Source organism: Ahaetulla prasina, chromosome 6 (assembly GCF_028640845.1).
Source record: "Ahaetulla prasina isolate Xishuangbanna chromosome 6, ASM2864084v1, whole genome shotgun sequence".
In the NCBI taxonomy this organism is placed as follows: domain Eukaryota; kingdom Metazoa; phylum Chordata; class Lepidosauria; order Squamata; family Colubridae; genus Ahaetulla; species Ahaetulla prasina.
The window spans coordinates 48,065,954-48,135,855 of NC_080544.1; the positions used below are offsets into that span (position 1 = coordinate 48,065,954).

Sequence of the window (69,902 nt, forward strand, 5' to 3'; positions counted from 1 at the left end):
TTGATGATACATATGCCAGGTTTAGTGATAAGCAATTGGCTGATAGCCTTTTAACTGTACTATATCTTCTGAAAAAGTAAATTTTGATAAATGAACTATTCTTGTTAAACCAAGATTAGAGCAGGATAATACAGTAACATTTTATTTCATACCATATTTTGGCCTCAGGTTTTCAACTCATGAAAGTGCAGCACATGCTATTGTTTCAGTCAATGGAACTACAATTGAAGGCCATGTTGTTAAATGCTACTGGGGCAAAGAAACACCGGATACAACAAAAGAGTTCCAGCAGGTAATTGGTAAACTAGCATTAACGTGTTGTATTTTCTACATCTTCTGTTGTGTGCATTTGTCCAAATCAGTGCATGGAATCTTATCCATTAAAATCCCACATGGAATTTACCTTTAGACATAGAACTTATACTACTTTTGATTTTTTCTCATAAGCACATATTAATTAATATTCTACTTTTTTGTTTATATAACACAAATTGTTTAAATCCATAGGTGGAGTACAGTCAATGGGGGCAATGGAGTCAAGTTTATGGGAATCCACAGCAATATGGGCAGTATATGACAAATGGTTGGCAAGTGCCATCTTACGGAATGTATGGTCAAGCATGGAATCAACAAGGATTTGGTGTTGAGTAAGTACTTCTGCTTAGAAATTGATGGCTTGCATATATAATTTTCCTGGGATAGGAACTCTTGATATTTGCTTGTGCAAAGAAAATTGTTTTTGTTTCTAAAGTAATAGTTTGTTATTTTTTATTATTTTTAAAATAATAGAAAAAAGCAAAAGGAAGAAAACACAAAAATAATATACATTATAAAAAGTTCGTAATAAATGCTTAAAAATAAGTAAAAAATAAAACAAATAAATAGAGTATAATATGTTGTTAGAACAATAGTTACAATTCTGTATAATTATCTTAATAAATTCATACACAGAGAAAGAGAGAGACTTTTATGAATCTCATGCTTTTTTAATGTAGTGTAATTTATATAAATCAGTTTCCTTATATATGTGTATATATTCATGCTGTCTACAGCTATAGGCAGTCCACTCACAAGTAGCAAGTGTAATCGGATCTTCAATCTACTGAGTATGTGGATTTATTTTTCCAAGATGTAATATCAGTCTTTTAACTATAAGGACACACAGAGTCCATTTATGTTATCCAGTTGTCAAATTTCATGTACTAAATATGTAAGTCAAGGGAATATCCCCTGAAAGTTTTAGCTTTTGTTACAGTCACGTTTATTCAGTCTACTACTTTCTCCCAAACTTTAATAATTAAAAACCAGTAAAAAATGTTTAAATTTTACATTATATAAACATGTAAAACATTTAAAGAAGCATTGCTCTTATTGCATCTCCAACAAAATGCAGTCCTAACAATCCTTTTTTATACAAGTGCAATAGATAAATTTGAAATATTACTTTTTGTTGTATAAATTGTAGGTTAAGATCCACTGCCACTCTAGATAAAGAAGTTAAGATGATATTTGTCTAGGCAATATAGGAACCTCTAATTCTTTATTCTACTCATCTCTTACTATTTTCACGTCAAATTGATTTATTGATAGCAAATATTGGTATAAACTAATAATAGATTTTTTTTAGTTTTAAAAGATTTAACCAGTTGTAGTACTTTGTGTGTCTAAGAGGTTAAAAATGCTGCTGGTCCAAACAATGCTGTTAACAGCTGTAGCTATAATATTGTCACTGAGTTACATTTGATAGATATTTGTCTCTTAGCACAGTGTATATTAAAATTCACCTATATCATGTTTCTAAAGTAAAGTGTTAATTTTCATTTTCTGGAGGGAGATTGATTAATTATAATGCTATGTGAGTGAGCAGTAGTGAACCATAGATTTGCACAAGCAAAAGCATTATGCAAAATCATTATGCAACTATAACCTAAACAAAATGAGTTGCACTAGCTTAATACACAACAACATCTTTTTGAATAACTTCAATGAGTTCTGTTCTATTCAGTTGAATCAAAGATGTAAACGCAAATCAGGACTGCTGAGCATATCTGATTGCCAAAGCTTAATATGGCTATTAATAATTTGAATTTTCATAACTAAATTTGTAATAATGAAGTAAACACTTTTGAGTTGCAATTTATCCCACTCTACCTTGAATTGAATGCAAATCTATACGTTATCCAGTACACCAGTCTACCTTTCATAAATTGTTTATCAAAGACAATAGAAAAATTTCTGCTAATTAGTTTGTTTTGCAAGGTAGTTCTTGGGAATGTTGTATATATTCATTAATGCAAGTAATATGTCTGTCATGATTAAAGGATTACAGGGGTTAATTTTCATCATCTAGCAATGGGTATTATTGTGGTTAAAATTGAAACAGATGAGAATAATTACAATTTTCTTTTCCTCTTAAACTAGTCAAACACCACCTGCAACCTGGATGAGTGGATTTGCTGCTCAGCCTGCCCAGGGACAAGCTGCTCCGGTAATACCTAATCAGGCTGGCTATGGTATGGCAAGTTACCAAACACAGTGAGCTTAGAACTCTTAGAAGTGTGATTTCAAGACAGGTTTCATTTTCCAGTGATTTTTCTGAAGCCTGAAATACAGACACTGGGGAGAAGAGGGAAAGGAGGCAAAACGGGAAAGAAACAGAGAAAGAAACAAAGAATATTTATTTTGAAAAATGAAAATGTTTGGACCTTTAACAAAGCATTTGCTTTGATGAAGGACACAAATATCTTCAATTTATGCCTTTTTAAGTTTTGTTCATGATGGATATGAACAGGTTTTCTTTATGTACAAAATTTAAAATAAAGTCATTAAAAACAATTCTGACTGCACAATTTGGTATATTGGAAAGAAATGCTTAACATTGTGGTTCTTAGATCCATTCCATTTTCTTTTGTCTTCAGCATTTTATATCAGGTTTTGAGAAAAAAATACATTAATGATGCTTTTAATTGAACATTAAATCCTGATGTTTTTCTGTGGACCAAAGATTGCATCAAAGGCAACAGTATATTCTTCGTTAATTTCAGAGCCATCATTCAGAAAAAATATTCATGGAAATATTTTTTAAATTAATTTTGAAATATTTGAAGAAACTTAAATCTGGTGGTTTGGTCTGATCAACATTGTTATCTGTAGTACTATCAGATATTTCTGTTCACATTCAGAAGCAAACTATAGCTTTTCAAATTTAATTTACTTGAAGCACAGATTTGCTTTTACTTTAGAGGTGCCTTTTTGATTTTGCTTTTTTAAGCATCATATATGCCCATTTATATTACAACCTGCAGTGCTTAGTATGCTCTGAAATAGAAGGAGCAATTTTATACAGAAAGTTACTTTATTCTGCTGCTTTTTTGTGTTGGAGTAAAATAAATGAACCATACACTTTCAAAACTAGCTATTACATAGAGTGAAAAAAAATATTCAGAAGCCTTATTTTTAACTTGATAAATAACTCATTTTGTCACCAGAAAACAGATTATTTTACTTTATGCTACTTACTATGTAAATAATGAGGCTACTATAAGTACCTGAATGTTTTAAAAATGACAAGTTTTTTTTTAAAATGTAGGAATATTTAACCAAAATATTTTTAATTAGATTGAGGAATTTTTAAAGGAAGGCATTTTAATAATGTCATATATGTTTAACAGAACTGCATTTGGAATAATGAACAATTTGAAGTATGAATTAAGTGTATTTGTTTTTTAATTATTTTGGCTTGCATTTCACAAATTTGTATTGAAGCTAGGTTATTTGTGGATTAAATATTATTGAGATAAATAATGAAGTTGGTAAAATGTTACATAAGGTTACTTTTTGCTTTGTAGATACACTGATATATTTTAAGTTGAAAGTGAATGCAAGATAGGTTACACAATAATCTGTGACAGCTAGGTGGTGCAAATGACTCATCTTTGAATTTGAACACTTGAGATGAACAATATGTGCCATTAATAGAAAGAGACTTGCATCTTGGTGGACTCTAGGCCAAAATATTTACGAGTATATAAGTTTGGTTGGTTTCTGAATAGAAAAGTGTTGTTTAATAGATCATTATTAAATATATACTACATTATCTAGCAAATATTGAAAAAAATGTTTATTCCAAGTGGGAGAAAGGTTGGTTAAACTAATCTCTCTTTCTTCTTGAATAACTGATCATAGAGTTATTACCATGGATGTTTTTGCTACATGAAATTTATTGATCTATACTTTGGTTAAAATATTTTTTAGGAATTTTGAATTTCTATATTTATTTTGAGGCTAGGAAGATTAAAATAGTATTCATGGACATCCTACTAAATCTGTATTATGATCTTTGGCAATTTTAACCAAACAATTTTTGTTGAAATATATAAAGTGTCAACGATGTTTTGTTTCAGACTGGACAAACCAATCTTTTTCAGGTTGATTAGTTTCCCAGTGGAACAAAATTGAATATAGCTGGAGTATTCTGCATAAAACGTAACTCTTTAAAGATTTTATATCTATATCATATGGAAACAGTGGAAGCCTGGAACAAGATGAGCCTCATTTTTCAGTTGAGGACCCCCATCCTGACTAATTTCTGTTCCGCAACATATAGCAAAGTTGGTCAAAGAGTATTTTTTAAAGAAGGGTTTAAATAAATCAACAATTTAGGATATGTTTCTCCCCCCCCCCCCCCCATTCTGTCAAGCTTAGCAAGAGGTAAAGTCCAGAGCACAATCGGACAAGGCTCTAGACAAAGCATCAGCAGTTATTTTTGGAAAGCAGAGTTTAGAGTAAATTGTGCACAACAAACTTCATGGCTGTATCACCATCAGAACTCACTTGTGCATTTAATTATTGCAACTAAATGGTATGTTTAATTTCAGTTGAATTTAATTTTACTCATGGAGGAATCATAATTCATTTATTTTTACTGAGGTCATTGCATCGCAGATTTTGAAAATGTTTGCCCTAAATATTAAAAAGTAAAGTTTCTTTCTAATTTACTTTGACTCCTATTAGAGTCATGAGAACAGCCATGTAGTTTTCTTGGCAACATTATAAAGTGATTTGCCAGTTCTTTTTTCCAGGATTTTTAAAATACTTCTTTACTAGCCTACAGTTCACAGTTGTCCTGATAGATTCCCATCTAAGTACCAACAAGGTCCATCTTTTCAAGATCAACCAAGTTCAGCTTTATTCTGTCAAAACAACAAACAAAAAAACAGCACAAGACATACAAACATTCATTTTATTTTTTCATAGCAGTTTTTTTAAAAGGTGTAAATGTACCTATCAGGCAAGAGACTAGCCAAACTTACATGGACAGTAAGTGGGCTATCTTTTTAGGTATCTCGTCATTTGTCATTCCAAATGCCAAAGCAAAAGTGGCTCAGCTGTTGCCTGGATCTTTGCCTATTAGAATTTTTGAACCCCAAAAGTGAATTGATCTAAACTTTTTCTGGTCCTCACTGTATATGAAAGGCATCATTCGATTTGGAATCTGGTTTAGACACAATTAAGTTTCTAGCTAGGATATATTAATTGCCAAGACAATATTGATTTTTCCACTCCCTCTGATGGATGGGTACCAGCAGATAATTTTTACATTGATATGGTTTGATTTTTTTTTTCATTTTGTTTCAGAAAAAACACCATAATTCTCTGTTTCTTAAGCACATGTGTCAAAGAAGAATGGGTATGGGTAATGATGAAATGATACAATGTGTTTTCCTTCAATCTTACTGTAGAGGTCTTTGATTCACTTTTATCTCTTCTTTGTTCGTAAAAATACATTTGGCAAATTGTATGTGTATATTATCTGATCAAAATTCACTAATCTCTGATAGAGTGGCATAATAAACTAAACTTGCCTTCAGTTATTGAAATTCACTGAGTGACTTTGGCCAGTCTTTCTCAACCCAACCGACCTTACAGGATTATTGTTGGGAGAATTGGGAGAGGAAATACTAAGCACACTTAAAATCCTGATGACTGATGGAATATGAATCAAATAAATCAATAAATATATGTTACAGTGTATACATACAAGCTTCTACCGCTACTTACTAAGCTATTAGGAAAAGTTTTTGCAGGAATTATGTTTCAAATCAGCCATCCAGAATTGTTTCTATATGTTTCCTATTTAAATGAAACATTTGTGTCAGGTTCAGCAACAACACCTTCTATTTTTTGTTTCTACTGTTTTTTCCTGTCCCTCTTGTCTCCTCACACCTCAGCCAATGGCAAGAGGAAGAGAACTGGTCCTTGAAACTTCATGGCTCTTCTAGATAAAAAAAGCCAGTCATAGGATTCAAGCCTTATTGAACTTTTATTTGTTTGTTTATTTATTAAATTTATTTGCTCCCTATCTCACCATAAGGCTAAGCAACAGAAATGGCACTATTTTGTGTTTGAATGTGGAATAAAACCAGTATGCTTTGTTCAGCAGTCAAGACAAAATTTTAAACAAGGGAATGTTGTCAACTTGAAAAACAGTTTGTGTTTGAAGCTTAACATGGTTTACATATCCCTAGCAGTTGCTTTGAAAAACTTGAAAATATTTGGCTTTTATTTTTCAAATTGAATATAGCAATAAACCAAAAATATTTATTTTATTAGACATATGGTTCCATCCTGACTCTGAGAGGCATATAATATCAGAAGTGTTCCATTAAATATTTTTTTCCGACTCTTTTAGCATGACACTATTTTATGCTTTCAGCAAAGACCCTGTTAGCTATTTTTTTAGAAATCTCTTCAAATACAGAATAATTTCTTCAAGTTTTCTTAATTTACAGTTTACTTGATATTTGTAGGATGCACTGTGGTGCAGGACACTGAGAAAAAGGGGAAGCTTACTGAAAATCAGATCATGTCATTGGTGAGCAGAGCAAAAAAAAAATACATTTTTCTCTCTTTCTTCCCATGTGCAATCAATTTACCTTAACTCTGCAAGGCTTAGTTTCAGGGCTAGAGACTGAAAGGAAGCAAAAAAAAAAGGAGTGAGGTCATCTATTGCCATCTTCTTCCATAACTAGGTTCTTTAAACCATGTAAAAAATTTAAATGTTCTTGGATTTTAATTTAGCCACATTTCTATACATAGCATACAAAAGTATTTAAGCACTTCTGACAGTTTTATACTTAAAGAATTAAAAAAAGCAGTACTGTACTTACAAAGTTATGGGATTTTAAATAAAATTCTATCCATAATGTGTAAAATCAAGTTTAATATTTAAAAATGGAACATGTCTATAGCGAACCTCTTTTGAAGGCTTATGTTATACCATGAGAGTATAGTAGTATGGTGATGAAAACATGTTCATAGGGTTCATGAATCAACCGGAGCTAAAATTGCAATCAACATCCATAGAAAATGTCTTAATCTAGCAAGTATAATTTCATCAGTTTTCTGCATTCCATATAATTTACAGATTACTTTTCAGCAATCTTAAACATTTACGTTCCATATTTATGTCATTATTCGCCTGAAATATATTAACCAAGACAGAAGTATTTTGTTTTTTATCCAGATAGATACACATTTTTAAATCCAAATTTTTTGCTAAATTCTCCATTTTTGCTCAAAGAAAAAGGTATCTAATTACATGGTAAGTACCATAGAATGCATATAAAGAAGTAATGTTTTGCAAGTGTTCATACAAAGATATGTTTCAAATAAAGAACATAGATCTACAAGCAGATGGTTTCACATTAAGCAAGAATGCTATAACAATTCATATTTAGGTACAATTTATGGACAGCTATCTACAATGGTATGTTTTAATAAGTTTGGAACGCCATCATACCATATGAATTATATATATGTATTTTAAACAAAAATTTCAAATATGTGCTACTTTTTGGATGCTATAACAGAATTCTGCCATGGAAATATGAATTGTAAAGACATAATTAAAATACATAAAATAATAGCTAATATATTACCCATCTGTTATTTATTTAAAAAATGCCCTTGTTGCCCTAAATATATCAAAATTTTCATATGAAGACTTTGTAATCTTTTTTGTGTATGTTATAGTAAAATATAAAAATGAAATTTTGATAATTTTACATCTGCATATGTTTTATTTAGTGTTATTGAAACGTATCCTGCATTCAGGTGATTTACAGTTTATCCGTCACAATTCAACTTAGTTCTTAAATTGTGGAACAAGCTAAAAAGAAAATCCATGCAAACTGCCTGGTGCAAAGTGAATATAGAAACTTCCTCACAAGAAATGTTCAATGATATTTAATTATAAAGCCCAGGAAAAATGAAGCATTGATATGCTGCTGTTTCATCTCATGTGGGAAATACAGTGCTGATCTCTGGAGAGACTGTGAATATCTTATTTCCCTTCTAATGTAATTATTGAGTTAGGGTAGCAACTTACATACTTACAAACTACATGTATGTATAGAGCTGCATGGAAAGCCTTCATGTGTTTCACCCCAGAGCAAGTCTTGGGCTGACAATGGCAAAAAAACACTTCAATTAGAAAAGGTCCTTAATTCATGTAGTTTAAATAATACTAAGGTGGCAGCATTTCAGATTGAGGTCTAATTTCTAGCACTCTGTGTTCAGAATTAGATGCTTCTGAACATTTGACTTTCATATCCCCAGAACACGTTGGGATCTAAAGAATTCCTAAAAAGTGCATCAGAACTAATCTGACAATTTTGTGTCAGGATATAATATCATAGCCATAATATGAAAAGCTATGAAATGTGTTGCATCCAAGATTTTTTTCTTGAATATCTCTTCTGTTCCTGAGTTGTGTGGCTAATTCATTTGAAGTTGGAACTGTTTTCAAAAGCCATTGATGAGAAAGCATTGGAGTAAACAATTCAAAAGAAAATAGACTGTCAACTTAGCTCCTGCTTGTATGAACTAAGCTGGTTCCAGGAAGAAGGAAGTATCAGGGCAGGAGAGGCCATTTTAGAAACTAAGTTTTATTTAGCAATAGCATTTAGTCTTACATGCTGCCCTGCAGCACTCTGAGCAGTTATAATGTCAGCCTATTGCCTCCAACAATCTGGGTCCTCATTTTACTGACCTCGGAAGAATGAAGGCTGAAATCAATCTTGAGCACCATCAGGATTGGACTCCAGGCTATGGGCAGAGTTTGCCTGCAACACTGCATTTAACCACTAAAGTGCCACCAAGGCTCTTTAACCTACCAAGTTATGAATACTTATCTAATAAAACTCTGTTGTAGTGAATCACAGCAAAATATCATCTTCAGCACCTTAGGCCCACACTAGCTCACTAGATACAATGGGGAGCCAACTTGGATAAAATAGCAGAATTATAATTAAGTGCTCTAGGTTCTAATCTTAAGATATTCCTACGAACTCATATTACATCTTAAACAGGAGATAGCTGAAGTAAAATATGTTAATAAAATAATGATTAAATTGTCAAGATGGCTTCATTTTAAATCTTCCAAAAGGAAAACAGATCCCTTACTTTTAGCCTGCTCTGACTATGCCCACCTTGCTGCATATTGGCAAAGATTGTTAATTGCAGAAATAGTTACAAATACTTTGTAGCTGAATCGTCTCAGAAAAATACAGTTAATATTCTATAAAATAATCCAAATAGTGACTAGAATTTGGATTAGATTTTTCCATATTATATTTCATTGTCAGGTATTTTAAATAGTAAGGGTGCTTATTGAAAATTATTATAGAACTCCAGTTATTTGCAGCTAATAAATTCAGTTAATCCCTGGTTTCTGCAAAAAACGTTTATGGCATGCTTTTTATACACCTTCAGAGTTTGAACAGTTCACTAGCTGACTAGCTTTTTATAATAACAAATGCTTAAAAGAGTTTCTTAAATGGTCATATTTGGAGTTTCATTGTCATGCTAAAGAGAAACCCAAATTTTATATATTTCTAGTTTTCAAACTGTAAGGAATCTTCAGTATCTGGAGCACTACAATTTTAATTTTGCTTTAAGAGCCAGATACAAATCCTGGTTGGCAATGAAGCTCAGTCAGTCTTAGTAATTATTTATTACATGCTTGTTAAGATAAAACTTGAGAAAAACAACCATATACAGTAGTGGTCAAAATTGTAGAAACCTTTTGGGAAAAGTGTATTTTTGAGGTTTGATGGCTAATAACACCACTTCTTTTTTGAGCTTTAAAATAATCCTATTCCACTGCTGGAATGGCCTGGGAATAGCCCAGACCTTAACCCAATTGAAAATCTATGGAGCTGAATAAAAAAACTTGTTAGTCAGAAGCGACCCAACAATGAAACCCAGTTAACAGAAGTAATCAATATTGGTTTCACATAACAGCTGTAGAACTAAAAGACTTGGTTCACTCCATGGGAAGTCGTAAGGCCGTAATTCATGCTAAAGGTTACCCAACTATTAACTGACGTGATAATTTTTGGATAATTTTTCTAAGTGTTTCACTTTTCTTCTTTATAACTGTAACTGCTATTCTAATAGCAAATCCTTCATAAAAGTTATTGCATTATATTCTTGATTAAATTAGCTTTCCATTGATACATAATTTTATGGTACTACTCCCAAAAAAGTGGCGTTATTAGCTAGTTTTAGAAAATACACTTTTCCAAAAGGTTTCCACAATTTTGGCCACTACTGCAGGTATCTTTGGTATGGATAGAATAATGGAGTTGGAGGGGACCTCAGATGTCTTCTAGTCCAACCCCCTGCTTGAGCAGGAGACCCATATTTCAGACAAATAGTTATCCAGTCTCTTTGAAATCTTCCAGTGAAAGAGCACCCACAACTTATGAAGGCAAGCTATTCCATTGGTTGATTGCTCTCACCACTAGGAAAGTTCTCCTTAGTGTATTTTTCAAAGAGCATAGAATCTTTACGACTGTTCCATGAATGCTCAGTATTAAGATGATTATTGCAAACATTGTCATCAGTGCTCTTTCTGTTGCAGCGTGGAATAAAGATTTGGTTACTATATACTTTGTATATGAAACTGCAGAAAAATCCAAATCCACGAGATTTAGTGGTGGATAAAACATTTCAAAATTAAAATATCTATGGCTTAAAACACTTCGTTCCGAGTTCAGGACAGTTCTGATCATCCTGGAAGTGTTCCGAGCTTTAAACAGGTTTGTTTTGAGGTTCAAACGCTAGTTGCAAGTTCAAAATGAGACTGCTTTGAACTGGAAAGAGATTTGGAAGATATGAATTTTCTCTCACGAATGAAGGCGAATATATGTCTCCCAGGATAAAGTTGCAGGATCCAATCTGGAACCACAGGTTTTGTCTTCTGAGCTTTTGGATTCGTGCTGGAGCCCATCTTCAGGAAACTTCTCTCTAGTTCCAGCACAAGTCCAAAAGTTTGGAAGACAAAACCTCTGATCTGGGTGTCTGATCCAGATTGGATCCTGCATTTTCTCTTCCTTTGTATGCCCAAACTAAGGTATGGTTGAAATTGGCATTTTGGAGCTGGAATTGCAGAAGCTGGTGTGTATGAGTTGAAAACTACAGTTCCGTTAGCAAGCAAGCATGAATCTTGAAAGGAGATGACATGGAATGGAATGGTGAAAAGCAAGACCTGAGATATTGAGGGCTTAAGAAGGCAGCTGACAGTATCCTGAAGAAAAGTTAAAGGAAGCAACAGATACTGAAATGGGAACAGGATGGTGAAGCGATCTAATAATTTACCAGTTTGAAATATATATTTTAGAAAAGTGGAGTATAGGTCAAGAGCTGGTAAGCTAAAAGATTGTATAAATTGACAAAAGTGAAGCAATTTAGAACAACTAAAGTCATTTCATCAGCACCAGAAGACATACCAAGAATATTAGAAGATTGCATAATAGTTTGATTCAGTACACAAAGCTACAAAAATCTTAACTGAGGCATGTAAATAAGTAATTGGAAAGACCTGGGGAGCAAATACCAGAATAAATTAAACATAAAAATATAACATTATAACATAAAAACATGATTAGGTTTAAGTGAAACTATACTTACGGGACCGCCTGCTGCTACCGGTGGCCTCCCATCGACCAGTGCGCTCTCACAGAGAGGGTCTCCTCAGGGTGCCGTCGACCAGACAATGTCGGCTGGTGAGCCCCTAGGGGAAGGGCCTTCTCTGTGGGGGCTCCAGCCCTCTGGAACGACCTACCTCCAGGGATGCGCCAGCTTCCTGACCTCCGGACCTTCCGACATGAGCTGAAGACACTCTTATTTCATCGCGCAGGACTGGCCTAATTTTTAATAGTTTTTAAAGGGGTTTTTGGATTTTTAGAATTATCGGCCAATTTAAATTAGTCTTTTATAGCTGGTTTTAATGTTTGTATCATTGTTTTATTTGGCTGTAAGCTGCTCTGAGTCCTTCGGGAGAAGGGCGGTATAAAAATCAAATAAATAAATAAAATAAATAAACAAACAAACAAACAAACTAAAAGTCTGCTTGTGTTTCTAAGCTATATATAAGCCCACCAGAGATGAAAGTTTATTCCCACTCATTGTCCTGCTTCCCACCTGAAACTGACAATGCCCACAATGTCTGAAAGAAAGTTAAACCACTTCTAATAAGTTCAGAATAAGCCATTTCAGCTCAGACAGGTTCAGATTTGAAAATATTGAATGTTATTAAATTGTTTCTATCATAATATGAGAAAGTGGATTACCAATAAACTGGGTTAGCTAATTAGTATTTAACCACTAGTAGTCATTTGCCTTATAGATGTTTTGAAGGGAAAAATATTAACATTTTTAAATAGTGTATTTGTTAATAATTGCATTATAAAAATCAGTTATTCAAACCAAATAACTTGTACATTTAATCATAAAATTGAAGGATGTTTTAATGAAATCATAAAGATTTTAGATACATTAATTCCTTCTAAAGCTCACCAAAATGTTAATTATGCTCAGAGTGGATTTATTAAATTTAGTGAGTCAAAATCAACAAAATCACTACACTCTGTTGATTTCAGTGAAATAAATTGAAATAAGACAATGAATTTACTAGTCATCACCTTTGCTGAACAATTGGGAGTATGCATAATTCTTGCCTTTTCTAATGTAATGTTAATACTTCTGTAATCAATTTAACACTTCCTGTCTTAAATGTAATTTTGAAAAAGTTAATGTAGTCCATACAATGAAGTTTGAAGGGGAAAAAAGATATGCAGCTATATAAATCAGAGAAAGTTTTTCCTATGTATCCAAAGAAAATCCTACACATCTGCCTGAGTCTGAGGGAAGATGGAAAGAGAGAAGTAGGTCAGCATTGTTAGAAAGGAATTAAATTTCATCATCTCTGGGAAGCTCAAAATAAGCAAAACAAGACAAACTCCAATTCTTGTTCTTAATCATTTAGACATAACTGACATATATAATACATCATGTATGTTTTTAGTATACAAAATGCAGAAATTATACTGCAGTGAATTCTAAGTCATTGCCACTGGAAAAATAATAATGATGGGTTCACTTACTTTACTGGTGAACTTGCCAGATTTTATCCCACAAGCTGATTTAACAATTCTTAGAACCACATGTGGTAACACAATCTTATTTCAAGTAAAATATTTATTCTGCTAACTTAACAATCCCATTTACAATTTGGTCTTTGTTTTCCTCTACAATACAGGACTCAAGGACCCAACATTCAACAAGCTGAGTTGCATATGATGTGGCCTTTCTATTTTAATATTTCTCACTTGCAGTTTCCTATACAAGAAACACAAAAGTGGCTTTAAAAAACAGACACAATCAATTACACTAGAAATTATTCCTAATCAATAAAAACAAATTTTAATCAGTTAAAACAAATTCTAATCAATTATATTAAAAACAATGGATTTAGACTTCGGATTTAGCCAACTTCATTCTGAACTTACTTAAATGTAGCAACTTCCCATGGAGAAAGATTTCCTTTTAAGGTTACATTTATGAGATAATAGAAAACATTAAAAATGCATGAATGTAAAAATAACTTAAAATTTCCCTTTTTTAAAATATAAATTTTTACTTAAATGTTGGTAATGGGTTTATAGGATTTTACCTTGTTAGATGTAAACCTTTGACCAAAAAAAGGCTTTGGGTATGAATTGTTACTGTGTTTTGCTACAGGGCACCAAGTTTTGACACATTCTTTTTTCTGAGGTTTTCCAGGAAGATTCATGTGATACTATATAAAAAATCCATTTTAAAGTCCAAAGCTTTACAAAATATTTAGAAGAAGAAGTTACTCTCAGTTTACAGATATAAAACACTGATGGATCTTCACTGGCCAAGGGCCATTATGCATGAGTTCATAGTGTTTATACTTCAGTTCAGCTGTTTTTAAATCTGTAAGCACTTACATGGGAGTAAGCCCAGTTGAATTCTTTAAGATTTATTTCTAAGAACAGGAATCAATCTTAGAAGTACAGGCTACATTTTACCAAATAGGTTATCTTTGAATTCTTTGAAGAACAAGCCAAGCACAAAGAAATCACTGTCCATGTGCTGTTGAGTTTGATGATTAATATCTCCTTTGTTCTTTATAAAATATAATTTGTCCAGAAAATGCAATGAAACCCATTTTTGCAGGCAAACAATTTAGCAAGTTTATCTACCTATCTATCTACAATTATATCCACTACCCTTCCAAACTTGCAGGACACCTAGTGATTAAATATAGTGCATGGTGACTGTACAGATTTTTTCCCTTCTTGATATAGTGTAGAGATCTTGCAACTATGGTAACGTATTTTGCAATATGGTCCCTTCCCAAAGAAAAGGAACCTGAAAAAAATTGATTAGCTTATATAATTTTTACAATATGAATTTTTTGAGATGAATTGCTCAAACTGAGTTATAATTAAAGCTCTGGTTGCTGGAAAAGAATTAAAATAAACAATATGTCTAAGATGAACATTTGTTATTTGCAAGAATTCTGTTACACAGTGTTGGAATAGTTGTTTATGTTTTCAAATTCTGTAGCTGCCCATCTCAATCAATGACTCTGGATAGCTTACAATTCCAAAGGTAAAATAACAAAATAATAAAAAACATTAAAAAAAACCAGTAAAAACATCCAAAATAAAAATACATAGCAGCTGCGATACTTGACCAGTTAAGAATAAAGTCAAGAAACAGGATTCTTAACATCCCAGGCTTGGGAACGCAGCCAGGTTTTTAAAGCCTTACGAAAGGCCAACAGGATTTTAGGGCCATTCTAATCTCCAGTGGAGGATATTCCACAAAGCAGGGGCTACTGCAGAAAAGATCCATCTTCTAGTCCCTGCCAGCTGAAGGGATCTGGAGCACACTAGATTGAATGGTAGAAACTCGGGAGTGGCGGTCCCTCAGGTAGTCACTGAGGTATATTAATATAATGGCTTTAAACCTTTTCATGTGAAGGATGGAGAGGTTCTGGAAAATAGTGGAATATCAAGTCCTGGGAAATGGACCAGGAAGTGTGCACTATGCAGAATGTGGAGGCACCCAATAAGGAACTCAAATTGAAACTTGGTTTTAGCTATGTAACTCAAGGATTCCAGCAACTCTGTACAAATACACAGAGTATGGAGAAGAGATAAGGAGTCTAAATCTGATGGGACAACTCACGAGTGGAATATAAGCACTGAAAGGTATAGATAATTGAAAATAGCTATAAAAATCTATTTTCAAGTGAAAATGGATGCTGAGAAAACTTTATCCAACAGCTTGAATAAGGTTACTGACAAAACCTTTTTTTGAAATATAAATCTATTGTCTCAATTGTTCCAATTGTGATTGCTAAATGAGGACTGCTAACAGTTTCTGAATATTTGCATTGAGGTCTCAACCAGGCTCTGTGACTAGTTTTATTTATATCGGTTTGGGGAGAATTCTAGCCCTGAATGCCTGCTTTTTGGGATACTTCAAAGCTCTAATTTCCTTCCTGTCCCATTTATCATTTATATGAAATGGTTGAGTGAGGCCACCCATCAACACAAGGTTAGATATGACAGTATGCTGATGATACCCCATTGTATAGGGTCACCCAAGTGATTTCTCTGAGTTTTTTCCACCCAATCTCTGAAGGCTATATGGATCTGAATGAGGAAGTAAAGGCTTTGGCTCCACTCTGGCAAATGGAGAGCCTCTGGAGATCTGGGAACTCAAGGAAAGCTATTATATCTTTGGAGGGATTTGTTTAATTAGTTTTTTTTTTAATACTTAATTTCTGGTCCAGATAAACTGAGGACATGAGATTGGTATGATTTGAAACTGTTTTAAAACTGAAGCCAATGCAATCCAGCTTTCTCCATTTTTTCCCCCTCGTTGCTGAATTGGCTTGGCACTCAGTCAGTTGCCTTGGCCCTCTTTCAGAGGTGGGCCACAGGAACACTTCCTGCCCCCTCACAAGAATTTTGATTCAAAGCCTATATCAGCAAACTGAAGCATGTCAGAGCATCTGGAAAATTAAATACAAATTTGATTTGTGTGTCTGTGTGGTTGCTTCCATTCTGCTTGCATCATATTGTGAGGTTTTCAGGATTATCGGGAAAATGTATCTTTTAAATATGTCCATGAAGTTGTTGCATATAAATAAAATTTTTAACTTATGCATAAACTATTATGGTACAAAACACTTCGTCTTTATTAGTTAGAAATTATTTTAAATGTAAAATAAACGTTATTCTTAACATACACCTGTTCTTTTCATGTAGGTATCACCCATCTTTGGCAAAGCTTCTTTCCTTGCAACTCTCCATACATTATTTTTACCAACTATAGAATTGCTTTTGTTGCCCGAAAGAAATAGTATACAATCAACTTGTAAGTTTAAACAAGCCAACAAGCCATAAAAGGCTATATAATATTCTTCTTTTCCTTTCTAGCATTAAACATATCGATTGACTTTTGTATTTTACAGTTCTTTTTTTTTTGTCTCCTAAGCAGCTGTTACACTTTCTTATAATAAAGTATAATTTAATCTTCACTACAGGTAGTCTTCCACTTACAGCCATAATTGAGCCCAAAATTTTGTTGTTAAACAAGACAGTTGTTAAGTGAATTTTGCCCCATTTTACAACTTTCTTTTTACAGTTGTTAAATAAAACAATGCAGTTGTTAAGTTAAATAAATTGTGTGTTGCTTGTTAAATAAACTTGGCTTCCCAATTGATTTTGCTTGCCAGAAGTCTGCAAAAGGTGATCACATGATCCCAGGACTCATAAGTACAGCCCAATTGCCATGTGTCCAAATTTTAATCATATGATTATGGGGATGCAGTGTAAAAAATGGTCATAAGTCACTTTTTTCAATGCTGTTGTATGTTTATAATTGTTTGAGGATTACCTGTACTAGGATGCAAAGTGGCTCTAGACCAGGGGTGTCCAAACTTGGTCCCTTTAAAACTTTTGGACTTCAACTCCCAGAGTCCTTCAGCCAGCAAAGCTGGCTGAGGAACTCTGGGAGTTGAAGTCCAAAAGTCTTAAAGGGACCAAGTTTGGACACCCCTGCTCTAGACAGTATCTGAGAAAGACTCTATTCCAGTGTGATGTTTAGGTGTTGTTGCCACATCATAAACACATTGTAAACCCTTAATCATAAACCCTTAAATCATATAAATTATATGATTTATATGATTTATAAATTATAAATTATAATTTATATTTTTTTAATATTTTTTAATTATATAATTATAATAATTTATAAATTATATAATTTATATGATTTAAATCATATAAATTATAAATCATTTCTCTTTCCTATACAGGTAGTCCTTTATTTAAACCATTCCTTTAGTGATTGTTTGAAGTTATAAAGACTCTGAAAAAAGTGACATGACTGGATTTCATATTTATGACTATGCAGCATGGTCACATGATTAAAATTTAGGCTCTGGCATGTATTTATAACAATTACACTGACCGAAGATCATATGATCACCATTTGTAACCCTTCCCAGTGGCTTCCAACAAGTCAAGGGGGGAAACTAGATTCGCTTCATAACCATGTGATTCTCTTGACTCTTGCAGTGATTTCCTTAACAATTGTGGCAAAAAGGTTGTAAAACGAGAAAACACTGATTTAACAACTGCCTTGCTTAGCAATGGAAATTTTGGGCTCAGCTGTGGTGTAAGTCAAGGACTACCTGTATTCCTATCTGTTCAATAACGGGTTGGAAATTCCAGTATAATACAATACTTCAACTATTCAAATATTCTTGAACATTCCAATGTTACAGTTCATTTATGTAGCTCACCATTCTCAAGGGGAAGAACCATCCCAATTCTTCAAGATCTGCCAGAAAAGAGTATAAATGCTACCAGTTTCATGATTCATTCAGATATGCAAGAAAGCTTCAAAAAGGATTGCTCAAGGATAATATAGCATGGGATTCCAACATAATGAAAATTATTGCAAATGATCTCCAATCACCATGCTGTTTAATATTTTGACTGTGACTATAGCTTTGTACTATTAAAATAGTACCAAAAAGAAAACTGTGCTTGTCCTTGCTGTTGGTTCTTGCAGTTTGTTTTATGTAGGTTCTTACTGACATAATTTTTTTTTGTTTCTTACCACAATTCTTTTAATAGACCTTTTGTAGCAATGTTCTCATAGTTTTCTTTATGTTGTATGTTCACACACTGAATACAAACCAAATTAAGTTCCAGTTAAAAAGAGAAGTCAACGCAGGTTTTAAAAAGAGTAATCTTTGTATATTTAGTGCAAAATCTTGAGAATAACATTCAGAGTTTTCTATACAAACTTAGGAAGTGCCTTTTAATTAAAACATGTAATCCATTTAACGGAAAGATTACATTTTATTTGCCATGGCATTTACATAGTTTGGTCTGCAATCATAAGTGGCACAATGTACAAGAAATAAATAAAGAAAAAAATAATCTTAATTTTGGATTCTTTCACCAAGGAATAGCTCTAATTTTATTTTATGAGACATGCTTCTGAGTACAGACTTCAGGACTACTTGGTCTATTTCTTTTTATAGAAATTCTAAACATTTTTAACAGTTTCTTTCATATCACAGTAAAAACAAGTATCTATAAAAATTTGTGAACAATAGGACTGAGGATTTTTCCTGCTGTATTACTTCATGTATAGAGGGCTTAGAATATTTAAATAGGACTGGTGAACACAGGATATTTTTCTCAATATCCCTCATTTTCCAAATACTATTTTACACTATTTGTACTTCTTTGGGGAAAAAAAATGGGCTTTTCCCCAAAGCTGTATTATAATGCTTTCCAGAGCTGGCCTTACACTATGGCAGAGTGGGCATTGGCTTGGGGTGCCAAAGTTAATGGGCTGACTAATGTTGCCCCTCCTTCTGAATCATTCTAAAGATGAAGATGTCCACATTTGTGGGAGATGGCACCATCCAATGTGGCCTAGGGGTGCCAAATACTTTGAGCTGGCACTGGTGCTATGCACTATTTTGAGTCAGCATAAAACTTTATCACATGAAATTTGTTGCCCCTGTGCCAATCTTTATCCCCTTTTTGTTGACTCTGAACCCAATCATAGCAGTTACCTACTTCCTTTTGAGGCAACGGTGGCAAAGGCTAAAAAATGTTATATATCAGGTTTCCCTTGCATGCTTTCAGAGAAAGGAAAAAAAAGACTGCTAGAAATAAGGGTGGCCCCATGAAGATAATTAAGCCCCTTTCCCTCATGAGCTGGGGATAAGGTTAATTATGAGAACATAGAAAAAAACGATGTTCTCAAGTCCATGTTTGTGTCATGGTTAAGATGAATGTGGGGACCCATTATTCTCCTTGCATGACTCTTTAATCAATCTGTATTTTAATTTTTTCAATGATTTGCTTCTGTATGTTCTGCTGGGTTACAAATTTACAGGAAATGATTGAAGAATCTTGGAAGAAAATAATGAGTCTGAAGTAGGATGAAGTTGCTCATCAAGATCTCTCAATGTACCCTCCAAGCTACTGCCCTAATTTTATTGCTTAAAAAGCAAATTTAGGAGACTGCATGTTGCAAAGTCACATGCACTAGAACCATTGTTTTAAGATAAAAACTTGAATCTTTGTAATATATCCTCTTCCCTAGGGGGAAAAAATTAATATAAATCGAGGGCACTGAGCAATTGGAGGGGATGCTGGAGAGAAGTCTCACTATTTTATCCTTTGAAAATGCATTTGTGACTGATGGCTACACAATGGCAATTATTAGTAAATCTGGAAGAGATTATCACCCAATTTCTGTCAGTTGTCTGGGAAGTATTTTTAAACATAATTTAGTACTCTTTCAGAAAACCACTAGACTGATAAAAGCAACTGATAGGGGATGGCAGTTGCAAGATAAAAGTGAGAAGGAGCTCTGAGTCCATGGGTCTACACTTCAATCAAAGCTCAGCCCACATTAAGGAGAACAACTGGAGGGGTTTTTTTCTGTTTGCAGGACAGGAAAAATAACATTCCTTAACTTATTCCACATTAACCAGTCACCAGCCTCTTCACTCAAGTTCAATAGAGCTTGGAAGTCAGTGCAGAGCTTGCAAACTTTTCTACCAGCTCAAGATCTGAAGGAATGCATCTTATCCAAAGCATGAATCAGTTGGGAGTGTTGCTATTGTATCAGCCTCTGTGTAGCAACCTCCCTGCCTGAGTTTTTCTCCTCCATCTCAGAATTGGCAATGGAAACCCCCAATCCTGGAGGATTTCAATCTGCCTTCCTTGGGAGCAGGGTCTTCATGTCTTCCAGGAAAACCATGGACTTATTCCAGGTAATCTAGAGCCAAAAACAGGAATGTGGCCATATACCTGATCTAATTTTCTGTTGGAGTAGAAGCAGAGTGGCTTGGAATTGGGGGGGGAGTTCTTTGACCCTCTGTCATAGTCAGATTATGGCCTGGTAACCATAGGATTCTCTGGCATTGTCCTCCCCACTGCTACAGGGAGATAGGACCTCTTAGATTCGTCCACCGCCAGTGACTAATGAGAGCTGGAAGGGTTCCAGAGGAAGTTATGGGTTTTTCCTGATGGTCTGATGCATGATCCAATTGAGTCCTTAGTTGCTGCTTGGAATAGAGGTGCATGCAACTGCTCTTTTTTCAATGAATCCTGTTGTTCTATGCAGTTTATGGAAGAGCTGACGAAAATGGGAGATGTCTAGAGCATTGATGAAAGTAAATGAAGCATGAACTTGACTGAACATGGGTAAGAGTCACTATTAAGGCAGCCTTTGTAGAGTAAGGACAGTGAAATGAAATTATTTCTCTATCCTTATTGTGTACAGATTGCTGTTTGGCAGACTTGTTTGGGTGGCCAAACCCAAGCCATTGTGGCAAGGAGAAACTTGCAATTCACCTACAAGACGGGGGTAATTTTCTTAGTGTCTATTGTTCCGTTAGATGCCAGTTACGATGTGGGTCCAGTGGAAATGCCTGGGGTTCAGTCTTGCCTGTTATGAGAATGGTTTGAATTTGTTGGGCCTGATGGACAGCATCCTTATAATACAAGCTCATTCACCTCCTCTTTAGACCTAGACCTTCCTGGGGTGGACATGTGGCTGGTTCTCTTAGCAGTTAATTCATCTTTGAAAGAGGGGATTATTCCTTTGCCTCTCAAAGAGGCATTGGTTCATTCCCTACTCCCTTCATTACTGGATCCCACAGACAATTTTTGTCCAATGTCCAGCTTGCTTCTTGGGGGAAAGGTTGTAGAGAAGATGATCGTACAATAGCTTTGCCAGATCCTAAATGAAATGAATTATCTGGATCCTTTTCTGAGTTCAGGCCTGGACATGGGATAAGAATGCCATTGGTCATGCTTTTGGAAGATCTATGGCATCAGCAGGATGGGGGTAGTGCAGGGGTCTGCAAACTTGATTCTTTTAAGACTTGTGGACGTCAACTCCCAGAGCTGGCTGAGGAACTCTGGGAGTTGAAGTCCACAAGTCTTAAAAGAGCCAAGCTTTCAGACCCCTGGGGTAGTGCATCTACTCTGGCTCTACATGGTCTCTCAGTGACTCTCAATACCATCAACCATATCGTTTTGGATCAACTCTAGGGATTGGGACTGACTGGCACAATATTGGAAGATTTTCTTCTTTCCTTAGGAGCAGTGTTCAGTGTAGTCAGTATTCATTATACTGGTTTGATTAGGCAAAACAATTGTTCTGTTGGTATGTGTGTTGTACATAAAATCCATGCACCTTTATCAGATGAAAAATGCAGAGTTCTAAGGTCTTTTTCTCCTTTACTTTTTCATCAATATCTGTTCCTTTTGGGGAACTCTTTAACTATTAAAGTGGGCTCTTCTGTAAGGCTCTTGGATGTTATGATAGCTACTGTGTTACTTTTAAAACCTCATTTAAAAATCTCATGTTGATTTTGTTTTTTGATCTTGCTTCAAAAGGAGCAACTTAATATGAATATTTTATCTGATATTATAAGCAATCAATCTGCCAACATTTATTCATCTTAAATTCTGGTTAGCTGCAAGAAAGTAGGAGGTAATCATGTATTTCCATTACATTTAATGCTTGCAGTATCTTTTAGTTTTACCACATATGTAAGAAGCATACCACTTATAAAATGCAGCCATCTGAATTAGCTAGCAAAACATTGCTGCAATGATTTATCTTTTCCCTCTGTAATTGCTTAAATGAGCACACTTAATTGTCTTCGGGGCAATTTTAATTTACGATAGGCAGTTTCGCTTACTTTTATTTCGCAACTCAAGTTTACAGTTTCGTATGGCTTTCATGAAGCCGATGTGACTTCTAAGAAGACGGAGAACACAGAAGAAACGTGCATATCATTTCGGCAAATCGTTCCGACCTGCCTTTGATTCGCGCCGTCCAACCCACCCGCTATCCCGTGAACCCTTCAGGCCTGTACGACGCGTATTCAAAGAGAGTGCAGACGTTTCACGCTTTCACAAACTCTCTACAAGCAGCGGAGACCCGCCAGATCTATCGAAGGCTGGAATCGAAAAGGCGCCTCTAAAAGTTCAACGCGGGCCGGAACGCTACCGAACCGAGCCTGAAGAGCGCTCTTTCCCGCCAAATATAAGGCGGGCTGAGGTTTTCAGTCCGCCGCGACTCTCTCCAATCCAGTCTTCTTCAACCCGCGGAGATGAGAACGGGCGTGACGCGCGCCAGAGACGATTGCGCTCCAAGGGCCGCGCCAGGCGCCTCCCATAAGCGGCGAGGCGGGTGGAGGGCGCCTGCCGAGAGCGCGCTTCAACCGGGAGGGGGATACGCCTCCTTTCCCCGAACTCTTCGCCGGGGTGTTCACCGCCGGCGATGTTCACCAGGGCGGTGAGCAGACTCAGCAGAAAGCGGCCTCCGTCAGGTATAAGGGACCGATAGGGCGGGTGGGGAATTACTGCCATGCCCCGGATAGTAAGAGAGGTGTGGTGATGGATTAAGAAAAAAGACGCGATAGTCCCAGCCTTGCAGCGCGGATTGTTTGCTACTTTTCTTGCAAGCGGAGGGTTCGGACCAGGGTGGCTTTTCAGTTTGGCTTTTTTCTGTGCCGAAAGGAGGTACCTCCCGGGCTTGGCTCTCCGGCTGTTAAGTTTGATCATTTGGTTCATTATCTCAATTTTTCTAGATATATATACCTAGCAATCATACTTTTGATATATATATCAAAAGTATGATTGCTATTTTTTTTTAATCCCGCTTTTTTTTCGCTCCTTGAAGTCAGCAAACGCAAGGGGAAGTCTTGCACCCGAAAGAGGAAGGCTGAGAAGGTTCGCTTGCCATTTGGCAGGGTGGGATTTTCAGACAGACCGGTACGAACGAGTCAGAAAAAAAGGAAGGAGGGAAAGAGGCACGCACTTCGGAGCTGAGAGCTCCGTCTTGTCTTGCATGCTTAAAAGATACCGAAATGGTTTCAGGGGCATGCAAGTAATGCAAGATAAAAATGAGACTCTACCCTTTTCTTTGTGAATGAAACAGGTTGGATTGCTCCTGCAGACAGGGTGAAATATCCCATTAATGTTACATTTCTCTGAATAGTCAGCCCGAATCAGAAAGGTAATACAAAATAACACAGCAGAGAGCAGACGCTGCCTCCTGTTGCGGCAACTTCAGTTCATTTTTATTTTTTTTCGAATCCTGGAGTTCCATCTTTTTATGGAAATCAGTTTTGCAGTATGAAAATATTTAGAGATGAAGGAATTACTCCAAGTTCCACATCCCGTATACAGAATAGTACTGTCCTACATGGAAAATAATATGTTTCATATCCCAAAGTGAAAAGTCCAGTCACTCACAAGATTCGGTCATCTATTGAACTTTGTAAAAGATGAATGTTTTGTTTTGAATAGCTTGAAACAATGAACCTTTAACAATGATATTGGATGTTGGAAGTTAGATTCAGTATTTACTGAATATCTGCTCAGTGTGGTTTTCATATTTTTGTTTATAAACTATTGTATTCTTCATGCACATGGTGGAAATGATTCGTGCTTTGATTTTAGCATGATGATTCTGTTCGAAGATCGCTGAATATGATCACTGTACCAAAAAAAAAAAAGGTAACCTTGGCTGGAAGTAGTTACTTGGAAAGTATTTACATACAGCATTAGCAATATAGATTTATTAATCTCAATTTTAAGCTAACGTTTAAACTAATCAGGTTAAACTTTGTTTGCTATGCTTTGGATGAGAGCAACCGGAAATCTCTGGGCTATAGTTTGGACTGCAAATAAAAAAAGCTTCCTAAAAGAAGACGTCAAGCTACTTCTGTATCGCTGCAAAACATTACCTATTACCCTAAATTATCATCAGAAATCACTCAGTTTGATGGAGACTTTACCTTTTGCCTCTAAAAAGTTACTGCCCATTTCTGTAGTATGCAGGACATTTCTTCATTTTTGTCTGTTGAACATATATCAGTGCAAGTGACCTTAACTTACATTCTTACTTGGATTTTCAGAAAACTTTTTTGAGTTATGAAGATGGATATTACTTCTACGATTTTTTTCTCTAGTCTCAGTGATTTATTTTGCAGCCTGTCCTTATTTCAGATACTTCTGATTGCAGTTCTCTGAATCTTTTCCCACTTACTATAATTTTTACGTCCAGATTGGTTTTCCTGTTCTCAAATACCAAACTTAGAAACGAACCATCTTTTTGGGAAATAATTGAAATCACATAATTTACCCATAAATATTCAGTGATCTGACAAATTATATAGTTTATTTTAATCAAGTTAAATTCTAGCAATGCAGTAACTTATTATGTGTTGCTTCTTAAGTGTTGCACTAGCAACACTTGGGCTTCTAGAGCTGAAAGGTGCTGAAGATGAATCATAATGCATCAGTATTGCTTGGTGGAAGAACCATGTAATTTTAACCTGGTTTATTTCTTGTAAAACAAAGGCTTCACGCCTGATAATGTTCCCGTCTACTGTCCACATACATAACACATAAATTTCTGTACATTTTTAGTTAAAAGTTGAAACCTATAATTCCAAAGAAAATGTTTGGATTAGTAATTTCAGCAAATCTACAGATTTAAAACACAAGTTATGGAAACAAGTACTTTAGAAGCAGCCACAGGTAGACATCAACTTATGAGCAGTTGCTTAACAACCATTCAAAATTGCCACAGCTGAGAAAGGATGCTTTATGTCTCATAAAAGACTTTTGGTTGTCATAAAATGTCTTAATCCCCTATGGTCGGATGACTGCATTCTGGGAGTTTGGCTAAAGGCTCACTTTATGAAGGGTTATGGTATCCTGTGATCACATGACCACAATTGCAGTATTTTTGCAGTTTCCAGTATTTTTTGCCATTTGGAAGAACATGTTTGCCTTATGACCATCACGTTCATTGAACCACACAGCAGATTTGCTTTAAAATGCCCCCCACCCAAATTTTAAAATTGGGTCCATGTGGTTGCCTTTACTTAACAACCAGAATGATTTATGACCAGAAATCAAATCCCAATTCTGGTCATAAGTCAAGGGTTGTCTGATGGGAGATTGAACAACTAGCCTCATGGTGCGACTGGAACAATCTGGAACTGAACACACTCAAAACTGTAGAAATGGTGGTAGACTTTAGGTGAAACCTTTCCATACTTCCACCTCTTACAATACTAGACAAAACAGTATCAACAGTAGAGACCTTCAAATTTCTAGCTTCTACCATATCGCAAGATCTAAAATGGACAGCTAACATCAAAAATGTCATCAAAAAAGGACAACAAAGAATGTTCTTTCTGCACCAACTCAGAAAGCTCAAACTGTCCAAGGAGCTGCTGATACAGTTCTACAGAGGAATTATTGAGTCTGTCATCTGCACCTCTATAACTGTCTGGTTCGGTTCTGCAACCCAACAAGACAGACACAGACTTCAGAGGATAATTAGAACTGCAGAAAAACAATTGCTACCAACCTGTCTTCCATTGAGGACCTGTATACTGCATGAGTCAAAAAGAGGACTGTGAAAATATTTACACACCCCTCACATCCTGGACATAAACTGTTTCAACTCCTACCCTCAAAACGATGCTACAGAGCACTGCACACCAGAACAACTAGACATAAGAACAGTTTTTCCCCGAACGCCATCACTCTGCTAAACAAATAATTCCCTCAACACTGTCAAACTGTTTACTAAGTCTGCACTACTATTAATCTTCTCATTGTTCCCATCACCCACCTCCTTCCACTTATGACTGTATGACTGTAACTTTGTTGCTTGTATCCTTAACGATTTATATTGATATTGATTGCTTCCTGATTGCTTATTTGTACCCTATGACTATCATTAAGTGTTGTACCTTATGATTCTTTATGAACATATCTTTTATGTACACCGAGAGCGTATGCACCAAGACAAATTCCTTGTGTGTCCAATCACAATAAAAAATTCTATTCTATTCTATTCTATTCTATTCTATTCTATTCTATTCTATTCTATTCTATTCTATTCTATTCTATTCTACTAAAAAAATGGTGTGTGAAACCCAACTATGGAAATTAAAGTTTCTTTGTTTCTTGGAAGTATTTTAATCTTGGATTGCTACTTTCAAGCTTCAGTTTATTTCAAGCAATAAAATGTGTTTCTATGATTGTAAATTGATGTTACATATAAGAAATTTGTTTTGGATAAATATATGTTGCTGCAATGTTATCACTTTTCTGCAAATTACAGATATAGTTGTGAATAGAGAGTGAAATAATGTGCAAGTTATGTTAGGAATGATATAATAAAAGTTGTAGCTAGTCTGTTTTATAACTTAAATAAAGTTAATGACCTATTTAGACAATAGAAGCAATGGGACAAAGCTATTTGTGTTAATTGAGTAGGATCTATATTTCATTTCCACCGAAAGCAGTAAGACAAATTCTTTTGATTAGGGGTCTAACAAGTAGTATTTACTAGTTGTCTGTTTGTTTGCTTGTTAACTGATGTTGCAGAGGAAAAAATGAGAGAAGATAGGCTAAAACTGCTTCCAGATGAGGTTTTTATTGTATGATTACCCTGTCTTAAACCTAGGATTTAATAGGAAGCTCAGATGACATTTTCCATTTGGAACTCGCCCATGTTTTTGCACTGCTTCTTTTATTTCTTACCACAAAACGGGCGGAGAGGACGAGAAAAGATAGGCAGAATAACTGCAGAGTGCCTTTCAATTAACAGAGAACCAACTAAAATATACCTTAAATATTTAAATAGTTCGCCGAGCTGAAAGCTCTGAAACTCTGGGATTCTTACCCAGGGTTCTAAAAGTTTTAGATTCAGTTGAATCTAGAAATAAACATAATTCACTGAACAAGAGTACATCAGGATTTCCTTGTTATTGTATTATATTAATTCTTCGGACTTTACTCTGATTATGAGCTACTAAGAATCTGGTTTAATAAAGCAGCAGAGGAATCTAATAGGTTAATTTATGATAGACTGTTTCCCTTCCTCCATCAAAATTAGATTAGCGCCATCCCTTTTTTGACATTCTCAAAGGCCTTCAAGATCTTGTTGTCCATCGTGAATACATATCAGAAAGAGAAAGCTTGAGAATTTACAAGGCTGATACTATATGAAACAAAACTATGACCGAATTTGGATGTTCTGCTTCGGATACCACAAAGATTTCTCCCAGAAGGTAACAAGAAAAACCGGTCGTAAAGCCCAAATACAAACCAAACATTTGTCATTTTAGTAAAAACAAGCTAATGTACATCTAGTAAAATGTTCTTTCCCATAGTTATGGCTGCAGTTTTTTCCTAAATAATTGCTGCCTTCCAAAAAAAAAGGATTTTTTTTCTGAGATTAAACAAAAACTGGACAATTCCTCAAAAAATGGACGATGGACATTTCCCTCAGAAAATTAAAAGCTAGATCTAAATAAAAACATGAACCATTTCATTGAATTACAGTTCTTGGCATTCAGTAACTGTTCAATAGAAAAGCAAAGGAAATAATCAGGAGGTCTTAAACGGGGTTGCCAGAAAACTATCCAAGGTGCAATAAGAATGGAAAAGCACTGGTGTTTTTCATATCTCTTTGCTACCATTTAATGATTATCCAGATTTTTTTCTCAGTTCTGTTGTGGTAGCCCAAGCCTTACAAATGTTAGATGTGGCTAGTCATCTTTGACAAGAATACTTCAGTTCTGTGTCTATGGAGATTCACAATCATTCAGGTCATGATTGTCCCAAAGGTGCTTTCTCAAAAGGCAACTGGAGTTTCTTAATTAGATAAGAAGCGAAACATTTTAAGGGAAAAAAACCAAGAAAGTCCAGTTGCTTTTTGAAAAAGCACTTTGGGAGTTTCAGTTCTGTTTTAACAGAATCAGAGAATTGGGAAGAACGTAGAGTTGGCAGGGGCTGGCTAGGGTCTTCTTCATAGTGACATCAAACTCTAGAATTCCCTTTTGTTGGAACTACTGTTGATTAGTTGACTGACTTTTAGCCAAAGCATGCATTCTATATGGTCACGAAGAGTCAACACCAACTTGATCGCACATAGTATTAAAAATCTAGGGTAGTACAAAATAGCTACAGAAATGAATTCTAAAAACGTCAGAGGTAATTCATAATAGTCAAATGAAGTCTGAGAATGAACGGTTTTTTCAAAATGTTAAAGGCACATATTCAGGGAAAATGGGAAGGGTAAGGTCATGCTGGGAAGTTGTAATTGTAAAAATTATGCTGTTGTATTTTTTTGGTTTGACCCAATTTAGTAGTTATTTCTACAACATTCAAATAAAATATAAGAATTTTTGTTTTGCTTTCAAATATTTTTAACCCAGTAAATTCTAGAATGATAACAATAAAACAGTCTTTTTCCTTTAATTTGAAACTTTTTATATATTTTAGTGTGCAAATTTCTTTAAAATTCAGTATTTTAATATAAAATATGTTTTCTTCCAAATAGATAACATATTTAAAACATATGGATGTGTTCTGTTATGCAATTCTCTTTTAGGAAATATTCTAACTTGTTTATAAGGAAAATATTTAATATCTAACACTATTGCCTTTTTAAAGCTCCTTGAAAAAGTTCTACCTACTTTATAAAGTTGGAAAAAATGATATCTTAGTCACATTCAATAAAGTCACAATCTTTTATATATGCCATATTAGCATGTTTACCCATTTGGATAGGATTTTGGTATATTATATAGTGTTGCTTTATAGCTTTGCTATAGTTAATATAAAACAGAGGAACATGATTAGTCACAGAAATATAAGACATTATTCATATCATATTTAATGTTTCTACCCTTTGAGCTTGAATCCTGAGATTTGTAGTTAATTGTGGATAAAATGACATTGACATCAAAATATATTTGTTTGTTGGTTCTCATCGTCTTCAAAACTTCAAATTAATTGAACTGTCTTACAGCCTTTTAACAGATGGAAACTACAGCTATAAGTTTAAATACACAAACATAATTAACTTTGTTTTTCAGAAATAACTGACAATGACAGCAAGCCAGGTAGTAGCCATCAGACCCTCAGTGGAACCACAAGATGGGCTCAGTCACTGGAAAGTTTGCTGGAAGATCGAGAAGGTGTAAAGAAATTTATGGTTGGTACCTTAAGTATTATTTACGGCACAAACTCCCAACCAATTAGAGCGGTTTTGTCATCATTACATGAATCAACAATATGCAAGTTATTTATTTTTAGAGTCTTGAGTGTATTTAGTGGCACTGACGTCTAGGGAAAGATGTGTGAAGTTCATATTCATAATAGTTGCGGTGTTAGATAAATGTACAAGCTTATGTAAACAGTGTGAAGCCTTAGCCTGAAAGCCATTACTAACCCTCTACCCTAATTCTAATCATCTTCTCAAAGTTGCATGAAAATGACTACAAAAAATTGTACTGCAAAGTTATACTATGACGTATAATCTAAACTTTTATGACCCAGGTACAGAACTCTTTGGGGCAACATCAGCACCTGACTTTTGCATAACAATGAGGGTTGCACTCCAAAGAAAAGTGGAGGAGGAAGGACAGCATGCTGCCATTTCCTTGTTTTAAATCTTGTCATCTTATATATGGACAGAAGACATATATAGGACGTCCTCGACATACAGCCAAATTGGAACTTTCTTATTAATCAGTTAAAAATTATAAACTGTGGGGGAAAATTTACAGGTATGATTAGAGCAATTTATTCAAATCAATTGGTGAAAGTAATTATAAATGGGGAAACAATGGAGGAGATTAGTATAACTAAAGTGGTAAAACAGGGATATCCCCTGTACTACCTTCTATTTATATTATCATTGGAGATACTATTGAGACAAATTAGACAAAACCAAACAATAAAAGAATTGAAAATAAAATAGGAAGAATATAAGGTTCAACCTTTCGCAGATGATCTGGCTTTTATAAATAGAAGACCCTTTGGAAATGGGAGCCATTCTGGTGTAGGAAATTGAAGAATTTGGTAAAGTGGCCAGGCTCAAAATAAATAAAGAAAAAACTAAAATGTTGACTAAGAACCTTTCAAAAATGCAGAATAAGGAATTGGAAGAGAAACTGGGGATTCAAATTGTTAAAAAAGTGAAGTATCTGGGAATCTGGTTAACAGCTAAGTACTCGACAGTAAAAGAGGATAATTATGATAAATTGGTACAGCAGCAAAAAGATTCAGACAATTGGGCAAAATTACAGATATCTTTAATCGGTAGAATCGCCGCAATAAAAATGAACTTACTACCCAATGTTCTATCTCTTCCAAACAATACCAATAAGATTGGGGAAAATATTTTTTGATCAACTAAATAAAATAATAGGTAAATTCATTTGGTTGGGGGAAAAAGCCCGAATAAAGCTAAAACTTTTATAGGACTCTAGAACCAAAGGAGGCTTTGGCTTTCGGGATTGGGAATTATACTATCAAGTGGCAGCAGCAACATGGCTTAAAGATTGGGTCCAATTAAATAACAAGAGGGTATTAACTCTAGAGGGCCACGACCTTCGATTGGGATGGCATGCGCCTTTGTGGGAAGGAAAAAATAAAACTCATACATACTTTCAGAGACATCTAATGCAAAAGGCTTTGATAAATATTTGGGATAAAATTAAAAAGAAACCATTATATGAAAGTTCCAATTTGGATTTCAACAATGGAGGCAATAATTTATTCAAATGTATTAGATATAAACAAAGCAGTAAGGTATTTGGAATTACTAGATGAACAAGGAAATTTAAAATCAGAGCAAAATCAAGGAATAAAAATTGACTGGTGGCCTTACCTGCAAATTAGAACAAAATATAAAAAAGATAGGGAACAATATGGCATCTATGGAGAACAATTGGAACTTGACAAAATACTATTAGGAACAGGAGAGAAAATGATTACTAAAATGTACAACTTTCTATTAAGATTTAAAATAGAAGAAGAAAATGTGAAAGAGACAATGATTAGTTGTACTTTTTTTTTTTGGAATTGCCCTTGTTTTCTGGAAAGATTTATCCTCGGATAGACTATGGCCCTAACTCTGCTCACTTTTAGGAAAGCTATTGAAATATGACTTTGTCCCTAGGCACTAGAAGCCACGTGAAAGCTTTCCCCTTTGATTGTTTATTAAGTGTTTGGTTACCATTTTTCTATTTTCTATTTATATATTGTATACATTTTAATGTTTTTACATTTTTGGCTCAGTTATTTTTTGTTGTTATATGCCGCTTAGAGTTGGTATTGCATATGTTTGGCAGCCTTATAAATGTGGTTATGAATAACAATAAAGTTTAAATAAAGGAAGGTGTTCCAGAACAAAATAAATTATTAATATGAATACTCTCTCTTGATTCCATTTTTCCCAGTAATGCTATATTAACAGTTGCGATCTGATAGCAACCTTTGAAGAGGCTCTGAGAATTGTTTAAGAATTTACAATTTAATTTGCAAGGATATCAGAAAATACTTTTGTTCTTTATGTGAAGACTTTAAATGAAATTAATAAAGCCTGGCTACTAATTTATGGTACTTTATTTTAAAAGCTCCTTTTTCCCCTATCAGGACTTTTTAAAGAGAGAATTTAGTGAAGAAAATGTTTTATTCTGGCAAGCTTGCGAAGAGTTTAAGAAGATACAAGATGAAAAACAGGTATTGACTCCAAAATCAAGCAGAATGCAGATGAACTTCACTTGATATGAATATACGTAGAAAACAATGCAATCAACATCTATTATAGTTACAGCACACAAAACTGATTCAGGTGGGAAGTGATCAAGAAATCCCAAAAACTTATTGATGATTATTGAAATTATGGTGGTTCATTAAGGATTTTTTTTTGTTACTTGTTTACTGGATTATATGTTAAAATGACTTTAAAACTATGTTTTTCTAGAATTTTCTTACTATTTTTTTTCCTTCTCTTTTGACCAATGCTGTCTGATTTAAGAAGAGAATAGGTAAACTCAATTTTATCTTCTATTTCTCTGGAAAATAAACTGAAATATAAAGTATTAACTTCATATTTTTGCCAATTCAGTTTTTACTATATAATCCTATAAAAAAATAACAAGTGTAAGTTGTTTTTAAAATAAAAAAAAATCATTACTTTGGAAATGCTGCCTAAAGTAGGGTTTCTCAACTTTAAGAAGTGTGGGTTTCAGTTCAGTTTCCAATATGCTGAAAGTTGAAGCGCACATAACTTAACATTGCCAAGGTTAAGAAACCTGGCCTAGATGAATGAGGTCTAAATGTCTTGGTACCAGTGAGCAGCGACATGAAATTTGTTGAAGTATACACTAATTTTCTAGAAACTCGCATGTGAAGGCTTGCATGACAAGATGGTCTCATAAAAGATGAAGATGTATGATAAGAGTAGGAATATAAAGAACAGCAATCTGGTTCATCAAGTTTTAGATAAAGTACTGATTTCAGAACTGCCCATATCAAGAAGCAAGATGAATATTAATCTGATTCCATAACTACAACATACCACTACATATTCAACTTCTGTTGTCATTGTTTTTTGTTAACTCTACAAAGGACAATTATGAGTCATGTGGATTCCAATAGGATACAAAATTTGACTCGCTACTTTAATCCTTATGTTTTTCTTACCATCTAATAATCTTTGTTGAAACAAAAGCTATTTGATGAATCGGCTGCATCCTTTTTAGTCAAGGAATCATCTATACACAAAAATTGGGACGTTTCAAATGACTTTTCTGAATGCAAAGATAGATCATAATAAATGTGGAACTTGGCTTACAAGATTCATAAACCCCAACCATCACAGCCTATAATTAGTGTTGTAGAATATAACAATGATTACAGTTCATAGTTAGGTTTATTTCTAGAATAGTGTTCTAATCATAGAATACAGTTCTCTTTTCTACACTTTTCCTGTTAGTATTGAAAAGATTATCTGAAACAGGATGTGTGTGAGACAGGGAGATTTCAGGAGAAAAATTAGGCATTCTTTTCTTGCTTAAATACAATAGTATTCAGTTAATACAAAATGTTTTTGAGATTGGCAATATTGGGAAATGACATCTGTGCTTAGTGAAGATGTCTTTCTCTTCATAGATGAAAGCAAAGGCAAATGAAATTTACAAGCATTTCTTGTCAAATAAAGCTTCTTATCAAGTCAATGTAGAAGGACAATCGCGTTTGGATGAATCAATACTGGAAAAACCTCACCCTCTGATGTTTCAGAAACTTCAAGATCAGGTAAAATTCTGAAACTTCCTTAATTAACTTGTGAAAGATGAACAACGAACTCCTGGCTGCAGGACAGGATCATAGAGTTAGAAAAAGCTTCAGGATCAATGTTTTTTGCTGAACAGGTTACCTAACATTTAAGAAAATAAATTGAGAAGTGAAAAATGCTTAGGAAAGAATATATTTATGATTTCAATTGACTTAACATTTGGTCTAGTGGTTAAGGCAACAATCTAGAAAGCAAGAGACCATGAGTTCAAGTTCCACCCTAGCCATGAAAGCCAGCTGGATGACCTTGGGCCAGTCACTCTTTCTTAGTCCAACTTATCTCACAGGGTGGTGGTTGTGTGGAAAATAGGAAGAGGAAGGTGTGTTGGATATGTTTGTCACCTTGAGTTATTTGTAATAATAATAAAGGTAATATACAAATGGCCAAATAAATAAATAACTCAGAAATAATTTGAAATTAATGCATGCTTACTTTGTAAAGTACATCTTTCTTTTATTTCAAACACTGTATTTAATGACATACACTGAACAATTTGTTTGAATTTGGTTTTTAAAAAAAATAATTGCTGGTTAGGCATGGCAAAAGTATATTCTATAGATAGATAGTTTATTAACTGATTAATCCTACAACCGTATTAAAAATACAACAAAAATCAGATACAAGATCTAATTCCAGGATAAAATAGATAAAAGAAAATACAGCAATAAAATACATATTTTGTACATATGAAGAATCAACATTCAGATAAAGACATCACCTTTACAGAATACCCCAATCTGTTTGATATAATGGATTTTTATCTCAGCTGCCTTTACTACAAACTTAGCAGTTCTGCTATGATGTATACATTAGAGCTCAGAAACCAGTGGGTTCTTTCAAGTAGGGATGTTAAATATCTAAATGCAAAAAGGACATGTTCTTGACAGTCAAACAAAATATGAGCAATATTTTCAATGGCTGGGGCAATGCATATACACAATGAATATTCAAAAGTTGCTGTCCTATCTTTTAAAACTTTGATGCTTTTCTTTTTGGAAGAATCTGGCCGACATTGCTTTCTATTTATTTGTGCATTTAATATATAAATATATATAAATTACTGCAGTCCTATTTTTGGCCACATGATACTTTTTATTTATTTATTTATTTATTTATTAGATTTTTATACCGCCCTTCTCCCGAAGGACTCAGGGCGGTGTACAGCCAAAAGATAAAAACTCAATATATATACAATTAAAACAAAAATTTAAAACAGAGCATATTACAAAAAGGCCGACATTAAAAATTTAAAAATTTTAAAACCCTAAAACAATAAAACCCCAATTAAAATTTAATAAAACTATTAAGCCAGTCCCGCTTGAATAAATAAGTATGTATTTAGCTCACGGCGAAATTCAGCTACTTTGCTGAATGCATATTATCACTGTTTACATGTTAATGTTTCCACTGACTCAAAATCACCACACTTCTTCCACACTGTCCCATCTTTTCTTTCTCTAAACCTAGATCTATTCTGCTTCAGATACTTAGATATGGGTTGTATTCTGTCTTGTCCTCCCTTCCTCCCCCCCCCCCCACACACTCCATTATGTCTTGTCACATTCTGTTTATCAATAACTCTCCAATCCATTCAACATCTTGTGGGCAGAGAAAAGGAGCAAGCCTGGCTAATTTTACAGCTAACTGTGAGAACCTATCTGGCCTAGTAGTTAAGGCACTAGGCTAGAAACCAGGAAATCTCAAATTATAGTCCAACCTTAACATGAAAGCTGGCTAGGTGATTTTGTGAATCTGTCCGTTGGACTGAGAGAAAATGACTGGCCCAAAATCACTCAGTGGTTTTCATGCCTAAGGTGGGACTTTTTCAGTACATCCAGGCTTGTACTGGGTATACCAAAAGTCAGGCCCCATAGGCCTATTGCAGTATGTTCCATTAATTAATATTATTTTTCAAAGAATATTATTGTGAGGTCCTGGTGCTCTCAAAGCTTGCTTGTTTTCTTGCAGACTTCATTTCCGAATTGGTAATTTCATCAGTGCTAAAAAGGAGTGGGGTTACTCTCTATGTATATATTAATGGTTTGCCCTGTCAGTATTTGTGGCAGAACCTCACAGTAATTCTCTGAGCTACAAATATTCTCTTCTAAAAGATTATTGTTCAAGAATGTTCGAATATCATGCATCAAATGAGTAAGGAAATGTTTAGAATAATATGATAACATCTTCAAACAATTAATGTAGTTTGCATAATAAATTATCTGTGGGCCTTGATTTTGGTGCATCTTTTTCATCATTGACAGATTTTGACTTTCCAGTAGGTTGCATTAATGTTGTCAGTTGCTCATCATTCCAGGATGCAACAGTATGCTAAGATTGAGATCTAAGAACAATTAGATGCTAAACATAACAAAGTTAGTGGATTTACTGTGAGATTAAGTCCACTGATTATGTACTAATAAAATAAAATGTCCATTTGGTTTATCTTGTGTATAAATAATTCTGTTGTTTTGGCATTTTTGCAGCAGCAATATATGGTATAAGATAACTATCTTCATGTGGACTCCTTATTATGGCCAAAGTTTCTGTGAAAATTAATAGATTGAGAGAAAATGACTGGCCCAAAATCACTCAGCGGTTTTCATGCCTAAGGTGGGACTTGAATTTACGGTCTCCTGGTTTCTAACCCTGAGTTGCCTTCTCGGGAAAATAGGAGGAAGGAATATTAGATATGTTGCCATCTTCAGTTATTTATAAAAGTGGGAAACAAACAAACAAACTTGGCAGGCCACTAATGAGCATGTGAAAGAATTATACTTCCTGTCTCGGCACAGTCTTAGTAATAGGAAAAAACTAATGTGTGGTATGTTTTAAAAATGACCAATTACATTATATCCAAACCTTAAATCATAATGACGCATGCCTAATAGTGGATTTTAAATGTATACCAATAAATAAATAAACAGCCTGTTGATGGTGTCAGGGCACTCAGTTTGAAGGGCTCATAGCCTGAATATTCTCTTGCATAACTGGTGTATAATATTCTTTATGTAGGAAATTCTTTACAGTAGATGACTATTTAAAAACAAATTTTTACTGCTGCCAGCATTTCCCAAATACTTTAACATATGATTTTGCCGAATATACCACAATGGTTGTATTCTGAAATAACTCTAACTCTATCCGTGGCTTTTTGAAAAAGCCATAATGGCTTCTTATTTTGTATACTGTTCTTACTTAATATAGGTGCATTCATATTTATTTATTTATTTATTTAATTAATTAAACTTTTATACCGCCCTTCTCCCGAAGGACTCAGGGTGGTGTACAGCCTTCATTTAAAACAATTAATATACATACTAAAATAACAATTAAAAAACTTATTCAATAAAAGGCCGAAATTAAAACCGTCCAATTGACCATTTAAAATACCCAATAAAATTACAATTAAGAATTTAAAATTTAAAATTTAGAATTTAAAAATCAGGCCAGTCCCGCTTGGATAAATAAATAAGTTTTCAGTCCCGGCGAAAGGTCCGAAGGTCAGGCAATTGGCGTAAACCGGGGGGGAAGTTCGTTCCAGAGGGTAGGTGCTCCCACAGAGAAGGACCTTCCCCTGGGGGCCGCCAGCCGACACTGCTTGGCGGACGGCACCCTGAGAAGACCCTCTCTGTGAGAGCGTACGGGTCGGTGGGAGGCATGTGGAAGCAGCAGGCGGTTCCGTAAGTACTCGGGCCCTAAGCCATGGAGCGTTTTGAAGGTGGTAACCAAAACCTTGAAGCGCACCCGGAAGACCACAGGTAGCCAGTGCAGACTGCGCAGGAGTGGTGTTACCCGGGAGCAACGTGGTACTCCCTCAATCACCCGCGCAGCTGCATTCTGGACTAACTGAAGTCTCCGAATGCACTTCAGGGGTAGCCCCATGTAGAGAGCATTGCAATAATCCAGGCGAGAAGTGACGAGAGCATGAGTGACCGTGCATAAGGCATCCCGGTCCAGAAAGGGGCGCAACTGGCGGACCAGGCGAACCTGGTAAAAAGCTCTCCTGGAGACGGCCGTCAAGTGATCTTCAAACGACAGCCGTCCATCCAGGAGAACGCCCAAGTTGCGCACCCTTTCCGTTGGGGCCAGTGACTCGCTCCCAACAGTCAGCCGTGGTTGCAGCTGATTGTACCGGGATGCCGGCATCCACAGCCACTCCGTCTTGGATGGATTGAGTCTGAGTCTGTTTCTCCCCATCCAGACCCGTACGGCCTCCAAACAACGGGACAGCACTTCGACAGCTTCGCTGGGGTGGCCTGGGGTGGAGAAGTACAGCTGGGTATCATCAGCGTACAGATGATAACTCACCCCAAAGCCACTGATGACCTCGCCCAACGGCTTCATGTAGATGTTGAACAGGAGAGGCGAGAGAATCGACCCCTGCGGCACCCCACAAGTGAGGCGCCTCGCGGCCGATCTCTGCCCCCCTGTCAACACCGTCTGCGACCGGTCGGAGAGGTAGAAAGAGAACCACTGTTAAACGGTGCCTCCCACTCCTAACCCCTCCAACCGGCGCAGCAGGATACCATGGTCGATGGTATCAAAAGCCGATGAGAGATCCAACAGGACCAGAGCAGAGGAGCAACCCCTATCCCTGGCCCTCCAGAGGTCATCCACCAACGCGACCAAAGCTGTCTCCGTGCTATTCCCGGGCCGGAAGCCGGACTGGAATGGGTCTAGATAGACAGCTTCCTCCAGGTACTGAGGGAACTGCCGTGCCACCACACTCTCTACAACCTTCGCCACAAAGCGAAGGTTGGAGACTGGACGATAATTACCCAAAATAGCTGGGTCCAGGGAAGGCTTCTTGAGGAGGGGTCTCACCACCGCCTCTTTCAACGCGGCGGGAAAGATCCCTTCCATCAAAGAAGCATTTATAATACCCGGGAGCCAGCCTCGTGTCACATCCTGAGTGGCCAACACCAGCCAGGAGGGGCACGGGTCCAGTAAACATGTAGTTGCATGTAACCTCCCCAGCAACCTGTCCACGTCCTCGAGAGCCACAGAATCAAACTCATCCCAAATAACCTCAACAAGACGCATCTCTGTCATCTCGGTTGGATCATCGCAATCTTGGTCCAAACTATCCCGAAGTTGAACGATTTTATCGTATAGATAACCGTTAAACCCCTCAGCTCATCCCTTTAAGGGGTCATCCCGTCTGTCTTGATGAAGGAGGGAACGGGTCACCCGAAACAAGGCGGCCGGGCGGTTATCTGCCGATGCAATGAGGGTGGAAACGTAAGAACGTTTCGCCTCCCTCATTGCCACTAGGTAGGTCTTAGTAAAAGACCTCACTAGTGTCCAATCAGCCTCGGAACGGCTAGACCTCCAAGTACTCTCTAGGCGTCTTCTCCGGCGTTCTTCTCATCTCTCTCAGCTCCTCAGAAAACCAGGGAGCCAATTGAGATCTACGCCGGGTCAGAGGCCGCAAAGGCACAACACGGTCCAAAGCCCCAGCCGCGGCCCGTTCCCAGGCCGCAACCAGTTCTTCAGTCGTGCCGTTTTTGTTTTTCAAAGAATATTATTGCTAGGTCCGTGATGCTCTCGAAGCTTGCTTGTTTTCTTGCAGACTTCATTTCTGAACTAGGTAACTTCATCAGTGCTAAAAGGGAGTGAGGCTACTCTCTATGTATATACTAATGGTTTGCCCTGTCAGTATTTGTGGCAGAACCTCACAGTACTTCTCTGAGTTACAAATATTCTCTTCTAAAAGATTATTGTTCAAGAATGTTCAAATATCATGCATCAAATGAGTAAGGAAATGCTTAGAATAATATGATAACTTCCTCAAGTAATTAATGTAGTTTGCATAATAAATTATCTGTGGGCCTTGATTTTGGTGCATCTTTTTCATCATTGACAGATTTTGACTTTCCAGTAGGTTGCATTAATGTTGTCAGTTGCTCATCATTCCAGGATGCAACAGTATGCTAAGATTGAGATCTAAGAATAATTAGATGCTAAACATAATGAAGTTAGTGGATTTACTGTGAGATTAAATCCACTGATTATGTGCTAAAAAAATAAAATGTCCATTTGGCTTATCTTGTCTATAAATAATTCTATTTAGGAATACATTGTTTTGACATTTTTGCAGCAGCAATATATGGTGTAAGATAACCATCTTTATGTGGGCTCCTAAGAAACTCCAAAGTTTCTTTGAGAATTAATAGCAATAACATAATCAGGTGAGATTATAGCATTATATATTGTATTCAGTATCCTGAGTAATCCATCAGTAATTTATGTAGCGCACATTAAACTTTATGGAATAACAGTAATGGGAAATATGGAAAAGATTGCTGGGTGCAATAATGAAGAGAAAAACCCTGTATATGAAGAAAAAATCATTTAAGAGAGCGATTGCTACAGAAATGATGACAAAAATATAATGATATGGAGAAAGAAGATAGTCCTCACTTACTGACCGCTATTTCAGTGACCACTCAAATTTACAATGATGTTGAAAAATTAGACTTATGACTGGTCTTTAAACTTGACGAATGAATGAGTTCAGAGGAAAGACCAAAAAAGTGACAGGCAGAATTGATGACATCCTTTAAAAAAGTGTCATAAGAAAATGTTTGTCAATAAACCACCATATAAACTGGATAGTTTACTTGGTTAGAAAAGTAGTCTGTCATGTAGTCTTTTGACACATCCTTCAACTATCACTTTATTTGCCATGTTTGAAAAGCATAATCTATAACTGTTCTGCTTGTTTTTAGATTCCACAAGTTATGTGGAATTCAACTCTCAAGATTCTGTGTAGAATTAATGGTGGATATGAATTCTGGAAAATCAATTTCACATACCTGAAGGGAACCACTAATTGGGAAAAGCCTGCTAGGGCAACAGCATTTTAGCATTTTGAAAACAGATTTATTGTTGACTAATTGGGGAGCTCATCTGCAAAACCTTTCTTGTTGTTTGATGCTTAGTTTCAAATAGATTGCATTTTTTTCCTTTTCCATACAGATTTTCAACCTCATGAAATATGACAGCTACAACCGCTTCTTGAAATCAGATATGTTTCTTAAATTGAAGGAAACTGAAGAGCAGGAAGAAAATTCACCTGATCCTCAGACTGCAGCAAAACGAGCTTCTATAATTTATAATACATGATTGTATCCACATATTTGAATACAATCCAGATAACAGCAATACATAGATCATATTGAGACTACAATCAAAGTAAATCAGTACTCAGGAATAATCTTTGTGGCTAACACAGATGCATTTAGAAGCTTGAATAGTATAGAATCCTATTAGATTAAACTTACCTTTGGTTGCTTCAGTGACTTGTTTCTTGCCAGTGCTTGCTTTTAGATACAATGATCAAGGATATGACAGCCCTTGAAAGACTGAACAATTTGTTAGTTCTTGCAAATTGCCTCTAATTTTTTTAAAGAATACTTGTAAATCATTTGGTAGGGGTGGGTGACAAATGTAGAATTAAAAAGTAAAGCAAGTTTGAAAGTAGAGATAATAAAAGGCAAAGATTTCCTCTGTCCACTCGTGTCTGACTCTAGCGGGCAGTACTCATCTCTGTTTCTTAGCCAAAGGAGTCAGTGTTGTCTGAAGATATTCCCATGGTCATGTGGTCAGCATGACTATATGCCAAGGCGCATGGAATACTGTTCCCTCCCTACTAAAGTAGTACCTATTTATCTACTTGCATCTGCATTCTTTACAAGTGCTGTGTGGGGCAGGTAAAGGGAGTTCACCCTGTTGTGCAGCGCTCGGGTCTTGAAACTGGGCCATCAGCTTTCCAGCTGACATGCTCAATGTCTTTAACCACTGATCCATCGCGCCCCAGACTTTGAAACACTCATAAAGTTTTGTCTAACAGAGACTTTCCGAAAACATCTTGTTTTAACTGCTGTGTGAATTGAATTAATCATATTACTTTATGTACCCAATCCATTGATAGATCAGATCAAGATACTTTACAGTAGCTATTTGGCTAGGACTTTTGTCTTCAAAAAGTGCTTCCTGGACTTTTTATAGTGTGTTTTTCCATTTAAAATTAAGGGATCTATTTTCAATTGCTGCAAAATTACCTTATAATACCTACATCTTTAAATACCTATATCTTTAAAAAAAATCTCAGTAATAAAACAATATGGACAACTCTCATAACAATTCAACACTGAGATTATGCTACAGAGGCATTTTTGTCTTGGCTGTCTTGAAAATAATTTTTTGCAGGAATTATGAATATGGAAATACACTAGTAGAAGTACAAAATTAATGGAAATATGTGGACTGTGTATGAGGTTAAAGAGTAGTTTATGGCAAGAAAGAAATGTCAAAACATTTAGAAAGAAATTGTGCTTCATTTTGCTGTTTTTTTAAATCACATTTCAAATATTGATAATGCCAATGAAATTATATACGTTAGTATGTGTGATAGTATTTTATACTTGATTATGCTTGGGGCATTCCTTCTCCATGCTTGAGACTGAAGCATAGTTTATTAATGTTTTGTCATCTATAGAAAATTGAAGTACAAAAATAATAATGATAATAATATGATTACAAACCTCAACCAAAAGCCTCACTGTTTTTCAGCTGTAATAGCTGGGGCAAAGAATCTATTTTAGTTTAATTATTTTTGTTTTAATATTAATTTCACAAAAGATAATTGCAATGCTGTTAAACATGAAACGAATTGGGTTGCACGCTTCATTTACAAGTTCTGCATGTGAAATGTAATTCTGGCTCACAAACTATTTGCTTTTTTATCTTTGTATGGACTACTTTATTGTTCAATTTAACTCTTTAAATATTTGTAAGTTTTGTTTATTTGGGCAAGTAGCACACACACTTAATTTTTCTTTCTAGCTTTCTTCTCTAGAAGTCTTAGTCATAATGTAATATATTAGAAAGAGATAAGATGCTTGGGTCAGATTTCAGAACTGACTATATATACAATAAATGATAGCAGCTGTATTCTGCTTTCATCTTAACATAGAGAATTGTGGTTGAACCAGCAATGAGTTGCTGGCTTATTTGATTCTCCCTGAAATCACAGTATAACCAAGAGTAGCATTTGTAGATATAGGCAGTAATCTCCTGTAAATTCAATTAAAAAATGTCAACAATTTCTTCGCCACAGACATGTCCTGAATGCCTTATTAATTTAATTGCCTTTCTCTTATATTAAAGGCCAAAGTGATTAGGAGAAAACTTCTGTAGATTATATATATTTTACAAAGGTAATCATGTCTGCAGAAGATACGGGTTTTCAAGGATGATTCAGGAAAGGGGAAAAATGCCATTGTTTTTTCTATTTCCATGAACTGCATTGAGACTAGTTTTACTGTTCATGATAAGCTATTGTTTGTTTATTTTAATCATCTTTAATATATTTAAATGATAGGATATATACACTATACTAAACTATAAAAGTTGGATTCACACAGTCACTGTATGCCAAAAACAAATATTAATATCAAATGGTATGCTGTGTGAACCATCCTAGAAGGAAGGAAAAAATACCCTGGATAAGTATTAGGCTGAAGCTAACAAAGGTTGGAAGCAAGAGCCTGACATAAGTTAGGATCACTATAAGATTGCAGGTATCTTTAACATCCAAAGCTTAATAAGTGAATGGCAAAAAATGTGTTACCATGTAAGGTAAGAGAGGTTTAGGATTTAAACCTTATTTCTATTTCCTTGCTGTGGATTTTTAAAAATTGAGTAGCCTAATTTTTTAATACTTCAAAGTTCTGCTTACCTTCGGACCCATAGTGCACTAACTATTAAATATGACAGTTATATTAGATTGTTATACCCTGCAAGTGCTGATAATCTTCAGAAACAGAGCTTCTTTGATACTTGTTTTAAAGTTAGCTTCCCTTTCTGAGCTGTAAGATCCTAAGTGAGGCTTAAAATTGAGAGATTTATTTCAATATTCAAAGTGAATCTTTGACAGCAAGATCACTTATTCCTTGTCCCAACTCTATGGGAGGATAAAAGGTACTCATGAGTTAAGGAGAAAACTATGGCTACCAACCTTCCTACAAACTGGTGCTTATCTGACAATTTTGTCTTGGTTATTTATATTGATGGAAGAAATAATGAATGAAACTGAGAAATACCATATGTTAATTTGAAGCGTGCATGGACAGAGATCTAATGGGAGTTTGCTAGTAGATTTTAAGAGGGGTACCTTACCAATTTTCTTTTAAGTCAACAGTATATGCCTACCATTAGTCTAAAAAAGCAGTAAGAGGATATTTTGTGTCTTTATACTAGCTATTTCTAAGTGTCAGCCTTTTGAGGTAGTTTAGTCAAGAAGTAGAGACAATAACTATTAACACTACTTTATGATAAGTTTAGGGTCACAAAATGTCACGAGTCTGAAAATACATATGGATTGTCTTTACAATCCAAGAAACTAGAAAGGGTTTTTGAGCTGGCACCCTCCCATCTGTGGACTCAGTTGCTTCTTATCAGACTCTTGCCTAGTTCATGGTGCCTCTTCCTCTTGTCTGTCAAGGACATTCTAACAGATAATTACATTAAGTTGTTTGTGATACGTTTTTGTGTATCCAGCCTAAGAACAACTGGCACATATTTGCATCTTATGGTAGTCTTTAAAGGAGAGAACAGCAAGATTCCATAGTTTAGTGAGCAAGAGAAGATAAACTTTTTATCAATTGAAATAGCTGTACTACAACAGCAACAGATCAGGAAATAATTTTCCTGAAAGAAGACAACCAAGGAACAAATACAGAATAATAACCAGAAGAAAGAGACAAAAGATATTCTAAACTATTGGAGCTGCTCGGATGGATATAAGCAAACAATACAAGACACTATAAAATACACAAGAGCAGATAATGCAACTGTGTCCCACAAGAAGTCATAGACTTAAGAAATGATACTTTATAATGAAGAATCATAACAAATATGTGCTGACTAAACCTACCACCATGTAAAATAAGCTGTATTTCAGGATAAAGGAAATGACAATTTGCGAGATTGATTAAGCTGAAAATTAGCTGTTCTTGCTAATGAACAAATTATGCTGTAAAACTAACACCTACAGTTATACCACTACAGAGTTTGAGGAACTAAGACAGAACCTCAAGAATTCTCAACCACTGTTCTTGTCTATTAGAAACAACCAAAAGGGGGAAAAATAATGTAAATTAATGAAGGACCTCAAATAATGTACAAAAGACCTGTGAGGCCAAGTATTGTATCCTTCAGTTTCTATACTCCAGTTTGTTCAAAAGGAATAGACGCAATAAAAAAAGAGTTTGCATGGTATAATAAAATATCTCTTGTTGCTGAGAAATTCAAAATTTTGGCAGAGGTATGGAAAATTTTAAATAAGTGGAGAAACAAAAACAGATTTTTTTTCAGAAAATTCTTGATGTCTTCTGGACAAGTTTCTTCAGAGGATTGAATGGCACAAGAGAATTGACCATCTTGTCCAAGTGCTAATCAATGGGAAGGACTTAGTTGAGGAACTAGAAATAATAAAAATTTTAGTGGTTATGCAGTGTTTCTTTTTTGATTCTAAGGGAACTGAGTTTAGCTGACTGCTTACTAGAACATTTGATAAACTCAGAAACTGCAAATTAAAATTCTGTGGCAGGAGAAGCTTAACCAAAAAAATGAAGATGGATGGAAGTTTTTAAAATGGAAGTACTGAAATCACAATTTAAACAATTCTAATAAGGCACAGACGCCAATACAGTTCAAAAAGCTTAACAAAGATCAGAGAACAAAAAAAAAATCATGTCAGAAATAGAAACAAGGAAAGCAAATATACTAGTGCTTCATATCTGGGCTCCATACTACATTCATGCCTCCATGATCAGCATTGGATATTTGTGCCTAAAAGCAAGCTGGTTGAATTATCTGTTTTGTCTTGCGCTGGATAGGCTATTCTTGTTCAAAAAATTAAAAATTAATATAGACCTGGATGCAAAATGTGGGGATAGAGACATTTAGACAGAATATGTAGGTGCAGATCCCTATGAATTAACATGTAACAGCTGGGTACTACAGATTGAGATTTGACGCTAAGCATCTAGGTTTTGGACAAATGCAAGTACATCAGTGGAAGATTTAGTAGCTAAACTACTCAAATGACTCAGATGACTTCTTAGAAGTGAATAGGTATTTCTTGCCTTCTTGAATCTAATGCCTACCAGATTTTCATCCTACACATTTTGGAAACCATAATCCTACTACATTTGCAGGAAGTCAGATTGGGATAAATTGATCTAAGGACTGTTTATGCCTCCATTTAATTAAAGTCCTATATTCTAGGCAATATGTTTCTTAAAAAATGTATGTGACAGACAATAGGAGGTACTATGTATATCAATTTGAAATATTTTGCAAATATTGGAAACATTTGGACATAAATATTTATTATTGGTGTAATCCAACTTAACAGTTTTGATTTGAATATTTCAATGCTAGTTGTATCTACCATATTTAATTTCTTTTTAGCCAGTTAAATAATGTATATGATATATTCATGAATGCCTACTGAAATATTCATGTTTTGATAATCTGAACATCTTAAATTTGTGCACTTTGTACAGGTAGTCCTTGATTTACGATCCCAGTTGAGCCTATAATTTCTGTTGCTAAGTGAGACTTATTTTCTTGTTAAATGAGTTTTGCTCCATTTTATAACCATTCTTGCCATAGTTAAGTGAATCCCTGCAGGTGTTAAGTTAGTAACATGGTTGCAAAATGAATCTGGCTTCCCTATTGACTTTGCTTATCAGAAGGTTACAAAAGTTGATTGACACTGCAACTGTCATAAATTGGAGCCAGTTGTCAAATTTCCAAACTCTGAATATGTGGTCAAAAGGATGCTACAATGGCTTATGACAATGGTCATATGTCCCTTTTTTTTTAGTGCTGTTGTAACTTTGAACAGTCACTAAACAAATGGTTGTAAGTCGATGACTACCTTTCCTACTACGTGGAAAGTAATGTGATAATCTGTTCTTTAAATTGCAAGATTCATTTTGTCTTCCCTATTCAAATCTAAAATGATGGAGAATCACATTCACATTAATTAATAAATATGTAGTAGCATGGCTGTCAATTAAGATGTGTTGTGTCAAATTAATCAGATATTTTAGTTGATTAAACTATCAATGAATCAGAATGACAAGGTTACAATTACTTCAGTGATTGTATTTGTATAAATTTAAAGCTGAAACCTAAACCATAATTAGTAAAAAATAAATCATAATTAATAATACACATAGAAATGCTTTGCCAAATTGAGCAGCATCTTCTATTGATTATGTAAAGAATTAAAAGCACTTCAGCATTAACAGGTGAAACTGAGTTTATGATTTGCATTTTTTCACTTTGCACTCACACAACTTTAAGACTGTTTTGGGAAGCTCAAAAAGTTGAGGTTGAAGTAAATGGCAAGAAGCTACATTAACAGACATTAAATATAAGAAAACATTCAGATTTGCCTCCATTGTTCATGTCTTTGAGAGCAGCTTATATTGAAGTTTAATCACTATTGTCTTTTATTAACGCAGAGGCCAGTAGTAAGGGAAGCTAAATTCCCTGTGTGTCAAGAAGTTACAGTAAATAGTTTCTTCATGTAAACATATGTTGGTATATCATCAATAATAAAATTACAACTTTCCTATTAAAAATAGGACGTTTAATAAAAAGGTGGCAACCAACAATTATAAATTATTATAAAAGGAATAACAAATCACATCTCTAGAGAACCAGAATTATTTTCAGTAGTTATAAATAGGTAAATCTGGTAAATCAATGTTTTCCTCAGTTCAAAAAATGCTTAACCTCGAAGGTAGGTTGAAATTTTTTCCCCAAAAAATAAGACATTTATTAAGAAAAAATAGATGAGTGATGAACCAGGTTTTGAAGTCCCAGTTTCTGGAAAGGGTTGCTGCACATCAGTTTCCTATGTCCAAGCAGCCTGCAAAGATTCAATAAGAAGTAAGGGAGTTATATGCTGATGCATTCCATATACATTATACTGGCTATAGTCACCTCTATGGGAAGAACAGCATTCCCAAGGTCATTTTTATATTCATTTTATAGGTGGAAAACTCTGTTTCCGAGGAAACAGCTATTTCAAATTCTTCAGTGAGCAAAACTGGCTTTTGGATCTGGAGCTCAGTTTCTCCTTCAACTCAGCTAATTTTCTTGCCATTCCCTATTCATTTTTTCTTCTATGTTCTGTCTCGGTTTGCAGATAACAGTTTTGTTTTTAAATGTAAACCCCTCTAGGAGATTTCTAAATTGGACTTGGATATACATGCTGTAAATAATAATGTTAAAAAGTACAAGTAAATTGTATAATTGCAAAACACCACTTTGTTCATTCTAGTATCTCAAAGGAAGGTTCTTCATCCACTAATTTATTTCCTAAATAAACCAGTAATCTTGGACACAAGCCATGTGCGATTGTTAAATCAGCAAAAATGTATACAGAGAAACTATTGCTCTGACATTTCCAGGAAATGTATGTCAATGGGTTGCTTATACAACTGCAGCAAGTAAATAATAACTAAAGACGACTCTTTTACAGAAGTGAAGCCAAACTCTACAAGGAAGATACCATTACTGATTTGTATGGGAGATAAATATTCCTGGGTTCAGAAGTGGTGTTCAGATCTTTTATCTAGAAATCAGATGACTTTCTTTTGTTCAACTAGAGTAGGAAGAAAACCAGAAAGGAAATTATGGTTTGGAACTTTTCCATTTAGGTTGCAAACTTCAACCGCTGCTTCCCATTTTCTGGGTCTGAATCTAGCATAAAGCACAATCCAAGGCTTGCAAAGAGTGTAGTTTACTGTATTATACGTTGTATCTTGTTCTTCAAATTTTGTTGCTTTGAAGCTTGTTTTTAAAAATCTTTTTAATGTAGGTAATTTATAATTTCAGCAAAACCATGTAAGAATATTCTGGCATAACATTTTGCAAGTCTAATGCAATGGCAACGCAAGAGAGGTCATTTCTGTAGGCGTATTTCAATGCATTTCCATAAACTGATCAATTCTCATTCCCTTACCATATATTGAGCAACAGATTTGGAAAGAAATCTTGAAAAACAATCTCCAGGGATTAGTACAGGACGGTGAACCTTTTGTAGTATTCGATTAGAAAAATCTATATATTTGGTAAAGGACATTGAACAGGGATAATATGGGTGTTTTAACAAAATTTTGCGTTGTCTATATGCAAAAGAGGAAGGGGGAAAAGATGCTGACAGATATTGCATCCAACATGCTCTGAATCTGAATACATCACAAAAAATCATGCTGGCTTTAAAAAAATGCTTTTGCAGAAAGAGCTATTTATGGCATTTTTTTAACCATACAGAAGCCCTGTCTTAGAAAAAAATGCAATAGGGATATTGGGGTACCTGTGATTTACAGTAGCATTTTTCAAATTTAGCAACTTTAAGTTGTGTGGACTGGGGAATTCTGGGACACATTTTTAAATTGCCATGTTTGAAAAACACCAATTTACAAGGATTGGAAAAAATATTAAGAGTGACTTCCTTACTGACCTAAATTATAGATTCACATTGAGGCTTAAGAGGATAGACTTTGGGAGGGTTTAAGACATGAAAAGAAGCAAATAATTGCTCCCATTAAAAAGTTATTGAACTTAAGTCTGCATTCCTATATTATACTACGTTTTTGTTTAATTTAGGGGTAGGAAAGAAGCTACCCCTTTCATGCTCAGTCAGGTCATTTAATTCAGTATAATCTAATACCCGAGATATGTTAGATTGAAATAAGGGGAATTATAATCCAATACATATGATGGGTGCCAAGTTTAAAATAATGGATTCTTTGACAAAGATTATAGATTTTTTAATGCGTAAAATACATACTTTGTAACTAAACTACATTCAGAACTAGAACAGAAACAGTAAAATAAGGTTTCTTGCATTTAAACATATTACGAAAAAACAGTTCAACTCATAAAAGATGCCAGTACTGTAATACCAGTACCACCTATAAGCCCCAGCTCACTACAAGAAACAGATCAACTGATGTACATCACAGATGTAATCATAACTGAAGATCTTGGATGCGAAATCAACGAACAGGGGAAAAAAAAGCCAAATGTCAAAATGGAAAATCACGATGGAAAATAAAACCAGCAGGCTAACATGAGACGTAAGAAAGCTAGAACAGGAAATGCAAGCATGCTGAAAAACAACAAGTGCTGTCTCTGTAAGGTAAAGGTAAAGGTAAAGGTAACGGTTTCCCTCGCACATACGTGCTAGTCGTTGCCGACTCTAGGGGGCGGTGCTCATCTCCGTTTCAAAGCCGAAGAGCCGAAGATGTCCGAAGACGTCTCTATGGTCATGTGGCCAGCATCACTCAACGCCAAAGGCTCACGGAATGCTGTTACCTTCCCACCAAAGATGGCCCCTATTTTTTCTACTTGCATTTTTACATGCTTTCAAAACTGCTAGGTTGGCAGAAGCTGGGACAAGTAACGGGAGCTCACCCCATTACAAGGCAGCACTAGGTATTCAAACCGTTAAGCTGCCGACCTTTCAATCGACAAGCTCAATGTCCTAGCCCCTGAGCCACCGCGTCCTTTTTGCTGTCTCTGTAAAGAAGCTAAATATATAAATAAATCACAACTACCTAGTTAGCTGCTGCAAGAAGATTGCACAGACTGTTTAAAGTTAATGGCATGACCAAATAACTGGTGCATTGCAAGATCTGCAAGAAATACCATTTGCTTGCAAGCAAGAACTGGTGGGACCAGAGAACAGACAAAATAATAGAAAATAAACAAGCTAAAGTGCTCTGGGACTTTAGCATTCAAATAGACAAGCATGTGTCACATAATACCCCAGAGCTAGCAAATGTTGAGAAGAAAGACAAAAAAACCTCTGTGGACATTGCAATACTTGTGAGATAGCCGAACAGAAGAGAAAGAACTGGAGAAAGTTACAAACTACAAATAGAAGTAGAACAACTGTGGCAAAAGAAAGAAGAAATGCTACCAATAGTAATAAATGCCTTGGATGAAAATCCAAAACAACTGGAACATCAGTGCCTGGAATAAACTACCTGACTGTGGTTTCATCCCAAAACCACCAAAATTTTAACCTAAGAGTGTTTACTGTTGACCTCACCCCATTCCTAAGAGGTCTGTAAGGGGTGTGCATAAGAGCATCAGCGTGCCTACTGTCCCTGTCCTAATGTTTCCTCTACTGATATCTATTTTATGTATTCAGTTCATGCTTATCACTTGAACACCATTGGCATTGACAAAACCAGTATTAGTTAATTATAAAAGGCAGTTTTATTTGGAACAGATTACATCCTGCAATGAAATCCTTCATCCCATCAAATAACAACATCTGCCTATTCCAGGTCTTTGGGAAGGATTGGATAGGTGAATAAACATGGCAAACCCAATCTTAATATCTGGCTGAAAGCATGACCAAACAGAGTCATGTCTAAAGTAAGAAATCTGGATTATTAAGGATGTGAAGCTTATAGCAAAATATAGTCAGCAGGTGGCACTCCACTTCCATGAAATTGGTATAGAGCTGCTACAAGATCAGTACAGGATGGGTGTGGTAGGTGTATAAGTAGAGCTTGATGGTGAGAAAAGATAAATGTATCTGGTAGTTTGCAGTTTGCTGAATCATTCTGAAGAATGCACAGTTAGGGGAGAAAGGCTATTTGGAGATTTACTTCAGTTTTTCTTCTTCTTTTTAAACAATATAGAATCTGTAGTTCATTTTAATTTAGTTTTAGGAAGTATCTTGGGTAGCTATCTCCATGCTACATCAATAATAGAATATGCTGTCCTTTGTAAACACTAGCAGCAAAATAGAAAAAGGAGCTGTATGTTTCTATATTTTTTTCCTGAAGTCTGTTAATATCTGGCAGCTCAACTACCTGGTTTTTATTGGCATAATTTTACCTCTATTCAGTGAAGATCGTGCTTTTGAAATTCGTGGAAGTATGTTACTTGTAGTGAGACTTAAATGCAAGAGATTTATATTGGTTGTAGAATCTCCATGTTGTGCAGTATCCAATGATAGCTTTTTCTTGGCAACAGGTAGGCAACCTATGGCTCTCCAAATATTGTTGTACTATACGCTGCCAACAAATGTTATTATTGGCCCTGCTGGCTGAGCTGCTCAGAACTAAAGTTCAACATTATATGAAAAACACATAGTGACCATTTCACAAAAGTAATTTAAGTCAGGGCGTTTGTTTCTCTCTTGATGTCCAATCCACTGAAGTCTCTTATCTCACTGGAATTAATGCAGAGAGTTGTGGAAGATAGAAAGATTGTAAAATCAGGGGTGAGTAGAAACTTTTTCCATTAAAAATATGTCAGAATTGGTTAACTCCACTTCTGTCTGAAATTGGCAGGTCTTATTGTTAGATTCGGGCAATAACGAGGCAGGAGACCAGATGAGTGACAACAGCTCTTTAGTTTATAGTGAACCCAGCAGCGAACAACAGAAAAACCCCTCTTTATATACAGTTCAGTCAGAGGCAACAGCCAATCAGCAACGTGCTATTTCCCGCTCTAATTTCCCTCCAAATCTCTTAAAGATACATTACACTCCTTCCCTCCCAGAAAACATTTTACCCCTATTTACATGAAATTAGCATCTTATTTCTCTACGTAGTCACGCAAGTAGACTGGGCGTCTCCTAACTCTTTCGGACCTGCGCAATTCATTCTCTGGGAGTGAGTCGAGCTGGCCGGAGGGACTGTTTGTTCCTCTCAGCTCCTCCTCTAGGCCATCCGGCCCTGGATTATTTGCAGAATCGTCCCTGCTTCCTTCAGGAGGGACCGGTTGGTGTCGCTGGACCTCATCGAACTCAGATAAGTCCCGCGTTTGCCCCGGGTTTGAGTCAGCTGTGGATTCAAACATTGGATAGTCAGGGCCTGTTTCTGGACTTTTGGTTGTTCTTTTTCTTAATTGGTCTATGTGGCGCTTCCAAACCCGGCCATCCTCTATCTCTACCCGATACGATTTGGGTCCGGTTGTTTCAAGGATTGTCCCCTTTACCCAATTTGGGCCTTCTCCGTAATTGTGTGCCCATACTGGACTTCCCACTGTCATTTCTCTTGTTTTACCGTTTGTCCCTTTGTACCCGTCTGGGGTGTAGTTTGGGTTTAACCGGTCTAATGGGCACCTAAGCTTCCTGCCCATCAGTAGCTCTGCTGGGCTGCGGCCAGTTGCTACACAGGGGGTTCTGTGTTGTACTGCTAGGAAGGTGTCAATTTTTAATTGCCAATCGCCTGGCCTGATTCTGGACAATGCTTCCTTTGCACTCCGTACGAAACGTTCTGCAAGGCCGTTCGTCGCAGGGTGGAACGGCGCCGAGAGGACATGCGGATGCCCTCTTCTGCCAAGTACCTCTATTCAGTGAAGATCGCGCTTTTGAAATTCGTGGAAGTATGTTACTTATAGTGAGACTTAAATGCAAGAGATTTATATTGGTTGTAGAATCTCCATGTTGTGCAGTATCCAATGATAGCTTTTTCTTGGCAACAGGTAGGCAACCTATGGCTCTCCAAATATTGTTGTACTATACGCTGCCAACAAATGTTATTATTGGCCCTGCTGGCTGAGCTGCTCAGAACTAAAGTTCAGCATTATATGAAAAACACATAGTGACCATTTCACAAAAGTAATTTAAGTCAGGGCGTTTGTTTCTCTCTTGATGTCCAATCCACTGAAGTCTCTTATCTCACTGGAATTAATGCAGAGAGTTGTGGAAGATAGAAAGATTGTAAAATCAGGGGTGAGTAGAAACTTTTTCCATTAAAAATATGTCAGAATTGGTTAACTCCACTTCTGTCTGAAATTGGCAGGTCTTATCTCCCTAGAAGAGAGTCATTTTGATGCAGTGGTTAAGGTATCAGGCTAGAAATTGGGAGACCCTGAGTTCTTGTTCTGCCTTAGGCACAAAGCCAGACTGTCCCTTTCCCTCAGGCCTAAGGAGCAGACAATGGCAAACCACATCTGAAAAACCTTGCCAAGAAAATTGTAGGGACTTGTCCAGCCACTCTTGAAGAATTGACCATGATTGAATGGGGAAAAAAATCTCTCTAGAACAACTAAATAGTATATGCATATTATTCAATGGTGCTAGCACTCTGCAATAAAGTAATAGAAACTTGCCTTTCTTACAAAAGTAAAACATAAAGGACTGCAACACTTATAGCAAGAATCCCTGTGCATATTTCATGTCCAACATTATTTCATGTGTGGCTAGTAGGTAAGTAGGTAGGTAAAGAGGGAGGGAGGGACGGAGGGCGGAAGGAAGGAAGGAATTATCTTATTATTCTAGGTAGGCATGAAATTTGGGATTTTTTAACCTCATCAGGGATTCTGTCCCCAGTTGAACTGATGCTTTTCAGAGCGCCTCAGGCTAGTTTCCAAAATAATAAATTGTAAGATAATTCTGGTCTGCTGGTTTCACCTTCTTAAATGAAACCTTTAAAAATGCATACCTGTTTCTTAGCAGAAAGAAGTTTGTTTTGGAAATTCAGTACATTTAATTAAATGCTGTAATTCACATAAATTATTCTTAGTGAGGAGATAATCAGTGCAGCTGCACAGTTTTCTATATGTATCTACCGTATATAAATATATATGGATATGTTTGTGCTAATATATATATTTTGTCATATTTCATTGCAAGGGGCTTCTCCATTGCTAAATTGAAGAGCTATCTGCAGTACTTATCCTTTGATCAACAGAAAATTATATTGGCATAAACTTTGTTGCCCATTTCTAATCCTTATGCTGCCTCTATTATCTATGAAGTTATAAATCTCAAGGCTGTTCTTGGGTAGTAGTATTACAATTAAAGGAAAACTGTATTGTGAGACCAGGAAAACTTAGGTCTCCTTCACCTATCGGATGTGGATCAGAAGATAAATGTTAAGAGGGGCAATTTTTAATTTGCTTTTTTTAATGTGTTGATATTTCTGATGCATCCTCTGCTATTGGATCGTCAGCCACAACATTTGTAATTGAAAATGAAAAAGAACAACAGCAGGTTGCTAATTTTCTGCCTATATATGGAGCTTCCTGAAAGATGGCTACCGTAGGGCAGATATCATTCTAACTATTTTTTAAACATATGTATCAGATTATCAATTGACCATGTTTTGATGCTGGCTAGTCACGGATTCCCGTAGCTGTGTAAACTATGAAGTGGGCATTGGGAGAAGGGAAAGTAATCCAAACGTTCTGTTTTTCCTTTGTACTTTCTTTTACTGAGCCTAGACTAAGAAGATTTTTCGTTTAGATTCTTATAGGAAAGTTCTCACAGGAGCTGCTGCAAATGGTAGTATCAATATCAGATACCAGACTGACATAATAGATAGAGTTAAAAGCCACCAGAGAAGATTCTGGGAAAAGAAACAGAGCAATGGAGGAGCTGGCTTACAGCTAAAGGCACTACAGTGGCTAAGTGACAGCTCTAGGGGCTTTTTAAAGGTAGGATATTGGACTGTTGGTTTTTATCCAGGATAACGTTGGCTGTTAAATTTAAAAATAGCTTGAACTAATTATGTTTATGGGATTCAGGGTAAATCTGGCATTAGATTTATTGAAACATTTGAGGGGATGTTCTGAGAAAAAGAGAGCTGAAGGAGTACAACATTGTGGGCAAATATAGCTAGGTAACTCCAGGCTTTGGCTAATATCGAACACAGTGGAAAATAAAACATTTACCTGTCAGAATGATCAGGCAATCATCTATCATCTCTTCAGTTGAAAATGAATGATACCACACCGGTTAATTTTGGAAGCCTTTTTCTTAGACCTAGAATAATGAAAAGAGTTAGAACTTTATACCACCAGACTTGAAATCCTGGGATTAGAAATCCTGGGATTAGAAAATTTAGAACTCTGCCGACTCCGACATGACCTGTGTTTAACACACAGAATCATCTATTGCAATATCCTTCCTGTAAAAGACTACTTCAGCTTCAATCGCAATAATACAAGAGCAAACAATAGTTTCAAACTTAATGTCAACCGCTTCAAACTTGATTGCAGAAAATATGACTTCTGTAACGGAGTTGTTAATGCCTGGAACTCACTACCTGACTCTATAGTCTCTACTCATAATCCCAAAAACTTCAACCAAAAACTGTCTACTATTGACCTCACCCCATTCCTAAGAGGACTATAAGGGGCGTGCATAAGATCACAAAAGTGCCTACCGTTCCTGTCCTATTGTTCCCTTTCACTATATCAAATTAATATAGTTATTGCATACTTTTACTTATATATATGTTTTTCTTTTATGATGTGTTGTTTTATGTCGATGTTTACTTATACTGTTGTGACAAAAACAACAACAACAACAACTAGTTATTAGACCTGGGAAGGTGTACATGCATGTGAGGAATGTAGGTATGTTAAAAGAATAACAGAATTGGAAGGGACCTTGGAGGTCTTGTAGTTCAATCCCTGCTCAAGCAGGAGACCCTATCCCATTTCAGACAAATGGTTGTCCAATCTCTTCTTAAAAACCTCTAGTGAGGGACCAGCCATTATATTATGTATTATCATATCATATATCATAGCAATCATATTATTATGCTGTTAGATTCCACCATATTATGATAATATCACTTTTACTTAGAATGTCTTGGAAAACAAACACAGGACCAGAAGAAAAAAATGCAAAACAGATTGTCTAACTAAATTTCATTAGGGAAGAGAGGGAAATGTCTGATAAAGATTGGAAACAATTAATGAAGCTGAAAAATGAAAGTACTTGTCTTGTCTGATGAGACTTGGGTTATATCCAAGTTGATTATTTATGTCTTTCTAAACTTGCCCCAAAACATCTGAAAATGGTGTAGTCTGGCCCTTCCCAATCAAAATCTCTGTATCCAAGCAACCCCTATGACAACATCATATCTCCATTGTGGGGACCAACATGCCCTATATTACTTTTATGCAGTATCTGGAGGTAAAATAAGAGGGAAAACACCATTTTAGGTGGAGCATCTCCAGTTATTTCAGGCTGCCTCAGCAGTGGATGGACAATGAGATACAGCTGGTGGCATATGGAGATGTCCTCTGGAAACTGTTAGCAAGTCATCCTTATATCTGGAGAAGAAGGATGTGAGGAATTTGCCCTAAGACATTGTATTATATGCAATCACTTTATTAAAATATTTGGGGCACTACACTGTAGAAGAGAAGAAAAAAGATGGGATAATTGGGCTCCATCCTTAACAAAATAGGAAATGGAAAAAATATTATTTAAATTAAGTTTGTGTGTCTTTGTATATGTCGTGCACACAGATACACAAATATTTACTACTTTGGTTATAAGCATCCGTAATTCAGTTCCTCTGCTATAGATACAATCACTTCAAAACCTAGAAACACAAAAAGCAGAACATAATTTCTGTTTTTAAATAAATGATTACATTGTAGGAATCTGACTCATCTGGTGCTCATAGTATTTGGTGCTCATGCTCATGATATTAATTACTATGTGATTTGTAAATAAGGAGCATTGTGTGAACTATTGAAACTATTAGCTGTCTAATAAAAACAAAGGGAGAAGCAAAAATGGAGATAGAGTGAGAATAGAGTTGGGTTAAAAACTTGACTGCGGATTGAAATAGCGACAAGGAAGATACAACAAAATAAGATGTTAGGCCTAGGGATTATTGTGAGCAAAAGACTCTCTGATCTCGACCTTGTTGTAAAGCAGAACTATATGGCTACCCTGATTCCTCTCATAAAGCACTGACTCATTGCATTAGAAAGAAAATATTTAACAGAGCAATAGGACTAAATGATAGATGTAATTGAGCCAAACTACAGTTTTTATTAAACCTTCATGTTGTAGCAAACCTCATCTGGGTTTAGAAGGTAAACATGGTCAAGCCAATTAAATACTTGAATGAAATGATTGTAGGCTGAAAAATCAGGAGTCTGATAGCAGTTCTTCTAACACATTTTATTAGAAGGCATAAACTTTTGCGAGTGCAGCTCATTTCATCAGATGCATAGATTGGCGCAACTAATGCAGGATTTAAATTAAAATGAGATAGGAGGGAGGAGCAGATAGGTTGGCTATGCAGAAGCAAATGGGTTTGTTGAGATCTTCTGAGATAGCCAGAATCTTTTGATGTATGTGATTTCAGCATTCTTTCTCTTCTTTGTGCTGGTAAATTTTCTTTTTTCTAAAATGGGTACTTTGAAATGTGTAATTAATTATCCTGAGAGATTGAAATGCTGTGATATTGCTTTATTCTTGTTCTGAATCCTGATATCAAACTGTGTCCATTAATTATTTCATATAAAGTTTTACCTATTTGTCCTACATAAAATCCAGAGGCCTACTGCTGGCATATAATGATATATATCACGTTAGAGGAAGTGCTTGTGAAGGCATAATCTTTTTGATGTCCTTGTTGGATCATTCCATTTCCAACTTTCCTGTCAGAGCTGAAGAAGCTTCTTGGATGAGAAGCAAAATGTCTTCAAAAGAAAAAGCAAGAAAGTCCAGTTGCCTTCTGAAAAAGCATCTTTGGGACAACAATGACCTGGATGACTGAGAATCTCTACAGACTTTTACTGTAATTCAAGCATTTTTTTATTCCAGAACTCAGCCCTGAATCAATAAATTTGACATTATACCAATAAGGAACTCATTTATAGCTATTCTTTCTATGGGAGCTTCCTTACATTATCCTCACTGTTCCATAAAGAAAACTGGGCTAAGGGCATAACTGATCCAGGATCAGCCAATAAACTCCATGATTAAAACAGCTGTTTAAATCGGACTTTCCTGATCTGCCAGCCTTTTTACCCTACCTGAAGTTTCTTTACTATAGGTCATTTTTACAAAAGAGATGGTAACTTCCTCAAGTCATGATATACAAAGAAAACTTAAAAGTCGCCAATATGGCAAGTGTAATAAAAATAAACAATAAAAAAGCTCTTTGTATAATTTTAACATATGCAGCAGTCATCCAAGTGCCTGAATCCATAGAATGAACAGGCTATCATCACATTTCTTACCAAATCACCAAATTAGCCACTACAAGTAACTCCCTTATTTGGTGTAATACAATGTCCGTTTACAAAGTACTTCCCTCCCCTCAACTTGAGTTATTTCCACATAAAAGCTATTAACAAACAATTTTTTAAAAAGAAACTGGGGGGTTGGAATTCAGAGTTAATCTTCTGGTTTATCATATGCAGCCTTCCTTAAATTATCCTTCCACACGTTTTTGATCCTATTTTATCTCGTGGTTTGACTTTAGAAAAGAACATATGGCTTGGTTTACTTGCTAGTAATATCTGAAACCATCATCCTTTCAGATATGTTTTCATAACAATACTTTTAATTATACACAAATATGGTGTGGATTGCATGGAGCGACCTTAGATCATTAGATATGAAAACTCCAAGGTCTTTGACAGGGTGGGGGTCATCTGTAAGGTAATGTCCATCAAGCATGTACTTAGTGTTTGGGTTCTTTTTTCCAATATGTAAGACTGAGCATTTGCTAGTTGAGATTTGTAGTTGCCAAATTTTAGACCAAGCGGTTAGATGATCAAGGTCTTTTTGAATGGTAGATGTATTGTCGGTGGTGTTAAACAGTTTGACATCGTCAGCAAAGAGAACACAGTTACTTGAGATATGGTCACAAAGATCATTTATGTAAAGTATAAAGAGAGTTGGTCCAAGAACGCTACCTTGAGGAATGCCACTCTTGACAGGAACAGGATTTGATAGAGCATTACCAATTTTAACCACTTGTTGTCTGTTAGACAGAAAAGGAGATATCCAATTGTGAAGGGGTCCTGAAATGCCATAGGATTTTAGTTTTAGGAGAAGTTTATCATGTACTACTGAGTCAAAAGCTTTGCAGAAGTCTATGTAGATTGCATCTATTGTTTTGCCTAGATCAAGATTTGCAGGCCATGTGTTTTTACAGTGGAGAAGTTGTAAGTTGCATGATAATTTTTTTCTGAAACCAAAATGTTTATTAGAGAGTAGGTTGTGTATTTCTAGGTGGAAGGTAATGAATTGGTTGATGATAGATTCCATTACTTTGCAGGTAACGCAGCATAGGGAGATTGGTCTGTAATTTTTAACTAAGCTGGGGTCTCCTTTTTTGAAGATTGGAATGACTGTGGCTAGTGACCAAAGACTGGGAAGGGAACTGGTCGTGAAAGCTTTATCAAAGATTATACTTAGGGATTCTGCTAAATTAGTGGAAAGTTTTTTAAGAAGTATGCACATAGTCCATCAGGTCCAATAGATAGAGATGGTTTCAAGTTGTGAAGAGCTTTTCCAACATTATCTTCTGTGAAATCTATATGTGTTAAGTCATCATACTCACTGCTTGTACGATTTGGGAATGTGGGATATGTGTCATCACTGTTAACAAAAACTGAGCCAGAGAATGTGTTAAAGAGGTTTGCTTTAGTTGTTTCGTCATTGCATTCATTGCCTTTAGAATCTTTTAGTGGTGGGATGGATCTAGAATCTTTAAGCTTATAGTTCACAAAATTATAAAAGGCATGATTGGAATTTGTGCATATATATAACTGAAGGGGGAAAAACAGTTCATGACATCAAGGCTGTATCTTTTTAGACTGGGCTGTGGTTTCACTGTTATTCCATGTTCATTCTGTTCTGCCCTCATGTAGTTCAGGGTATGATATACAGATTTTTGTCTTCTTAATTTATCTTTGCCTAAGAGATAGGTCAGGTTAAATTAGAGTGATTTTGCTCACACAACATACTTGTTTAAACATTTGTTGTTGTTAGTTGCGAAGTCATGTCCAACCCATCGCGACCCCATGGACAACATTCCTCCAGGCCTTCTTATCCTCTACCATCCTCTGAAGTCCATTTAAGCTCATGCCTACTGCTTCAGTGATTCTATCCAACCACCTCATTCTCTGTCGTCCCCTCCTTCTTTTGCCCTCAAACTTTCCCAGCATTAGGCTCTTCTCCAGTGAGTCCTTCCTTCTCATTAGGTGGCCAAAGTATTTCAGTTTCATCTTCAGAATCTGGCCTTCTAAAGAGCTGTTTAAACATAGTTTATTGAAAAAAAAATCATTGGTTGACCCATGGGCTATGCCATAAGCCATGTTAACAAATCATGTTATACATCATTATACAACTCATTACACTAAATCCAAACAAACTATATTTTTCCTAATCTGGCCTGGTGGCTCTAATTTAAATTGCATGGCCTACATCTGTCAAAGCAGAAAAATCATTCCATGTGGCTGTGATTGGGACTATCGCTTATTTTATTTCAGTATTTATATTGATGCGATGATAGATGGATATATATGATAAATGGCTGATAATGATACAGCTCCCATTTGTAACTGTGGCTACAGGGGATTATTTGAGAACATACAGGTTGTCCTCAACTACCACAATTGAGCCCAAAATTTCTGTTGCTAAGTGAGACATTTGTTAAATGAACTTTGCCCCCATTTTATAACCTTTCTTGTCACACTTGTTAAGTGAATCATTACAGTTGTGAAATTAGTAACATGGTTGTTAAGTAAATCTGGCTTCCCCAGTGCCTTTGTTTGTCAGAAAGTTGCAAAAGGTGATCTTAAGATCCAGGGTCACTGCAACCATCATAAAAATGATTCAGTTGTTAGGCATTTGAATTTTGATCAGGTAACCATGGCAATGCTGCAAATGTCTTAAGTGTGAAAATGGCCTTAAGTCACTTTTTTCAGTGCCATTGTAACTTTGAACGGTCACTAAACAAACTATTGTAAGTCAAGGACTACATGTACATATTGGAATTATAGAACTTCAAATGGTCGATATATTATCATTCTTGATATATCACTGTTAGTGATAAATTGTACAGTATTAAATTGTATATATTACATGGTGGTGATTGGATATGACCTTTATTTTGTTTTGATTTCTTTTATTATCTCACTGATCCTTTGATCTATAGTTCATTTAATTGACAATTACCTGCTTTTACACTCATTTCTGCTTGATCATATGTCCCTTTTTGCAGCCACTTTCCCCATCCCGGTGACCTCAGGATGCTTCGTGCATGAAATGAAGCCGTGTCAAATCAAGGTCATCATGGGCACATCCCTTGGATTTGCTGGCTGGGAATTTTGTGAATTTATTTATTTATTTATTTTGTCACAACGATATATGTAGGTATCATCCAAAAAGATTATATAGTATATAAACACTTATATGAGTAAATATAAGGAGGTATAAACATATATATATATATAGGAAGAAGAAAAGAAAAACAATAGGACAGGAATGGTAGGCACGTTTGTGCACTTATGCACGCCCCTTATGGTCCTCTTAGGAATGGGGTGAGGTCAATAGTAGAAAGTTTTTGGTTGAAATATAATGCACAGCTGGAAGTACCAAACTGGAAGTACTATTTCGCAGGCTTTTAATGCGTTACACTTTTGCTTTTGTTGCTTTGAGGCATAACTGACACAGATTGACTTCCACGGAAGATGAAACTTCTGTCAGTTTTACCCTGAAGCTTTTCTCTGACTTCATTTCTCTGATTTTAAAAGCAGAGAGATGTCGTATATTTTATGTACAAAACACAAAACAAAGTGCCTCTCAAAAGATGTTGATTAGATAAATCATTGAATAGTTGCATAGAAGTACAGGGTTTTCTGGTTTTGGGCATAGATTTTGGATGAGGTGTCTCTTTAAATAAACACTTTGCTGTTCCATTTTTTAAATTAGAGATGGCCTTTAGTGTGAGAAGAGTGTTGGTAAATCAAGTCTGAATTGTATTTGATTGTTGTATAATATGCCTGATTTGGATAGCATGACACAAGTGGAATAGGCAATATTGCAATGTTACTGAACCATACAAAACCACTAAGCCCTCAAAGTTAACAAAAATGTTCAACTTATCAAAATATAGCTGATAAATGCTATAGCAGCAAGGCAAATGTGCTTTCAAAGACCTTCTCCTTCTAGGATATCTGTACAACATTCTAGTCCAATTTACAGTCCTGAACCTCTTAGTAATCTTTGCAAGGGCTCCCAAATCTGAACCTACCTAGATTTTAAGAGATCAGCCCATTCATCTATTTTTTTTGCCAACAATTTAGTACAATAAATGGTTTTATATATTTATGGTATGGTCTCTCTCTCTATACATATATATATATATACACATACATACGTCCATACATATTCTCCGCATTCAAACATTTTTGCAAATTGTCTTTTTTAGTAACACAGAATAATTCTCTGAATTAAACTTAAATGATCAACATTATTACAATACAAAATAATTCACTTTTTAAAAATTGGCAGTTATGTGTCTTAGCCCAAGGGTCTGCAAATTGGCTCTTTTAAGACTTGTGGACTTCAACTCCCAGAGTTCCTCAGCTAGGTTGTTGAAGTCCACAAGTCTTAAAAGAGCCATGTTTGCAGACCCCTGTCTTATCCCATATATATATTATTATATATCCCATATATATACTTTAGAGACGTGCTGTAGAAGGTTCATAAACAACTGAATTCCCTGGAAGCAATCAGAACAAAACACATCTAAGGTCAAATCCTTCACAGTCTTCCTTTATCACTTCATTCTCAGCATACATCAGCCTTCTGTGATAAAAACACCCAGAATTTCTCCTTCAGAGTCTGAGGCTGTGAATATGGTTTTCATCCAGCCGTCCTTAATATTCTACTTTAATGTGTGATATCACTGGGTATTAACTTTATCCTTGGGAATGAAGTAGAACATTATGGTGGCATAGTTGTTCTATTAAAATGTTCGACTGAAATAGTTAATATGAGAATTATAATACTATACTGTCTTGAACAGGGATGTGGTGGCTTAGTGGCTAAGACACTGAGCTTGTTGATTGAAAGGTCAGCAGTTCAGTGGTTCGAATCCCTAGTGCCATGTAACGGGGTGAGCTCCTGTCACTTGTCCCAGCTTCTGCCAACCTAGCAGTTCGAAAGCACATAAAAAATGCAAGTAGAAAGATAGGGACCACCTTTGGGAGGAAGGTAACAGCGTTCCGTGCGCCTTTGGCGTTTAGTGATGCCGGCCACATGACCATGGAGATGTCTTTGGACAGCGCTGGCTGTTGGGCTTTGAAATGGAGATGAGCACCGCCCCCTAGAGTTGGGAATGACTAGCACGTATGTGCGAGGGGAACCTTTACCTTTACCTTACTGTCTTGAAAATAAGCTCTACTACATTCAAACTTTCTTGTCAGTATTTAAAATCAGGTTGTAACACTATAGAAGCTATATTTGTGAAACGAACCAACCCTGAGATGGCAAGCCACGCCCACCAAATAACTTCTTTTTCTTCGTATCCAACTGTGGTACGATTGTTATGATAAAGATCAAGGTTTTCCCTCCCTGTGCAAAATCTATGTACGATTCTTCCTCCTACCTTTCAAAGTTAAACGAGAGCCTACATCTCAGAACATAGAATCATAGGGCTGTAAAGGACGTCGGCTTAACATAATCTACATTTCTTTTCATCTGAACATAAAGGAATTGCAGTCAGTGCACTAATAGTCCCCTTCACGTTAAACAGGGCAGTTTTACAGATGTGGGGTGTTTTTTTTTGCCTGTGAAGTAATAGTAAAATAAGTGGAGTGTGTGGGATCAGAATGGAGCACTCATTGTGGACACCCATTTCCATCTCTTGAGAACAAAACCCAGCTCTCTGATTAAAATGGAACCCCATTATTCCCTGACTTTTTGAATCCCTGTGCAAATGACAGCTTTTTAGTAGCACCATCACTATCTCATTAAGCACAGTGAACAGCTGAATGGAAGTACATTGGTGTTCTCAGAGAGGGACACTCAGGTTCAGGAAGAGATGGAAATGAAGGATTGGAAATACGTTTTAATGATAAAGGTAACACCGTTATAATAACACGTTTGGGACCTGCAGGGTTCAGTAAAAGGTTTTTTTTTTGTACTGACAGTAAGTGCTATGCTTGTAGCAAGTGGAGCCATTTAGTTTATAATACATTTCCACTTATAAAAGCCACCATGTCAACTGCTGCTATTTTGTAGAGCAATTAATTATTCTTCTGCGTAAGATGACAAACTGAGCAGTATCATTAATACCTTGATTGCTTTGTAAGAAAGAATAATGATGCCATCTGCCACATGTGGAATTAACCTGATGCCTGCTGTGGCTTCCTTTCTTTCTCTTCAGCTGTGTAAAGTATCTCCTCACGTTAAAAAGATTTTGTGCAACACTTGTCACTTAGGAAATGAGGTAATGGGTCACCATGCATGGGCAGGAGGACATGCTTACATCCATGTGGCTTGTTTTGTCCTGATAGGAAAAACGAGTCCAATAATTGTAAGACTATTCAAGAGCTAATGGTTATAGGAAAAATTAGACACACACAGAAAATTGTAATATTTTTGCTTTAAAAACCTGCAGAGCCCATGAAATTATGACCCTACAGAAGCCAGCTGTTGAACTCTAGATAGATTTAATAAAGTTTGATTAACAGCAGATTGTGTTGTTTTAGAATAAAGAACCTAGCAAATTATATGAATGGATAAACAAGGATCTACAAAAATACAAATAGTAGGGATATATAGCTTGAGTGAAGACAAGTAATTTCACCTAACAGACTATCAGGATTCAGACAGTGCTTTTATCTGAATTATAGTATTCATGACACGTGTGTATCATACAAATAGGAAACCCAAGTTATCCCAAGAGCAAGAGAAGCTTCATTTTAGCCCCAACCACAACAGGTTGGGTTGGAGTTAAACTTTATCCCATGTTGTGGGACATAGGATATAAACTTCAGCCATGTTGTGTCAGTACAATTAATACCGAGGCTAGTGCAAATCCTGGACTCTTTAAAGAACCTGATGAAGTTAATTCTCCCCTGATTCATGAGCATTCAGGATAGCGGTTGACAATAAAAACAATCTTTGGACCTTCAGTAGTCCAAACCAAGAAATCAAAGTAACTCTGAAACTAAAAATTTTAATCAAAGAACTAAATGGATGTAGCAACAGTTCAATAAGCTTTCCAACCCTAGCTATGAGCATGGGAGCTTCTTCTTGCTTGAGTAGCCCTCGGCTCCTTCCTTCTTTCTGAGTAAGGCTTCACAGTATGCGGAACCATTTGTTGTCCCTGTCTGGGCTTAGAGTTGAGTCACAGAGACCATAGACATTGAGAGAGTTTATATTCAGTATACATGCCTGATAAAGGTTATCCAGCAGGTTCTTTCTTTGTAGGTATCAACCCTGCCTTTTCTTCAGAGGAGCTTCTATGCTTAAAAAGCACTGAGTCTGGTACTGAAGCTTACAAGCAGGTTGGTGTTTTCCCTTTACTGCAATCTGCAGCTGCACCATTAACCATCTCCTCAAACATCCTCAAGCATCTTGTCCCAAGAAAGGATATTTGGCAGTATTTGGCAAAATCCAATAAATTAAGGAAGGGTTTCTTTAGGAATTAGTTCAAGACTCGCTATACCATGCAGAGATTCGCTCATTACTCAAGTCATCCAACCTCAGCTACTGTGAATAAGCAAAGATGGACAACAGTTAAGACTTTACATATAGTGGGGCCAACAGTCATTGATTCCATCAAATGTCCCTTTTGCTGACATTTCTGGCTGACCAGATCAAGGTTTATTATTTTTTAGGGATTCAAGGCCCACACCTACTTACTCCAGCTCTGCCTCATATCACTTTTATGTCAGGAGAGTACTAGCAAAGGGTCATTACATTCCAACTTTATTTAACCCAGGCCAACATGTCATGTCTTGAACTCATTAAATAGAAACTGCTTCAGCACAAGATATAGAATGACAATTTTTGATGCTTTGAACATGCTATCTACTTCCTATTACTTCTCATAGCTATGCACATGTGCACACTGGTTCAAGGACGTACATAGAAAAACAGGGAGCTGCATTACATGTTTAATACTAATGATCTTCTGATGGCAGCCATTTTGTGATTCTGCTCATTATGTAATTTGAAATGTAATCAAACTGTGCTCAAAACTCCCATTGTACTATATTAGAAATTATTATTATTATTATTTATTTATTGAATTTTTATACCGCCCTTCTCCCGAAGGACTCAGGGCGGTGTACAGCCGGAGATAAAATACAAAATATGTACAATTAAAACAAATTAAAACATATCAAAATTACAAAAACGGCTAATAATTAAAATTAAATTTAAAATATTTAAGAATATTAATAAAACCCCAATTTAAAATCAAACTATTATGCCAGTCCCGCTTGAATAAATAAGTATGTTTTTAGCTCACGACGGAAGATCCAAAGATCAGGCACTTGACGTAGGCCAGGGGGGAGTTCATTCCAGAGCGTCGATGCTCCCACAGAGAAGGCCCTACCCCAGCGGATGCAGCTGACTGTACCGGGGTGCCGGCATCCACAGCCACTCCGTCTTGGAGGGATTGAGCTTGAGTCTGTTTCTCCCCATCCAGACCCATACAGCTTCCAGGCACCGGGACAGCACTTCGACCGCTGCGTTGGGGTGGTCCGGGGTGGAAAAGTACAGCTGAGTATCATCAGCGTACAGATGATAACTCACCCCGAAACCACTGATGACCTCACCCAGCGGCTTCATATGGATGTTGAACAGGGTAGGCGAGAGAATCAACCCCTGAGGCACCCCACAAGTGAGGCGCCTCGCGGACGACCTCTGCCCCCCTGTCAACACCGTCTGCGACCGGTCGGAGAGATAGGAGGAGAACCACCGATAAACGGTGCTTCCCACTCCCAATCCCTCCAACCGGCACAGCAAGATACCATGGTCGATGGTATCAAAAGCCGCTGAGAGATCTAATAGGACCAAGGCAGAAGAACAACCCCGTGTCCCTGGCCCTCCAGAGGTCATCCACCAACGCGACCAAAGCCGTCTCCGTGCTGTAACCGGGTCGGAAGCCAGACTGGAACGGGTCTAGATAGACAGCTTCCTCCAGGTGCCCGGGGAGCTGCCACGCAACCACACTCTCTACAACCTTCGCCACAAAGCGAAGGTTGGAGACTGGACGGTAGTTTCCCAAAATAGCTGGGTCCAGGGAAGGCTTCTTCAGGAGAGGTCTCACCACCGCCTCTTTCAAGGCGGCGGGGAAAACCCCTTCAACCAAAGAAGCATTTATAATCCCCTGGAGCCAGCCTCGTGTCACTTCCTGAGCAGCCAGCACTAGCCAGGAAGGACACGGGTCCAGTAAACATGTAGTTGCATGCAACCTCCCCAGCAACCTGTCCACGTCCTCGAGAGCCACAGAATCAAACTCATCCCAAATAAGCTCAATAAGACGTGTCTCCGCCATCTTGGTTGGATCATCGCAATCTTGGTCCAAGCTATCCCGAAGCTGAACGATTTTATCGTATAGATAACCGTTAAACTCCTCAGCCCATCCCTGTAGGGGGTCATCCCGTCCCTCCTGATGAAGGAGGGAACGGGTCACCCGAAACAGGGCGGCCGGGTGGTTATCTGCCGATGCAATGAGGGTGGAAACGTAGGAACGTTTCGCCTCCCTCATTGCCACTAGGTAGGTCTTAGTAAAAGACCTCACTAGTGTCCGATCAGCCTCGGAACGGCTGGACCTCCAGGTACTCTCTAGGCGTCTTCTCCAGCGTTTCATCTCTCTTAGCTCCTCGGAAAACCAGGGAGCCAATTGAGATCTACGCCGGGTCAGAGGCCGCAAAGGCACGACACGGTCCAAAGCCCCAGCCGCAGCCTGTTCCCAAGCCGCAACCAGTTCTTCAGTCGTGCCGTGGGCAAGATCCTCAGGGAACGGCCCAAGCTCCGTCAGGAACCTCTCCGGGTCCATCAGGCGCCTGGGACGGAACCAACATGTTAGCTCCATTTCCCTGCGGTGGTGAGCGGCGGTCCGAAAGTCTAGGCGAAGAAGAAAATGATCTGACCATGACACCGGTTCTTTCACTACATCTCCTAAATCCAGATCATTAACCCACTGACCAGAGATAAAAATCAAGTCTAGCGCGCCTCCCCCAATGTGTGTAGGGCCATCAGTTACTTGAATCAGGTCCAAGGCCGTCATGGAGGCCTGGAACTCCTGAACCACCGTTGATGACAAGCCGGCCGATGGCAAGTTGAAATCCCCCAAGACTAGAAGTCTGGGAATCTCAACCGCCACGCCAGCAAGCACCTCTAGTAGCTCAGGTAGGGCTGTAGTCACGCAGCAAGGAGCCAGGTACGTGATCAACAGCCCCATCTGATTCCGATGGCCCCACTTCACAAGGAGGGATTCACAGCCAGCTATCTGAGGAACAGTGGACTCCCTCGGCTCCAGACTTTCTTTGATCACAACCGCCACCCCCCCACCCCTACCTTGGGCCCTCGGCTGATGGAATGCACAGAAACCCGGAGGGCACAGTTCAACCAGGGGTACACCCCCTTCTGCGCCCAACCAGGTCTCCGTAATGCCCATAAAGTCCGCGGACTCCCTCTGAATAAGGTCACAAATCAGGGGAGCCTTGTTGACCACGGACCGGGCATTGCAGAGCATCAGCCGAAGACCCAAGCTCTGAGGGTCTTGACCATCCGGGGAACGAGTGAGGACTGGGGGGCCGGAGCACGTGATCGCTTTTAAACATCGACCACGTGCTCCCAAAGGACGATACGGCCCCCTGCCTCCGCCATATCTGCCCCTCCCACTTACCGTACAGATGGAATAACACTCTCTGCTCTGTACAAACCCCTCCCCCCCTGTCTT

The 69,902-nt window shown here is 36.5% G+C and overlaps 2 protein-coding genes across 6 annotated transcripts in view; both read left to right on the top strand.

Annotated features, from left to right (window-relative positions):
• TIAL1 (TIA1 cytotoxic granule associated RNA binding protein like 1) overlaps window positions 1-5,883 on the top strand; it is a 23,610-nt gene extending 17,727 nt beyond the window's left edge. For all 5 annotated transcript variants that reach the window (XM_058187491.1, XM_058187490.1, XM_058187492.1 and 2 more), the window contains 3 exons: window positions 169-292; window positions 508-647; window positions 2,422-5,883. In XM_058187491.1, coding sequence (XP_058043474.1) covers window positions 169-292; window positions 508-647; window positions 2,422-2,539 — 382 coding nt within the window. In that variant the 3' untranslated portion in view covers window positions 2,540-5,883. The remainder of the gene's footprint in view (window positions 1-168; window positions 293-507; window positions 648-2,421) is intronic.
• Window positions 5,884-22,817: 16,934 nt separating this feature from the next.
• RGS10 (regulator of G protein signaling 10) lies at window positions 22,818-48,553 on the top strand. Its single transcript, XM_058187495.1, has 5 exons — window positions 22,818-23,278; window positions 29,864-29,982; window positions 32,430-32,516; window positions 33,951-34,094; window positions 41,116-48,553. Exons 1-5 carry the CDS (start codon window positions 23,230-23,232, stop codon window positions 41,260-41,262), a joined length of 546 nt encoding a protein of 181 aa, XP_058043478.1. The 5' UTR covers window positions 22,818-23,229; the 3' UTR covers window positions 41,263-48,553.
• The last annotated feature ends 21,349 nt before the right edge of the window (window positions 48,554-69,902 follow it).

Bases quoted from the DNA above. Each gene is read 5' to 3' on its own strand.
- RGS10 (XM_058187495.1), top strand. From the start codon at position 23,230: ATGTTCACCAGGGCGGTGAGCAGACTCAGCAGAAAGCGGCCTCCGTCA. The intron at 23,279-29,863 runs GTATAAGGGACC...TTTGTTTTTCAG, and splicing joins CAGAAAGCGGCCTCCGTCAG to AAATAACTGACAATGACAGC. The intron at 34,095-41,115 runs GTAAAATTCTGA...TTTTCCATACAG, and splicing joins TTCAGAAACTTCAAGATCAG to ATTTTCAACCTCATGAAATA.